General features: G+C 45.1%; 1 protein-coding gene across 1 annotated transcript; it reads left to right on the forward strand.

Annotated features, from left to right (window-relative positions):
* Nucleotides 1–11,097: 11,097 nt before the first annotated feature.
* On the forward strand, nt 11,098–60,484 carry LOC143988891 (uncharacterized). The gene is made up of 3 exons (XM_077488810.1): nt 11,098–11,304; nt 48,043–48,363; nt 59,546–60,484. Exons 1-3 carry the CDS (start codon nt 11,235–11,237, stop codon nt 59,671–59,673), a joined length of 519 nt encoding a protein of 172 aa, XP_077344936.1. The 5' UTR covers nt 11,098–11,234; the 3' UTR covers nt 59,674–60,484.
* The last annotated feature ends 464 nt before the right edge of the window (nt 60,485–60,948 follow it).

A 60,948-nucleotide genomic window follows, 5' to 3' on the forward strand; every position in this document is an offset into this window, starting at 1 on the left:
CAGTGCCCACCAGTGCAGCCTCATCAGCGCATTTCAATGAAGGAGAAAAATGACCTGTTTGCAAAATTTTATAACAAACTATGAAACATGATTTTAAATTTTTTTTTTATTTTGCATCTTTTTTTGTTTGTTTAGCAAAAAATAAAACTCTCAGCTGTAATTAAATACCACCAAAAGAAAGCTCTATTTGTGGGAAAAAAATGATAAAAATGTCATTTGGGTACGGTGTTGTATGCCCGCGCAATTGTCATTCAAATAGCATCAGCGCTGAAAGCTGAAAATTGGTCTGGGCAGGAGGGGGATTTAAGTGCCCAGTAAGCAAGTGGTTAAAATGCCAAAAATTGTTGAGCTCAACTTATTATGTATTACTTAATACATATTAATACCACATGGATTGTTGTTTTATGGTGTACCAATAATTCCCCTCAAAAAATGTATTCACCATGGTGAAAAAAAATTAGCAACGCGCAATAAAACTTTTAGCGGTACTATTTAAAAAAAAAATCATAATACGTCACCAGAAAACTCTCAGGCCGCGTACACACGGGCGGACTGTTCGCCCAACTTTGTTTGTCAAACAGTTTCAGCAAACAGTCCGCTCAAAATTAGCATGGACGGACATGGCCACACACGGCACTTTTTGAGCGGACTGTTTCAGCGAACTGTTTGACAAACAGTTCGCTCAACTTTTGAAATGAACGGACTCGCCCACGTAAGGCGGAGGCAAATCCGCCCATTTCGAGCGCGTGTACAGGTAGGCGGGGCCCGCGAAGGAGACGTCGCGGGCTCCGCCGCCTGGAATGGACTTAAAGGGGAACCCCAACGCCGGAAAAAATCGGCGTGGGGGTCCCCCCAAAGTCCACAACAGACCCTTGTCCGAGCACGCTACCCGGCCGGCCAGGAAAGGGGGGGGAGCGAGCGCGCCCCCCCCTCCTGAGCCGTACCAGGCCGCGTGCCCTCAACATGGGGGGTGCCTTGGGGAAGGGGGGGCCGCGCGGCCCCCCCACCCCAAAGCACCTTGTCCCCATGTTGATGAGGACAAGGGCCTCTTCCCGACAACCCTGGCCGTTGGTTGTCGGGGTCTGCGGGCGGGGGGCTTATCGGAATCCGGGAGCCCCCTTTAAGAAGGGGGCCCCCGGATACCGGCCCCCCACCCTATGTGAATGAGTATGGGGTACAATGTACCCCTACCCATTCACCTGTGAAATAAAGTACAAAAAAAAACACAACACAGAGAAAAAATATTTTATTGCACAGCTCCGGGGGTCTTCCGTCTTCGGGGGTCTTCTCGCCGGACTCCTCCGCTATCTTCGTGTAGCTCTTTTACTAGCGGAGGAGCCCGGCTTTCTTCCTCCCCGCCGCCGGCCTCTTCTCCCGACTTCGGGGGTCTTGTCCCCCTCTTCGGTTCTTCTGCCGGGCCACCGCGCCTTCTTATAGCTCTTTTACAGGCGGTGGCCCGGTCTTCTGTCGCCGCTGCCTTCCGTTCTTCTGTCGCCGCCTTCGGTTCTTCTGCCGGGCCACCGCGCCTTCTTGTAGCTCTTTTACAGGCGGTGGCCCGGTCTTCTGTCGCTGCTGTCGCTGTCGCCGTCGCCGCCTTCCGTTCTTCTTCTTGTTCTTCTTCTTCTTCCCCAGGAGATGTTGACACGTCGCTCTCTCCGGCCGGAATGCCAGAGCCGCGCTGTGCGGTCACTTATATAGTGACAATGGGGCGGTGTCACATGGTATATGTCACATGGGTTGGTCACATGGGTTGATGTCACATGGGGACTATGACATCGTAAGGGGGCGGGGTCACCATGTGACCAACCCATGTGACATATACCATGTGACACCGCCCCATTGTCACTATATAAGTGACCGCACAGCGCGGCTCTGGCATTCCGGCCGGAGAGAGCGACGTGTCAACATCTCCTGGGGAAGAAGAAGAAGAACAAGAAGAAGAAGAAGAACGGAAGGCGGCGACGGCGACAGCGACAGCGGCGACAGAAGACCGGGCCACCGCCTGTAAAAGAGCTACAAGAAGGCGCGGTGGCCCGGCAGAAGAACCGAAGGCGGCGACAGAAGAACGGAAGGCAGCGGCGACAGAAGACCGGGCCACCGCCTGTAAAAGAGCTATAAGAAGGCGCGGTGGCCTGGCAGAAGAACTGAAGAGGGGGACAAGACCCCCGAAGTCGGGAGAAGAGGCCGGCGGCGGGGAGGAAGAAAGCCGGGCTCCTCCGCTAGTAAAAGAGCTACACGAAGATAGCGGAGGAGTCCGGCGAGAAGACCCCCGAAGACGGAAGACCCCCGGAGCTGTGCAATAAAATATTTTTTCTCTGTGTTGTGTTTTTTTTTGTACTTTATTTCACAGGTGAATGGGTAGGGGTACATTGTACCCCATACTCATTCACATAGGGTGGGGGGCCGGTATCCGGGGGCCCCCTTCTTAAAGGGGGCTCCCGGATTCCGATAAGCCCCCCGCCCGCAGACCCCGACAACCAACGGCCAGGGTTGTCGGGAAGAGGCCCTTGTCCTCATCAACATGGGGACAAGGTGCTTTGGGGTGGGGGGGCCGCGCGGCCCTCCCTTCCCCAAGGCACCCCCCCATGTTGAGGGCACGCGGCCTGGTACGGCTCAGGAGGGGGGGCGCGCTCGCTCGCCCCCCTTTCCTGGCCGGCCGGGTAGCGTGCTCGGACAAGGGTCTGTTGTGGACTTTGGGGGAACCCCCACGCCGATTTTTTTCGGCGTGGGGGTTCCCCTTTAAGCCCATTCCAGGCGGCGGAGCCCGCGACGTCTCCGTCGCGGGCCCCGCCTACCTGTACACGCGCTCGAAATGAGCAGACTCCTCCGAGCGGGAACAGTTTGCTCATTTCGAAAGTAGCCTACACACGGGCGGACTGTTCGCTCAAACACAGTTTCAGCGGACAGTTTTTCGGAATTTCCGAAAGACTTTGTCCGTCAAACTGTCCGCTGAAACTGTCCGCTGAAAGCCCACACACGAGCGGACTGTCCGCCCAAACACTGTTCAGCGGACAAGGTTGGGCGAACAGTCCGCCCGTGTGTACGCGGCCTCACAGAACTGTTTCTGGAAAACAAACACATTTTAGTAAATGCACCTTTCAATTCACTAGTACAGATAATTATCTTGGCTCAGGTCATTTGCATGTCAATACAGTTCTCTTTGCATTCTCACAGATGTGGTCGGAAAGAAGGGGATGGGCTTGTTAGCAGCTGAGAGCTAACTTCACACGACACAACATATATTGCATACTCCACACACACACACACACATTCACACACTTAGCATGTTTTCTATCATAACCTGGACTTGTTAAACCCATAATATCAGTTTGGTAAGGTTGAAATTCTTTCAGAAATCCATCGCATTTCATTAGCTGCTTCTCCGCCTGTATGGGGGCAATTTGTTAAAAAAAAAACGCTCACCTTTCAGGGATTTATTCTTGCAGAAACAGCAGGCATGGAACATTGTTGGTTACAACTGGATTAGTAGCATTGTTGGTACATACCTTAGGTGTGGAGGATGTCCCCCTGAGTACAGACGTACCCACATCCATCCATCCATCCATCTGAAACTACCAGAATTGTGTTATGGCTCTCCCTTTGTGTCAGCCACTGAACACTCCGCTGACAAGGACTGGGCAACTGAAGTCATATGCCCGTATCATCTTTGTGTGATGAGCACGGTACAGATCTTCCCATACTTTAAGTTTAACCCTTCTTGCAATACCTCTTTCCAGTCCAGCAATCCCAATCTTGATGATACCACCCAAGGCCCATATTTACAATGGACCTTGAACTGATTCCCCAACCTTTTTACAGGTTGCCTTTACTCCAGAGGTAGCTACTCTCCGGCCAAGAATTGGGGTGACAGGTCCCGCCCCTGTCAATGTTGCTGCTTTTCACTACTTGTCAGAACAATATTCCCTGTTCGTGACGATAGTCCTTCAAGTAACCCCCGAGATTTTCCTGAACTCTTTAGTTCAATCTCCCCCGTGGACTTTTCAGAAGTATTCTAAAAAAAAATTGATTGCCCTTGATGTCAACCCTGCCACTATCATTAATACAGTGACAGTGCATTTTTTTTAGCACTGATCAGCGGCTGAGCAGTTAGTCTGTACACAAGCCTAGATGCTATGATTTTAATCATATTTTTTAAATAAAGTTGAGTTAATTTGGAGTGCGGCTATCCAGCTACATTTTTTCTACTTCAAACTTTTACTAACACGAGATAAACACGAGATCAGCAGAAGGAGCCCAAAGGGCGGTGTACTGGGTCTTGAACTTCCTTTTTCTAGCCCCGTCGTACGTGCTGTACATCACCGCATTCAAAACAAATGGACTTTGTGTGATCATATGTACGCAGGACAGTTTCAGCGGAACTCTGTTGGAAAGACCGTCAGAGTTTAGTCTGGCGGAAAACCCGGTCGTGTGTACGCAGCATAAGTGTCAGATTTGTCCGCTGCAACGTCGCAGTCCTGCTAAAAATTAATGATCGCTGCCATTACTAGTAACAAAACAAAAAATATTCCATAAATATATCCCATAGTTTGTAGACGCTATAACTTTTGCGCAAACCAATCAATATATGCTTATTAGGAATTTTTTTTTACCAAAAAAAATGTAGCAGAATACATATTGGCCTAAACTGATCAAGAATAATGATTTTTTACATTTTTTAATTGGGTGTGTTTTATAGAAGAAAGTAAAAAATATTGTTTTTTTTTTTTTCAAAATTGTTGTATTTTTTGTTTATAGCACAAAAAATAAAAACCGCAGAGGTGATAATATACAATCAAAAAAAATCTTTATTTGTGTAAAAAAAGAACATCAACTATATTTGGGTACAGTGTTGCATGACTGTGCAATTACTGTGTACTGTGTGCCATATCACAAAAAATGGTCAGGTCATGAAGGGGGGTAAACCTTCCCGGGGCTGAAGTGGTTATATAGAATGTTGGGTACGGTAATCCACACCCATTGGGTGTATTAGTAGACAGTAAGATTAGGGGTCTCTCTCCCACAGGGGGTGTCCTTCTGGAAATTCCTTATTTATTGCCTCTCTCACCTATTACTTCCTTTGGTAACAGTATTTTGTTTTTTACTAAAAGCAAATCTGCAGACAGTTACTTGGCTTCGTAAAATCCCTACTATGTGCTTGCTCTTGCACAAAGAAGTGATCATTATTAGTGAATCCCCTGGATTGGAATAAGCATATGAATTAGCTAATTTCTCCTATAACTTAACTGATCTCATGAAATGATATCTAAAATGATCTGATATTTCAAGAAAGAAGCAGCTACCCTTTATAACCAAAAGAGGGTGCTATGCACTTTCTGTATTTGTGTTTGCTTATCAGTTTGGATAAGGTAGAAGAGCATTTATTTTTACATATATTTTTTCCTTTATTTTCACCTGATGCTCCATCTAGTAACACACTTCTTGTCTTAGGGTGTCTGCATTCTAAGGAGGAGCAATGGAGTCACCCTTGGGCAGCCAGGAGCTGGCTAATATTGCCTGCATTATCAGGGGACACTCTACAGCATTCCTACAGTGAGGCTGTTCTCTTTTAGTGCTCAGCTTGGACTCTGTGTCATCAAATCCTAAAGATAGAGTGAATGAGAGCTAAGAGTGGAGCCAAGCATTTTGGAATATGTAGTCCTGGAAGGCAATATTCAGTCAGACTGTTATGCACAACAAATCCCAGCGGGCTGGGGAAGTAGAACAGAATACTGGGAGAGGTAATAAACAGTCTGTGTGGGGACAGAATCTGCCTTTTGGGACTCCGATCTGAACCTGCAAATCAGTTTTAGACTGTGTTGCGGCCGAGTCGTGCCCTGCACTACAGGGAGAGAGCGTCACCTAAGCAGGTGCAGGAGCATCCACTGCCAGCCACTCTTGGTCTTTCAGCGGCAGCCTGGAGGCCGCTCTCAACACTTCCACACCCGATCCAGCTGAGCTGTGGAACGGAGTGACATAGGGTCATGCATCCCTTGTGCCAGACTTCACAGAAACCTGTCGGTGAGCCTCCACTCCATTCTTCAATACCAAGGGTCATTGGGACTGGTGAGCGGGCACTTGCCCATTCTTCTACCTTGTGTTGCAATTACTCTTTGCTGAGCAGCGACAGTGTTCCTCCTGTTTCAGGACGCCACAAGTACACTTTACATGCACTGGTGTGAACTATGCCATTGGAAGCCATATAACCTACTATTCATGTGTTTTTGATGCAGACAAAAACACACTGGGCTGCATGTGGTGTGAACCACCCCTAAATCTAACTTCAAGTGAGATCAACAAAAAGAGGCTTGGAAAATTTAGGCAAAAGCAGATTGCTACAAGTATGGCTGATGAAGTGGTTTTACCCTCCAGGCTGTGTATATGAATGTGGAATGTTTTCTTATTTTTATTGTCTTGTAAATTCATTGTTCATACTTATTTGATATTCTCATATCCAGCCAATAGGTGGCACTTTAGGCACTATTGCATGTGTTTTTTCTATTTTCTTTTACCTGCTATTATATAAAACCTAGCATTTACAGAGTTTATAAGCTCAAGCTTAAATGTACACGACACCAGTGAATGGGTCCCTATCACACACTCCCTTTCCCTTTTTATGGCTCCATCCAAGTGTATTGTTGTGACCTTTCTTTTGAAAATTCCTACTGCAAAATTAAAACAAAAACTCACATACACATGAGAAAAAAACAATATTAACCCCTCCTCACCTGCAGTCTGTATAAAAGCAGTAACTATGAAAATGCTTCGTGCTAGGGATATTAACCCCTTCATGACGAGGGTAAAACCAATTCTAAGATTTGAACACAGTTTTGTAACTTTTTTATGTGTTAAAGTGGTTGTAAACCGCTGGGTGCTTTTCTTTTTTTTTTCAGACCTGCAATGTAAATTCATAAAATGCTATTATGCATCGCATACTAACACAGTATATATAACTTAACTGAAAAAGAATACATATTTTTCACATTTGTATAAAAAAAATTTTTTTTCCAGAACACCACACTTGTAATCATCCGAACACATGTGGAATGTGTTGTGGCAATCAGGCATGCTATGCACAGGTTTTCTTGGCTGGGGTGGGATTCCTTGCCTCAGTTCCGGAACAGACAACCATTTGGGGTTCCATCTTCCTTGATGCTAGTCAAGCACAGTGCTCTAGCCGACCTGTGAGTATAGATCTCCTTTTTTCCCCATTAGGTCTTTTCTCCCTTTAAAAGGGGTAGAACATATTTACTAATACTTTACATCTATTTATATTTACAGTTTACTTCTGTACACAACTCCTGATGAATGGCATATAGCCATGAAACACGTTGAGTTTCCATGGGGTGCTCAGTCAAGTCTGGCTCATTACTTGTTCATTGGCCCATATATATCTTTCATATATTCAAAATGTATTGAGTACTATGTAACTATTAATGTGTATGTGTACTTCTCTTATAGCAGCTCTTTTTTACTAGTGTTACAAATAAAAAAGGTTTACTAAATACTCTACCTCCACAAGTCAATTGCCTCATTTAAAGTCACACATTCCCTTCTTATGTAACTGGAAACAAAGCATTACAGCAATGCAATGTCATCGCTGGAGGCCACTTCCATCTTTGCCTGTCTCTCTTCTGGGTCCTCGCACTCTGTGTGACTGGCCGGAGCCGGGATGATGTCACTCCCACGCATGCGTTAGGGAGCTGTCATTTACGGCACATGATTGCCGGGTGGCCGCTCCTTCAGAGCGCATGCACTGATGACGTCATCGGCTGCATATATAGTAAATATAGTAAATATCTACTAAACGGTGCAAGTTTAGGAGATATTTACAGCACCTATAGGTAAGCCTTATTATAAGCATACCTACAGGTACAGATACGGCATTAAAGTTTACAACCACTTTAATAAAGCTGTACATGTCATCACAGCTACAGTAAGTACTTAGGACCTTTCCACATGGGCACTCCTGCCTGACTGACTCCTCTTGCTCAGCAGGCGAATGACAGGTCAGTCTCCGCTCATTGTGCTGAGCGGAGATGGACCAAGTCCCCCTCTCCCCTATGGGGAGATCCATTTTCATTCAATACTATCCAATTTGATCCTCCAGACAGATGGAAAATAGGACCACCCTCTGTTTGGATTCGGTGGACAGGATCGGATTGGATAGCGGCGGGTGTCAGTGGACATGTCACCGCTGACATCCACCTCTCCTTAGGATAGGGGAGAGTGCAAGGTCCAATCAGGTCCGCCTGAAAAACTGACAGGAGGACCTGATTAGACAGCCCATGTGAAAGGAGCCTTAGCCCTTGTACACACGGTCGGAGATTCCGACAACCAAATCCGTTGGATTTTGTCCGTCGGATTTGGTCTGACGGATTTTGTCCGAAACTGTTGTATACACACGGTCGGACGAAGTTGTCGGAAAATCCAACGTGATGACGTTATTTCGTTACGACGGGACTGTGTTCAGGCTAGTAGCCAATAGCTTTGATGTAGAAATTTTATCTGAGCATGCGTGGCACTTTGTCCGATCGGAATTCTCTACACATGATCGGAGTATGTCCGATCGGAGCATTTTGTCGGAAAATATTTCCGGCAAGTTGGAAAAGTTGGTCCGACGGATATTCCGTCGGAAACAGTCCGATGGAGACCACACACAGTCGGATTATCCGACAAAACGCTCCGATCGGACACATTAGAATCTCCGACCGTGCATACAAGGGCTTAGTGTATCCAGGTGAAGTATACCTTGTTTTTTTTTTCCAGGACAAATTGGGCTATCATATGTTGGTGAATGGTAATGGATATCTCCTGATTTACTTTTTATTATAAAAGGAAAACTGGCCCAAAATAGTAAAAAGAATAGCGTTTTTTTTAAAAATGTAGCTATATATTTCTTGCTTTTACAATAACCTACCACCAGTGTTAATTTCATTGACATTTTTGTCTACTATATTAATACTTTTTTAGTCTACTAAAATACGACTAAAACTCAAACAATTGAGATGACTAAAATACGACTAAAACTAAAATAGTATTTTAGTCAAAAGGGTATGACTAGAACTATATTGAAATTTGACATCAAAATTAACACTGGTCAAAAAACAAGTTCAAACCTTAATACCATCAATAATAGCATACTCAATTTTTCACTCCAGCAGTATATAATGAGTTTGGAAATTGCAGAGACATGCTTAAATAGTACATTACAATTTAACCACACCCATTAGATTTTAGATGACTAAAATAAGTTTTAGTCTACTAAAATGCACTGGAGAATTAGTCAACTAAATATGACTAAAAGTAAAAACAATCGCAGATGACTAAAATGGGACTAAAAAAAAAAACATTTTAGTCAAAAGACTAAAACTAAATCGAAATTAACCCTGCCTACCACCAAAGGACAACACAAAATGAATTCTCCTGCTCCTGCTCCTGGCGATTGCAGTGATACTAAATATGTGTATGTTATTATTGGTTGTTTGTACCTGTAGTAGGGCCCAGAAACAATAGAGTACGTTTAAAAAAAAAAAAGTTTATCTTTCCTAAAACATACTGACACTGATGCTAACTGACATAGATACTAAGTAAAAACTTTTTTAATCCTACCTAAAATACACTGACCTTTGACCCAACCTTGACCCTTACCCTGACACTGACCTAGCTCAAACCCCGATCCACCTATTTTATTCTTTATTTTTATTGTTTGGGATCTCATTTTCTATCACATCTGTCATCAGTCACTGTGCAGCCCTCCCCTGTTTTTTTTTTTTTTGCTCCTTATGAATAGAGAAAAAGGTACAATGTATCCAAATCTCCGGAGCACAATAGTAACGCATTTCAACTACTCCATAATAAGTTATAACGAAAAACAACAAATACAATTGCACTCCATTGTTTCATTTGGGTGACATGATAGTTTGGGCCTTCTGTTAATGTTTGAAGCATGAAATAACCTAACAACATAACAAATGATCTGAATTGATTCTGATCCATTAGTTAATAAGCCTTATTATAGGCTTATCTATAGGTACAACTTCTGCATTGGGGGTATGCAACCATTTTAATATATATACAGTATCTCACAAAAGTGAGTACACCCCTCACACTTTTGTAAATATTTTATTCTATCTTTTCATGTGACAACACTGAAGAAATGACTCTTTGCTACAATGTAAAGTAGTGAGTGTATAGCTTGTATAAGCCTTGTACACACAGTCGGATATTTTCCGATGGACAATGACTGATAGGACCGCGTTGTCAGATAATCCGTGAGTGGGCTCCATCGGACTGTTTCCGTCGAAATATCCAACGGACCAAGTTTTCCAGCTGGGCTATAACATTTTCCGATCGGACTTTGTCCGATTGTGTGTAGAGAATTCCGATCGGACAAAGTGGCACGCATGCTCAGATCAAATTCCTAGACCAAAGCTATTGGCTAATAGCCTGAACGTAGTCCCATCTTAATGAAATAACGTCACCACGTTCTGAACAATCGGATTTTCCGACAACTTTGTCCGACCGTGTGTACGCAACAGTTTTGGACAAAATCCGTCGGACAAAATCCAGCGGATTTGGTTGTCAGAATGTCCGACCGTGTGTACAAAGGCTAATAGTGTAAATTTGCTGTCCCCTCAAAATAACTCAACTAACTCAATATAGATTTGCTAATTTGTCACAAGTGGGTAGGCAGAGTATTGCGTCCCAAGCCCAAACTTTTTGAAGCCAATTAGCAGCCTCAGGCTCTAATCATGTACTTAAAAAATAAGTACATGATTAGATATGTACATGTACTTAAAAAAAACAAAAAAAACTTGTAGAACTCTATGTGTCTGGCGCCCCAGATATAGATTAGGGGATGACGCATTGCTGAATAAAAGTCTTCTGGCTTTAATAAAATAGCATTTATTTTGTCCCTACACAGAAAATACAGCCATTTTTCCATTTCTTGTAAATGATAGAAGACAGTAAGAAATGCTTTAAGGATGGTGTGGCAGCTTGCCGCCTGTAACCCATGACATTGTAGAAGTTACTTCTCTACAGAAGCATTTTCATATAATACACTTCCTCTTTACAATCACACAAGAAGAATGAGAAGTCAGAGATGCTGCAGATTTACTCATGAGGTTATGGTGGCTGCACATTCCGCTATGTCACAGATATTACTGAAAATAACCAACAAAATGTAGGTCATCGCCTTTGGACTGATTTATTAGTGTTATACAATTTTATTGATGAATGAGAAAATGCAGAATTTCAAGATATTTATTGTCATGTTAGTCCTGGCATTTCATCAATCAGAAGGTAAGATACACAATTACATATTTTATTTTGATAAATTGATTTTCTACAGGTGAAACTCTAATGTGTGGCTACTACTTCCTCTGCCCTAGTTTTGTGATAGATTAGAAGTAGTAATGTTAAACCACAGCCTTAGGTGGGCTTTAATATAAGGTGAACCTTTTTCTCTTTCCATAGTCTTATATAGTTACATAGTTACATAGTAAGTCAGGTTTAAAAAAGACACAAGTCCATCAAGTCAAACCTATGTGTGTGATTATATGTCAGTATTACATTGTATATCTCTGTATGGTGCGGTCGTTCAGGTGCTTATCTAATAGTTTCTTGAAACTATCAATGCCCCCCACTGAGACCACTGCCTGTGGAAGGGAATTCCGCATTCCTTGCCGCTCTTACAGTAAAGAAACCTCTAAGTAGTTTAAGGTTAAACCTCAGACAGTAAATGTATGTTAGATGCATGTTAGCTGGAGTAGGCAAGTGATTGATGTCGATGGCGTCCATTAACAAAACATCAGCAATATGTCTTTGCACACAGAATGCAGTATCCTTGCTGTGGGCACACAATATTATCTGTTGGTTGACTCCTTGAAGTATCCATTTGACTTCTGTTGCTGTTTTGCTGTCTGGGGTCACCAGAGAGGAGATTTTAGCTATTGCCAGTGGAACTGGCCAATGGATTAAGCACTTTTTGACCACCATGAATGAGGGTGGTCGCTGGCCTACCGGTAAGCCTCTATGACATGACACCTTGAGGTCATGTCTGCTTTCTTGGATTTCCTTTCTGCTCAGAATGGAATTTTGTTGGGTCTTTTTCTTTATGGACACTTTTTAATGTATTCATCTATTTGTTATACATTTGTCACTATTCATTCATATAAGTTGATTTTTCACAAAGTGATTTATGTGGTTCACTATTTGATTGATGTTTATGTATATTTGTTTCACATATGTTTATATACTTAGCGCTGCACTTTCTTTCTGTATATTATCAGAAACCATTGAGCTACATTGAGAAAACAGTAGATAGAAGAGAAAGACTGAGTGCACACCGAGCGATACAAAACAGAAACATCCTGTTCAGCTATGAACACAATACCTGGGATATCAGACAACACAGTGATGCTAGCGTTCAATTGAAATATATGGGAAAAGTCACATATTATATTACAATGCCTGCTTGCACAATCTAAAAAGTGTCATATAAAATACAGAAAACACACTGGGGAAGATTGACTAAAACTGAAGCAATCCGAACCTGAAGCAGCTGTGTATGGTAGCCAATCAGCTTCTTACTTCAACTTGTTCAATAAAGTTTTGACAATACAATCTGGAAGCTGATTGGTTTTTATGCAGAGCTGCACCAGGTTTTGCACACTTGCCTTCCATTGTCACAGATTTTTAATAAGGTTGTGAGTGGATAAACTACATTTTTTCATTCATTTTAACAGATTGTAACCTTGTGGTGTCATTAATAGTGATGGCCGAACGGTTCGCCCGGCGGTCGTTTCGCGGCGAATTTCCGACTTTCGCCGTCCGCGGGTTCGAACGCCTTTTTCCGTCGTTCGCCCCGGCGGACTTACGTGTTTAATGTATACAAGAACTTTAACCTTTCGTGACACGTTTATCATGTGTTACAGGACAACCAATTGAGACATGACAGCTCATGGACACTTGGACATTCCCCCTAACCTATAAATACACCCGATCCGGTGGCCATTTTACATTCTTTCTTCTGTCACTGTAGGGAAAGGATCCTGTGTGGAGTAGGGACAGAGAAAACGCTAGCTATTTGGTACACAAAAGTTCTTTTCAGGACTGGTATAGGTGTTAGGTCAGCAGCCTGAGTTTCTTTTGTCAGTTTAGATAAAGGGACAGAGCGCTGTATGCTGCTATTTTAGGGACAGCTCAGCCAGATTAGTCTTTCTTCATCATCATCATCATCATCATCATTAGCTGTTACTATCAGGTCCACAAAAGAGCTGTTCCAGCTAATCGTTCCAGCCTACTCTTTTTTGCCAATTTGTATAGGGACAGGCAGGAAGCAGTGTGTCAGGCAGTGAGGATAATTTTAAAGACTTGCTGTTACTATTAGTTCCACAAAGGTTCTTTTCAGGACTGGTATCAGTGGTACGGTAATAGGCTTGTACACGTATAATATTCTTTCTTCCAAATATAGAAAGAATATTATACTTGACTGCTGCCCTTCTGCTGCAGTCTGCTAATCATTCACAACTCACTTGTTCCACAAAGCTCTTTATCAGGACTGGTAACTTGGTCTGTCTAGGGTGCTACGGTACATAGGCTTGGGTGCGGTACAGTCTGCTGTTCTGTAAGGACCGCTATCGGTCCACAATACATAGGGTTGCCGTGCACTACTGCTGACCGCTGCCCTATACTGCAGCAGTCCTTCATTGGTATAGGGACTGACGTACAGTCTGCTAATCACTAACACACAACCTGCTTGGTCCACAAAAGTTCTTATAAGGACTGGTAACTTGGTATAGGGTGCTACGGTACATAGGCTTGAGTGCGGTACAGTCTGCTGTTCTGTAAGGACCGCTATCGGTCCACAATACATAGGGTTGCCGTGCACTACTGCTGACCGCTGCCCTATACTGCAGCAGTCCTTCATTGGTATAGGGACTGACGTACAGTCTGCTAATCACTAACACACAACCTGCTTGGTCCACAAAAGTTCTTATAAGGACTGGTAACTTGGTATAGGGTGCTACGGTACATAGGCTTGAGTGCGGTACAGTCTGCTGTTCTGTAAGGACCGCTATCGGTCCACAATACATAGGGTTGCCGTGCACTACTGCTGACCGCTGCCCTATACTGCAGCAGTCCTTCATTGGTATAGGGACTGACGTACAGTCTGCTAATCACTAACACACAACCTGCTTGTTCCACAAAAGTTCTTATAAGGACTGGTAACTTGGTATAGGGTGCTACGGTACATAGGCTTGAGTGCGGTACAGTCTGCTGTTCTGTAAGGACCGCTATCGGTCCACAATAGATAGGGTTGACGTGCACCACTGCTGACCGCTGCCCTATACTGCAGCAGTCCTTCAGCGGTATAGGGACTGACGTACAGTCTGCTAAACACTAATACACAACCTGCTTGGTCCACAAAAGTTCTTATAAGGACTGGTAACTTGGTATAGGGTGCTACGGTACATAGGCTTGAGTGCGGTACAGTCTGCTGTTCTGTAAGGACCGCTATCGGTCCACAATAGATAGGGTTGACGTGCACCACTGCTGACCGCTGCCCTATACTGCAGCAGTCCTTCAGCGGTATAGGGACTGACGTACAGTCTGCTAAACACTAATACACAACCTGCTTGGTCCACAAAAGTTCTTATAAGGACTGGTAACTTGGTATAGGGTGCTACGGTACATAGGCTTGAGTGCGGTACAGTCTGCTGTTCTGTAAGGACCGCTATCGGTCCACAATAGATAGGGTTGACGTGCACCACTGCTGACCGCTGCCCTATACTGCAGCAGTCCTTCAGCGGTATAGGGACTGACGCACAGTCTGCTAAACACTAACACACAACCTGCTTGGTCCACAAAAGTTTTTATAAGGACTGGTAACTTGGTATAGGGTGCTACGGTACATAGGCCTGAGTGCGTTACAGTCTGCTGTTCTGTAAGGACCGCTATCGGTCCACAATACATAGGGTTGCCGTGCACTACTGCTGACCGCTGCCCTATACTGCAGCAGTCCTTCATTGGTATAGGGACTGACGTACAGTCTGCTAATCACTAACACACAACCTGCTTGGTCCACAAAAGTTCTTATAAGGACTGGTAACTTGGTATAGGGTGCTACGGTACATAGGCCTGAGTGCGTTACAGTCTGCTGTTCTGTAAGGACCGCTATCGGTCCACAATACATAGGGTTGACGTGCACCACTGCTGACCGCTGCCCTATACTGCAGCAGTCCTTCAGCGGTATAGGGACTGACGTACAGTCTGCTAAACACTAATACACAACCTGCTTGGTCCACAAAAGTTCTTATAAGGACTGGTAACTTGGTATAGGGTGCTACGGTACATAGGCTTGAGTGCGGTACAGTCTGCTGTTCTGTAAGGACCGCTATCGGTCCACAATACATAGGGTTGCCGTGCACTACTGCTGACCGCTGCCCTATACTGCAGCAGTCCTTCATTGGTATAGGGACTGACGTACAGTCTGCTAATCACTAACACACAACCTGCTTGTTCCACAAAAGTTCTTATAAGGACTGGTAACTTGGTATAGGGTGCTACGGTACATAGGCTTGAGTGCGGTACAGTCTGCTGTTCTGTAAGGACCGCTATCGGTCCACAATAGATAGGGTTGACGTGCACCACTGCTGACCGCTGCCCTATACTGCAGCAGTCCTTCAGCGGTATAGGGACTGACGTACAGTCTGCTAAACACTAATACACAACCTGCTTGGTCCACAAAAGTTCTTATAAGGACTGGTAACTTGGTATAGGGTGCTACGGTACATAGGCTTGAGTGCGGTACAGTCTGCTGTTCTGTAAGGACCGCTATCGGTCCACAATAGATAGGGTTGACGTGCACCACTGCTGACCGCTGCCCTATACTGCAGCAGTCCTTCAGCGGTATAGGGACTGACGTACAGTCTGCTAAACACTAATACACAACCTGCTTGGTCCACAAAAGTTCTTATAAGGACTGGTAACTTGGTATAGGGTGCTACGGTACATAGGCTTGAGTGCGGTACAGTCTGCTGTTCTGTAAGGACCGCTATAGGTCCACAATAGATAGGGTTGACGTGCACCACTGCTGACCGCTCACCTATACTGCAGCAGTCCTTCAGCGGTATAGGGACTAAGAGTTTTGTCACAGGGTCATTTAAAAAATGACATGCAGAGGAAGAGGCAGGCCCTTCCGCAGGGGTGGTAGGGGTAGGGCAGGAGCAACAGGCTTGAGCCAAAGTGGGAAGTTGCAGAAGGTGCGTTCAATTACTTTAAAGGATGCACCAGACTTGGTTGAGTGGCTCGCTCAGCCTTACTCTTCTGCACCCTCCTCATCCTCTCGATCTGCACCCTCTTCTTCACTCTCTGCTATGTGCACCCCCAAAGACACTACCACCAACAACACGACCACCACCACCACCACCACATACCTTCCGCTTGAGTCACTGGAATTATTTTCCGATCCATATCAAGAGGACATTTCTGATGCGCAGCCACTCTTGGTATTGGATCAGGAAGAGGAGGTAGCAACAAGCGCTACTCAGCAGTCTGACGCCAGTACCCAGATCAGCCCAAGGAGGAGGTTGGTCCCCGGTGTTGCTGCCTACTCTACTTATAGCGGTGGGGAAGGTGACGTTGATGATGACGTGTCTAGTGATGTCACGTGGGTGCCCACAAGAGAGGAAGAGGAGGGGAGTTCAGAGGGAGATATGGACCAGCAGATAGGGAGGAGAAGCAGCAATGACTTACATTGCACAGCAGGGACAAAGCAGACTGCAAATGTATCAGGAGCGAGTCATCGACCATGTACGGTCACATCTGGCGCTCCCAGGACACCGGCACATGGCTCCGCAGTGTGGGCTTTTTTTAACGTGTCCGCTGCTGACAATAGCGTTGCCATCTGCAATCTTTGCAGTCAACGCGTTAGTCGCGGTAAGCCCAATACTCACCTAGGGACGACCGCCTTAAGAAGGCACATGAGCAGCCATCACCGAGCCCAGTGGGAGCAACGGAACACACAAAGCCACACTGCAGGCTCTCACCGTCCAGCCTCGTCTTCTACTTCTCCTTCTCCTCTCTCCTCACAATTGTCCTCCACTCCACCTTCCATCACGCCAAGCTCACATTTTTCTGCAAAAAGGCAGGCTTCCGTGGGCCTAATGTTTGAGCGTAAAAAAATGATGACGCCGGATAACCCTCTTGCCCAACGGTTGGCGGCTGGCTTGTCAGAACTCATAGCCCGCCAACTACTGCCATATAAACTGGTGGACTCGGAGGCCTTTCGCAAATTTGTGGCCATTGGAACACCACAATGGAAGGTCCCAGGAAGGAAGTATTTCTCAGAGAAGGGCATCCCAGAGCTATATGGCCATGTTCAGCGGCAAGTGAATGTATCTCTGGCACACAGTGTCGGTGCCAAGATACATCTGACCACAGACACGTGGTCTAGCAAACACGGGCAGGGAAGGTATATCAGTTTTACTGCCCACTGGGTGAACCTTCTGACGGCCGTCAAGCATGTAACCCGTGGCACCCGTGTAGATTTGGTTTTACCGCCACGGATTGCATGCAGGCCTGACTCTTCTTCTCCTCCTCCTACTCCATCCTCCTCCCTCTCCTCCTCAGCTGCCTCCTCCTTTTCCGCTGCTAGCGTCTCTTCCACTGCACCGCCCAAGCTCCCCAGAACCTATTCCACATGCCAGGTGAGACGTTGCCATGCCGTGCTGCGTCTGTTGTGCCTGGAAGCAAAGAGCCACACTGGCCCGGCACTCCTTTCAGCTTTGCGTTCACAGGCAGATGAGTGGCTAACACCGCTCAATTTGACAGTTGGTAAAGTGGTGTGTGACAACGGTGCCAATCTGCTTAGCGCATTGAAACAGGGCAAAATCACGCACGTGCCGTGCATGGCACACGTCTTAAACTTGGTCGTGCAGCGATTCCTTGTCAAATACCCTGGGGTCCAGGACATCTTGCGGCAGGCAAGGAAAATCTCGGCCCATTTCAGAAGATCTTACACGGCCATGGCTCGCCTTGCTGACATTCAGCGGCGACACCATCTGCCGGTCAGACGTCTTATTTGCGATTGCCCGACGCGATGGAACTCAACCTTCTATATGCTTGATAGGCTGCTCCAGCAGAAACGTGCAGTTAACGTCTACCTGTATGAACTCTGCGAAAGAAACGGTTCTGGGGAGCTGGGTTTTTTTTCACCGCGCCAGTGGCTGCTCATGCGCGACACATGCAGACTTCTGCGGCCATTTGAGGAGATCACCAAACTGGTCAGTCGCAGCCATGGCGCCATCAGTGACATGGTACCTTATGCCTTCTTTCTGGAGCGTGCATTGCGTCGTGTCATTGATCAGGCTGTGGAGGAGCAGGAGCGGGAAGATGAGGAAGTCGCAATGCTGGATGAATTCCCAGGGGGGGCTACTCTATCTGAGACAAGTCAACAACAGGAGTCTGATGAGGAGTCAGAGGAGGATGGTGCCGGGGCGGATGAGCAGGAGCAAGAAGAGCATGCTTTAAACCTTTCTGGGATCCCTGTTGTGCGAGGATGGGGAGAGGAGAATGAAGAGGACGACATTATCCTGGATGATGAGCAGGAGCCAGGCCACCACACCGCTTCCACTTTAGTGCAAATGGGGGCCTTCATGCTCCAGTGTTTTAATAGGGACCCCCGTATAAAAAGCATGAGGGTCAAGGACCAGTACTGGGTGGCAACGTACTTAGACCCCCGGTACAAACACAAAATGGCGGAAATGTTACCGCCGTCGCAGAGGGCTGTCAGAATGCAGCACTTCCAGGCCTTGCTTCGAGAAATGCTGCATTCTGCTTTTGCGTGCGCTGGCAGAGGAGCAATTCCCACTCCCAGAGAAGGATTTGCGGGTACCAATCCAACAGCGCCTGCAAGAAGAGGCCGGTTTGAAGATGTGTTGGTGACTTCGGATATGAGGTCATTCTTTCAGCCGACCCATCGACAGGTGTCATCCGGATCCAGCATCAGGGAACGCCTAGACCGTCAGGTGTCCGACTACATTGGGTTAACGGCCGATGTGGACGCTCTGAGGAGTGATGAACCCCTAGACTACTGGGTGGGCAGGCTTGACCTCTGGCCAGAGCTTGCCCAATTTGCAATCGAACTGTTGGCTTGCCCCTCATCCAGTGTCCTGTCCGAAAGGACGTTCAGCGCAGCAGGGGGGATTGTGACCGATAAGCGTACTCGCCTAGCTCACCACAGTGTTAACTACCTCACATTTCTAAAAATGAATGAGGCATGGATCTCGGAGGAATTCAACACATGTGATCAGTAGACCATGTATATGTCTATAAACAATTTTTGGAATCAAGCACACAGACCTTCTTAATTCATTTGGCTCACTTCCCTGACCCAAAAAAGCACACCGTACTATATGCCCCTACCCTCCTCTTTGAAGAGGTTGAGCGGTGTCATATTTCTACTGGGGCTGCTTATTATGAGGGGTTCCCACCATCCCTGTGCTGTGCTGACTTCCTCCTGGGTGTTCTTATTATGAGGGGCTCCCACCATCCCTGTGCTGTGCTGACTTCCTCCTGGGGGTTCTTATTATGAGGGGATCACACCATCCCTGTGCTGTGCTGACTTCCTCCTGGGGCTGCTTACGGTGCTGCTGTCAGCGCTGTATGTCACGGAGCTGCTGTCAGCGCTGTATGTCACGGAGCTGCTGTCAGCGCTGTATGTCACGGAGCTGCTGTCAGCGCTGTATGTCACGGAGCTGCTGTCAGCGCTGTATGTCACGGAGCTGCTGTCAGCGCTGTATGTCACGGAGCTGCTGTCAGCGCTGTATGTCACGGAGCTGCTGTCAGCGCTGTATGTCACGGAGCTGCTGTCAGCGCTGTATGTCACGGAGCTGCTGTCAGCGCTGTATGTCACGGAGCTGCTGTCAGCGCTGTATGTCACGGAGCTGCTGTCAGCGCTGTATGTCACGGAGCTGCTGTCAGCGCTGTATGTCACGGAGCTGCTGTCAGCGCTGTATGTCACGGTGCTGCTGTCAGCGCTGTATGTCACGGAGCTGCTGTCAGCGCTGTATGTCACGGAGCTGCTGTCAGCGCTGTATGTCACGGTGCTGCTGTCAGCGCTGTATGTCACGGAGCTGCTGTCAGCGCTGTATGTCACGGAGCTGCTGTCAGCGCTGTATGTCACGGAGCTGCTGTCAGCGCTGTATGTCACGGAGCTGCTGTCAGCGCTGTATGTCACGGAGCTGCTGTCAGCGCTGTATGTCACGGAGCTGCTGTCAGCGCTGTATGTCACGGAGCTGCTGTCAGCGCTGTATGTCACGGTGCTGCTGTCAGCGCTGTATGTCACGGAGCTGCTGTCAGCGCTGTATGTCACGGAGCTGCTGTCAGTGCTGTATGTCACGGAGCTGCTGTCAGCGCTGTATGTCACGGAGCTGCTGTCAGCGCTGTATGTCACGGTGCTGCTGTCAGCGCTGTATGTCACGGAGCTGCTGTCAGCGCTGTATGTCACGGTGCTGCTGTCAGCGCTGTATGTCACGGAGCTGCTGTCAGCGCTGTATGTCACGGAGCTGCTGTCAGCGCTGTATGTCACGGAGCTGCTGTCAGCGCTGTATGTCACGGAGCTGCTGTCAGCGCTGTATGTCACGGAGCTGCTGTCAGCGCTGTATGTCACGGAGCTGCTGTCAGCGCTGTATGTCACGGAGCTGCTGTCAGCGCTGTATGTCACGGTGCTGCTGTCAGCGCTGTATGTCACGGAGCTGCTGTCAGCGCTGTATGTCACGGAGCTGCTGTCAGTGCTGTATGTCACGGAGCTGCTGTCAGCGCTGTATGTCACGGAGCTGCTGTCAGCGCTGTATGTCACGGTGCTGCTGTCAGCGCTGTATGTCACGGAGCTGCTGTCAGCGCTGTATGTCACGGAGCTGCTGTCAGTGCTGTATGTCACGGAGCTGCTGTCAGCGCTGTATGTCACGGAGCTGCTGTCAGCGCTGTATGTCACGGAGCTGCTGTCAGCGCTGTATGTCACGGTGCTGCTGTCAGCGCTGTATGTCACGGAGCTGCTGTCAGCGCTGTATGTCACGGAGCTGCTGTCAGCGCTGTATGTCACGGAGATGCTGTCAGCGCTGTATGTCACGGAGCTGCTGTCAGCGCTGTATGTCACGGAGCTGCTGTCAGCGCTGTATGTCACGGTGCTGATGTCAGTGCTCTGTATTACGGTGCTGCTGTCAGTGCTCTGTATCTCCTGCACCCTCTTGTTTGCCTACCCTGGTCCCTGACCTTCCCTCTCCTCCATTGCCTTCATTAGCTCCATAGTCCTGAATTGTCAGAACAATTTCCCAAATAAAAAAAAAATGCTTGTAGTTATCGATCCCAAATTCACCTCATACATGTATTATGCTATTGTCCAGGTGGTGGGACTACGTGCTACCCCCTAATAATTACCCCGTGGCCGCAAATTCGACCTAAAGGTTTGCGAAATTCGCCTCCCATTGAAGTCAATGGAGCCCGCGGCGAACGGTCGTTTTCGCGAACGTTTGTGTCCGTTCGCGTTTCGCGTTCGCGAAACGTCCCGTCGGAAGTTCGTCCATCACTAGTCATTAACAGATTTTGCATTTAACCGTTTATTTTACATATTGAAACCTTGTGGTGTCCTGAATTGGTCCTGTTCTAACAAAAGCCTAAAATATGTGTTGTATTTTGTTATGTCAAGTGACATTTGCTCATTTATAGTTCATCTTTTTTTATCATTTCATTTCTAGCCCATTTACACACCACAATGCGCCCCTTACAGCACAGCTGCAGTGCAGTACACTACGCTAGCAAAAATGCATCAGGTCCGTTGCGGTGCATTCAAACTAATGGGCTGCTTAATACAATGCACATTATTGGACATGCATTAAATGCACTGGACCACCCACGTGTAAATGAGCCCTTAAGCCTCATACACACGATCGGATTGTTGGCTAACAAAACCGTTTACTTTTATCCGAAGGGCGTTGGCCCAAACTTGTCTTGCATACACCCGGCACACAATTGTTGGCCAATAAATAAGAACATAGTGACGTACTATGTTGTTTTTCAGCTCTTTAGCGCCACCCTTTGGGCTCCTTCTGGTAATTTCGTGTTAGTAGAACATTTCAGAAATTTGAAAAGGGTAAGTGGGATTTTTAAGGTGCCAAATTAGAACAAAATGATTTTATTAAAATAGAAATGTATTCAAACAGTAAAAACAGACATACAAAGAGTAAATGTTAATGTTACAGTACTAATACATGTGCTGAGATGAGATGAAATCAGTCAGTATGAGATTAAATTAGTCAGCACATGTATTAGTACAGCCCCCAACTTGAGAGACATTTTAGCCCCGGGAGCCCTAGAACCCCCCCTAATAAACATAATAATGCAGTAGGGACTTTAACTCCCTTTCTCACTGGCTTTTATGCCCGTAGGAAGTGTTTGGCCTGTAGAACATCCAAAGGAAGTAATGTAAAAAATAAATTTGAATTTGTGGCCACGGCTACTGGAAGGTTACACAAGATAAAAGATTTCATTACCTGTTCTACTGAAAGGGTTGTATATATGTTGGAGTGTACATGCAAACTGCAGTATGGGGGTCAAACATCCATCCAGACCACTGCTGGTAAGGGTGCTTGAGCACATCAGCATGATTGATAAAGGAAAAAAAAAAGAATACTGTGTTTCTAAACATTTTATGGATGTTCATGATAGAAATCCCAGCCAGTTAAAATTTTGGGCCATAGAAAAGTTAAAACATCATTGCAGATGGGGGAATTTCATAAGACAATTAAGCCAATGTGAATCAGCTTGGATATATGGGACCAAGGTTTTAACGCCTAGGGGGCTCAATATAGATTTTGATCTAAACTGTTTTATTTTTAATGGGTGATTTTAGAAAAACCTTCATAAATGCTCAGTAGGTAATATAATAATTTAAAATGTGTTTTAACTTTTTTATCTTCATACTAGTGTGTGTATTTATCATGGGAGTGGTGATCCTATATGTACATAAACATAGGAAGTACGTTGATAAAATAATTCAAATTTGCATATGATAATCGTAATTTTTATTTAGTGGTATATAATTTTACATTAATAAAGTCCTTAGTATAAATATCTCTAATTAAATATTCTTAAGATTTTTTGTATAAATGTATGTAATTAATATGTATGATTATAATTTGGTTATTTTAGTTTGTTAATAATGGTGTTTTTTTTGTGCTTAGTAATGCTAAATATGTGATATATTGTATACCGGAGATTGCTAAGTTAAGTCTGTGGGTGCATAGGGATTTATAACATCCTAACTGCAAGTTGGAGGACCGCAGCAGGAGAGACACATTTCCCTGTCTTAGAAATGTGTGACTTGGAGACAGTGGGAGGTCCTTTCCGTGCTGCAGACTGAGCCGCGGCAACGCCTGGTGGGTTGCTATAGCGACAATACACTATAATATAGCTTAGAAGGATCAGCCCACCCATCTACCGAGGAAGGTCACTGATTGGCCGATACGCGTCTAGAAGGGAGGAGCCGATAGTGACGTTCAGCCAGGCACTGTGAGTGTGTACATGGCGGCGTTACTCTGGAGTTTTATATGTGAATTTTAAAAGGTTTTATCTTGCAAGTGTAACTGATCTATATGGGGGCTTGGAATAAATTGGTATACAGAGTACACTATGGTCTCTATATTTGTTATTTTCATATCCTGAACTCATGGAATCTTGAGCAAAGCTGGAAGGTGATTTGTTTCCTTTGGAGACAAGTGTGCTGGGTTACCATTAGAAAAGAGCAATTTGAAGTATCCACCATTGATTGGGAAGAGGAAAAGAGAGCAAAGGACTCGTGGGGAGACCCGCTTATGTGTTTTGAATTCATCTGGGAGGTGAGCGCGCGTTTTTACTGGTGGTGGTGTGCACTCCTTTTGAGGACGAAAAATCACAGTGGTGGAATTGTGTGGAGACATCGAGCATAAGAAGAGTTTTTCATTCACTTTCATTTTTATTTTATTGAATGGACTATTTATTATTTAGAACTCATTGAGATTAGGGATTTGCACTGTAAATTTATAGTTTATACTCATAGCGCTACATTTATTCAGTACTATAACATTAACATTTACTCTTTGTATGTCTATTTTTACGGTTTGAATACATTTCTTTTTTTATAAAATCATTTTGTTCTAATTTGGCACCTTAAAGAGGAGCTGCACCTAAAAAAAAAATATTAAAAGCCAGCAGCTACTAATATTGCAGCTGCTGACTTTTAATAATATCACACTTACCTGTCCCAGGTTCCAGCGATGTCGGCGGCAGGTGACGAGCGATCGCTCGTCTCGGTGCAGCCACCGCCGCCATCCTCTGTCAGGGAATCGGGAAGTGAAGCATGAGGGCTTCACTGCCCGGTTCCCTACTGCGCATGCGCGAGTTGCGCTGCGCTTCTCTTATGGTCCCCCGCTGTGTCTCTGGGAACTGTGTGTTTCCCAGAACACAACGGGGGGGGGGGGGGGCGAGCCATGTGGGGGTGGGCCGAGCCATGCGGCGGTCTGGCCGGAAGTGGGTGCAGATACCTGGATTATCCAGGTAACTGCACCCCCCTCCCCCCCGAAAGGTGCCGATTGTGGCACCGGAGGGGGGGAGGGATAATACTAGCGGAACTTCCCCTTTAGGGTGAAGAACCGCTTTAAAAATCCCACTTACCCTTTTTAAATTTCTTAAATATTCTCTAAGGCCTGCTGTGGAGATGCCCCAAACTACACCTATTCTGGACAGGGGTACTGGACACTATTAACAGAGTGTTTCAGATTACCATACCTTCAGACCCGAAACCATGTCTCCTTGGGATCCTGGATGACGTTTCCATGGGTAACAATAATGGACAGGCCGTGGCCAGGGCCCTGTTCCAAGCACGGAAGATAATTCTTCGGGATTGGAAGGCACCCGAGCCCCCAACACTGGGGGAATGGATCGCCCAAATGGGGGATACTATTAAGATGGAAAAGTAAATTTTTCAACATAGAGGGCGACCGGAAAAATTTGAGAAACTCTGGGCGTTTTGGTTAGATGCTCCTGGTCTTTCACCGGTTGATTTAGTTCTGGACAGAATGCTGAGATAAGGGCTGGGGGAGTGAAACTAGAATAGGAGGGGCGGTGACTGTTAGAAACCCACTGAAAATACATAACTCTGTATGGGTGAATCAGGGGACAGGTGGAAGATAATACGTCAATCTCTGTGGAGGCTGGGGTGCCGAGGCATGTCAAGTGGTGAAATAACTGTATAGTTTATTTTTTTTTGTAAAGATGAACAAGTTTGTACACTGTGCCAAAGATTTGAACTTGAGATGTAAGCTGCAAGTTGTACTTAAATGTTTTGTTGTTTTTCAATAAACTTTCTCTGATATAAAAAAAAAATATTCTCTAAGGGATGTGGTGCTATATTTTTCTAGTTGATAAGCAAAATACCTTTTCTCCTTCGTGTTAGTAGAAGTTTGGTAAGTGTCGATTTGCGCTTTTCTTCCCACTTTTCATTACGCACTTTTTATTTTGCGCTTTTCATTTTGCGCTTTTCAGTTAGCTACTGAATGGCCGTTTGTCAACCAGCCATATTGCGGAGGAGATAGAGTCTTATTTATTATTGGCCTTGGAGTTATTGCTTTGACATAATTTTTTTGATTAAATTATGTTTTATTTTGGTATATTTTCTATATTTTTGGATGCATAGAATGCACTTTTTGGTTAAGTTCTATTGGCAGATAGCATGTTTTTTTTGTAATTTTATTTGTTTTCTTTTTTTTAATGCACAATACAAAAAATGTGGAGAATAATACTTGGTTATGTGTTTTACTTCAAATTAAATTTTGGGAGTGGGCAGTTAAATAAAAAAAAAAAAAATGTAAAATTAGCAAGGGACACCAACATACCCTGTTTCCCCAAAAATAAGACCTAGCGTGATTGTCGGTGATGGCTGCAATATAAGCCCTACCCCCAAATAAGCCCTACCCTGTTTCCCCCGAAAATAAGCCCTACCCTGAAAATAAAGGCCCGTACACACGATCAGACTTTTTGACAACAAACATGCAAATTAGCTGTTTTGGAGCAACATCCGACCGTGTGTACACTCTATCGGACAAACTTTTTCGTTTTTCATTGGACTTTTGTTGGCTGTGCGAACGGACAAACTTTCTGGCAACAAAAGTCCGATGGAGCAAAGTCTGATCGTGTGTACAGAAAACCATAGGACTTTTGTACAAAGTACAAACACGCATGCTCAGAACCAATGCAAAAGATCAGACAACAATACAGAAGTTGACCAAAGGTGGTGGTAAAGAGCAGAAAAACCACGTGATTTGGTCAAAGTTGGCTGAAAAAGTTCTGCCGTGTGTATGCAATACAAGATCTCGGCCGACGCCCTTTGTACAAAAATCCACAGGAAAGTTTGTACAAAGTCCAATCGTGTGTATGAGGCTTAAGACCTACAATGACTTTAACTAGGGCTTATTTGGGGGTAGGGCTTATATTGCAGCCATCACCGACAATCACGCTAGGTCTTATTTTCGGGGAAACAGGGTAGTTGTATCTTTGATCTTAAAAACTATGGGATAGTGGCATTGTGGTAACTTGCCTAAAAAAAAAAGAAAAAAAAAGCATAATAATATTATTCTTGATATCACTAGGAAAAAAAAAAGCCTTTGAAAATTTGTTTGCAATAACTCCATCAGTATCACCAGCAAAGCAGCTTCATTATTATTCCATTAAAGAAGAAGAGAGTGTGCGCTGTATTTCAAGATTTCATAATTTGCCACATCACGAATGTTAATTCTCCATTACGAACGCTAATTTACAAGACCGACCGCTTCTGGCTCATCCTTGCTTCTGAGCATGCATGTTTGTACTTTGGACGTTTGTCCGACTGACTTGTGTACACACGCTCGGAAAATCCAACAACAGGCATTTGTCCGCAGAAAATTTGAAAACCTGCTAGCCAACATTTATTCGCGGAAAACCCATCAACACACATTTCCCATCGGAAAGTCAGATCGTGTGCACGAGGCTTTAGAGCTTTCTCAAGTAATTTGCTTAATTCACCTTATTTTTTATGAATAAATGATCAATCATCTATGTTTAGGTCAATTTAAAAGTTTGCGGTACATGTTTTTGCGCTTACAAATACAGTGTTAACAGCAAGTTTCTTTGCAATGTCTATTGAAGAGAGGAAATTGAGCCACTTGAGCTTGTGCTTATTAAATTACAACTTTAAAATATTGGGAGGTTCATTTCATGTAGAAAATTAAGAAATACTATGCCACTGGATGAAAAGAGTTATAATTTAATAAAATGTAGCATATGTAAAATAACTTCTAAGCATAGAAGCATACAAAAAGCAGAAATTTGTATAATCTTGTATTTGTTTTTAAGTTCGTTTTAACTTCTTGCAACATTGCAAAAAAGATGTTATGCTGGAATCTTCATTCGCAAAACACATCTAACCTACATGGCAAAAAAAAATTCAGGATCAAGTGTAGTGGGGCTCCAAATGGGGATAATTACTGATGAAACCAATAATTTACCCAAACAGCCAATGGGGTTGATTTACTAAAACTGGAGCATGCAAAATCTGGTACAGCCTCTGCATCAGCTTCCAGGTTTTTTGTGAAAGCCTAACTGAAAAAGATGAAAATAGAAGCTGATTGGCTGCCATGTAGCAAATCTTGCACTCTCCAGTTTTAGTTTTTTATTACGGTAACCCCAATGTCTTAAATGGATTGTTTTGTTTGATTGGCTGGTGAATATAATGCTGGGTGTATTGTGACAAAAGTGAATGTTAACAAGATGCAGATGTCCTGATGAAATGTAGAAGCTTTAGATTTGGCACAGCAACAGCAAGTGTGACTCAAATGCTGGTAGCTGGTATGTTTTATGTGCCAAATCTTTTTTTTTTTAAGGCCGATTTAAAAGAAAAAGTAGAACGCAGGTTGGGCTTCCTGTGCTAAATCAGTTGTTAATTTACAAATTTAAAACTAGTTATAGAAATAATGCTCAGTGAAGTTAATTTAATTCAATATTTTTTATTTGATCAAATACAAAACTTATAATCATGTCAGAAGAAGGATTGAAAACTTGGCTTCTCAGATATCATTTACAGTGCCTTGCGAAAGTATTTGGCCCCCTTGAACTTTTCAACCTTTTGCCACATTTCAGGCTTCAAACATAAAGATATCAAATTTTTATTTTTTGTGAAGAATCACCAACAAGTGGGACACAATTGTGAAGTGGAACGAAATCTATTGGATTTTTGAAACTTTTTTAACTAATAAAAAAATGAAAAGTGGGAGCGTGCAAAATTATTCGGCCCCCTTGCGTTAATACTTTGTAGAGCCACCTTTTGCTGTGATTACAGCTGCAAGTCGCTTGGGGTATGTCTCTATCAGTTTTGCACATCGAGAGACTGAAATTCTTGCCCATTCTTCCTTGCAAAACAGCTCGAGCTCAGTGAGGTTGCGTTTGTGAACAGCAGTTTTCAGCTCTTTCCACAGATTCTCGATTGGATTCAGGTCTGGACTTTGACTTGGCCATTCTAACACCTGGATACATTTATTTGTGAACCATTCCTTTGTAGATTTTGCTGTATGTTTGGGATCATTGTCTTGTTGGAAGATAAATCTCCGTCCCAGTTTCAGGTCTTTTGCAGACTCCAACAGGTTTTCATCCAGAATGGTCCTATATTTGGCTGTATCCATCTTCCCCTCAATTTTAACCATCTTCCCTATCCCCGCTGAAGAAAAGCAGGCCCAAACCATGATGCTGCCACCACCATGTTTGACAGTGGGGATGGTGTGTTGAGGGTGATGAGCTGTGTTGCTTTTACGCCAAACATATCGTTTTGCATTGTGGGCAAGAAGTTAGATTTCGGTTTCATCTGACCAGAGCACCTTCTTCCATATGTTTGGTGTGTCTCCCAGGTGGCTTGTGGCAAACTTTAGACAAGACTTTTTATGGATATCTTTGAGAAATGGCTTTCTTCTTGCCACTCTTCGATAAAGGCCAGATTTGTGCAGTGTACGACTGATTGTTGTCCTATGAACAGAATCTCCCACCTCAGCTGTAGTTCTCTGCAGTTCATCCAGAGTGATCATGGGCCTCTTGGCTGCATCTCTGATCAGTCTTCTCCTTGTCTGAGCTGAAAGTTTAGAGGGAAGGCCAGGTCTTGGTAGATTGGCAGTGATCTGATACTCCTTCCATTTCAAAATTATCACTTGCACAGTGCTCCTTGGGATGTTTAAAGCTTGGGAAATCTTTTTGTATCCAAATCCGGCTTTAAACTTCTCCACAACAGTATTACGGACCTGCCTGGTGTGTTCCTTGGTCTTCATGATGCTCTCTGTGCTTTCAACAGAACCCTTAGACTATCACAGAGCAGGTGCATTTATACAGAGACTTGATTACACACAGGTGGATTCTATTTATCACCATCAGTCATTTAGGACAACATTGGATCATTCAGAGATCCTCGCTGAACTTCTGGAGTGAGTTTGCTGCACTGAAAGTAAAGGGGCCGAATAATTTTGCACGCACCACTTTTCAGTTTTTTATTTGCTAAAAAAGTTTAAATTATCCAATAGATTTCGTTCCACTTCACAATTTTGTCCCACTTGTTGGTGATTCTTCACAAAAAGTTAAAATTTTATATCTTTATGTTTGAAGCCTGAAATGTGGCAAAAGGTTGAAAAGTTCAAGGGGGCCGAATACTTTCGCAAGGCACTGTATATTGGTCTCTATATCCACTCTAATATTAACTCCAATATTAGTTAAATGGACATATTTACTTTTAAGCTGAACTCAAGGCAAACATTCCCATATTATCTGCATATATCATATGCAGCCACTTGTGCCTGTCAAATGCAGCCACTTGTGCCCATCATATGCAGCCACTTGTGCCTATCATATGCAGCCACTTGTGCCCATCAAACACAGCCACTTGTGCCCATCAAACACAGCCACTTGTGCCCGTCAAACGCAGCCACTGTGCCCACTGACCCCCCCCCCCCAACTTGCGGGGCTCACAGCTCTGACAGCACCCTCAACCTCCCCCTGCGCGGCTCTGACACTTACCGCGACCACAGCTCCAGAGACATTGTCTCTGAGGCCTCTTTCTAAGCACCAGACATCCAATAATGTGGCCTGGCACTTTGGCCAATCAGGAAACAGGTCTGACGCCCTGCCTCATGATTGTCTGGGAGGAAGGTTAGCGTGAAAATAGTGAAAATTAATTCGCTATCGTCACACAATTGGGTGGGCTCAGGGCGCACCCTCTGCTCCCTGAGCCCACTCTATTTTGAAGCCACTCCTCCCGCACCTGCCATAGGAATCCATGTGTCTGGCATCCTGAAAGGGGCCGAGCGCATGGATGGGGGGCGGTGCCCGTGCGCCCATAGTGCACGGGCCACCACTGGTCAGAAATGCAACAGTCACCAGCTACGCACAGTGCAGATTGTAGATGTATGAAAGAGAATTGGATTTCAGCTCTGTGCTCTGTAGGGTTTCCCAACTTCTCCAAGGGATCCTGGGTTCCACCAGCCCCCTGCCCAAAGTGACTCCCGTCACAGCGGTGAAGTGACGTTAGTTTTAGCTGCACTTTATCGCTGTTATGTAGGCACTTTTGACTGCTAGAAGGGCACTTTTAACCCCCGCTAGCTGCCAAAGAAAGGGTTAATAACACCCATGTTGCGGCACTGCAGGGCTCCGGCAGTGCTGCCCATTCAATTGCCCCAAAGATGCTGCTTGCAGGACTTTTTTTTACCCATCCTGCAAGCGCACCACCCCAGTATGAAAGCACTCAGGCTTTCAAACTGGGGTGGCTTGAGAGGCGATTTTCAGGTGCTTTACAGTCGCTATTTTTAGAGCTAAAATGCCTGAAAAGCACCCCAGTGTGAAAGAGGTCTAAGGTCCTTCACTAATACAAGCCAGTTCACCCTGAGGGAGCATGTGGCTGGGGATTCCGATTTTACTGCCCCTCCCCCATCCTGGCACCCAAGGGTGGCTGATGCCAGCCCTGCCAGCCAGCATGCCCCTAGGGAAGATGGGGGCTTAGTGCCCAAGTAAAAAGGGGTTCCTGTCCTCAGGGGTGATAGGGTCCCTGTCCTGAGAGCAGCTGAAGTCCCTGTCCCCAGGTGAGAAGGGGTCCCTGTCCCCAAGTGAGAAGGGGTCTCTGTCCCCAGGGGTGATGGAGTCCCTAATAGGGTCCCCCCTATTGCAGTGTCCTCTGTCCCCCTTCACATCACTCCCATAGTGCCCGCTGCCCCCTCCATGGCAAGTTTCCTGTGCCCCCCAAAGCAGTGTCCTCTGTCCCTTCCCCCCCTGCCCACGGTGGTGTCCTCTGGCCCCGTAGTGTCCTCTGCCCCCAGAGTGTCCTCTGTCCTCTGCCCCCAGAGTGTCCTCTGTCCTCTGCCCCCATAGTGTCCTCTGTCCTCCGCCCCCATAGTGCCCTCTGCACCTATAGTGTCCTCTGTAATCTACCCCCATAGTGTCATTGGTCCTCTGTCCCCATAGTTTCCTTTGTCCTCTACCCCCATAGTGTCCTCTGTCCTCTGCCCCCATTGTGTCCTCTGCCCTGTGCCCCCATAGTGTCCTCTGTCCTCTGCTCCCATAGTATTCTCTGCCCCCCCAGTGTCCTTTGTCCTCTGCCCCCATAGTATCCTCTGTCCTCATAGTGTCCTCTGCCCCTATAGTGTCCTCTGCCCTCTGCCTCCATAGTGTTCTCTGTCCTCTGCCCCCATAGTGTCCTCTGCCCCCATGGTGTCCTCTGCCTCCCTTGTACCCCACCCCAAAAATACACACTGTGTAGGAACTCTCCTACCTTACACAGTTGTAGAGCACAGAGGTGAGTAGCTGGTATCACAGGGCTGGATGAGGGCGGGAAATGCTGAAGTTAACTTTTTACATCAACAGGCTGGTGATTGGTTGTACCCAGCAAACAATCACCCGCTGTTTAATGTAAAAAGTTAACTTTAGCGGTTCCCACCCCCATCCAGCCCTGTGATATCAGTTGCTCGCCGCTGTCCAACTATTATTATTATTAATATTATAATACACAATTTATATAGCGCCAACAGTTTACTCAGCGCTTTACAATGTATAAGGGGGGCAACACAATTACAGTACAATACAAAAGGTACAGGAGGGCCCTGCTCATAGAGCTTACATTCTAAAGGGAGGGGGTGGTGGTACAAAAGGTAATAGCTACAGAGAATGATTTGATGGGGGTGGCTCGGGGACAGTTGTTAGGTGGGTGTGGGATAGGCTTCCCTGAATAAATGAGTTTTCAGGAATCTCCTAAAGGTGGACAGGGTAGGGGCTAATCGGACAGACTGGGGCAGGGAGTTCCAGAGAATGGGAGAGGCTCTGGAGAAGTCTTGAAGTCGAGCATGAGAGGAGGTAACAAGGGAGCTAGAAGGCAGGAGGCCCTGGGAGGCGCGGAGGGGGCGATTTGGGTGATATCTGCAGATGAGGTTGGTTATGTAGATGGGGGCGATGTTGTGGATGGCTTTGCATTTTATGGTTAGCATTTCGAATTTTACACGGTGGGGTAGGGGAAGCCAGTGAAGGGATTGGCAGAGAGGGGCGGCAGTCACGGATTGATTAGTGAGGTGTATTAGTCTAGCAGCAGCATTCATAATAGACTGAAGGGGGGAATAGCCTGCTTAAGGGTAGGCCATTAAGGAGAGAGTTGCAGTAGTCAAGGCGGGAAATAATCAAGGAGTGAATGAGTTGCTTTGTGGTATCATTAGTCAGGAAGTGTTGAATTCTGGAGATATTGTGGAGGTGAAGACGGCAGGATTTAGCCAGTGATTGGATATGGGGGCTGAAGGAGAGGTTAGAGTCAAGGATTACACTCAGGACCCTGGCATGTGTGGAGGGACAAATGGTTGTGTTGTTGATATTAATGGTGAAGGAGGAAATATAACAAGCTCAGTTTTAGAAAGATTGAGTTTGTCATCCGTACTGATATGTCATTCAGTAAGTTGGAGATCTGTGAGGAGATCGAGGGGGTGAGTTGAGGAGTGGAGAGATAGATCTGGGCGTCGTCTGCATAGAGGTGGTATTGGAAACCATGGGAGGTTATCAACTGGCCCAGGGAAGAGGTATAGAGCAATGAAGAGTACAGGGGGAACATGTCTGTGGGCCAGTTGCCCGCAAATTAATCACGGGCACTGACAGGCCGGGCAATTAGCAGTGGCAGGTAGTATGCGGCCCGCGGGTTGCAGACCCCTGTTTCAGAGTATTGTTTCCAAGTAGGGATGAGCCGAACACCCCCCAGTTTGGTTCGCACCAGAACCTTCAAACGGAAATAAAATTTGTACGAAATTTAGAACCCTATTAAAGTCTATGGGACTCGAACGTTTGAAATTAAAATTGCTAATTTTAAAGGCTAACATGCAAATTTATACACAAATTTGGTGCAAACGGTCCACAAAGTTCTGAATTCGCCGAACAGACGAACGGCCGATGTTCGAGTTGAACATGCGCTCGAGTCGAACATCGAGCTCATCCCTATTTCCAAGTGGTAAAGACTGGGATTTCAGTTTTCTCTAAGTTTGGCAGTTCTGAATCAGGGTCTGGAGCTTGGAGACTGTAAAGAAATTTGGGTGGGGAAAAAGTCTACAATCCTCTGTCTAAGTCTTACTAGAGACCTGCAGGTTGTGTGAGTGTGAAGGTGTGTATAAAGGAGGAATTGGCCGAAGCTCAGGGCCCCCATCAGCAGAAAGCTGTGTGCTCTCGTTTGGAAAGGAACAGAGGTGTTCTACTCAGGAGACTGTACTCCATGTTGGAGCGATTGCTTTTCCATTGGACTGAGAGAGTCGAGGCAGATACGCGCAAGTCTGGGAGATTGAGAGAGGGTCTGGGAGACTGAGAAAGTCAGGACAACTAGGCGAGTCCAGGAGACTGAGGAAATCCATAAGTCTCAGAGGAGTGAGAGAGCCTGGAGTGTCAGGACAACCACTAAAGAGAGGCCAGAGTGGACTTGTGTGGCAGGGAGCAATTGTAAGGCTGACACCTGGACTTACAGTGGTTGCAGGGAGCAGCAAGCAAACTATATTCTGGTGTACAGCTGGGAATTGTGACTAAAGATTTAGGGAACCAAGAAAGCCCAGAGAGCCCGGAGAAGCTGGATGAGACGGTCTATGAGATCAGTGACAAGAGCAGCGGTGCTGCTGACAATAGAGTCAGGTGGCTTAGCATTTTCTATTGACTGTTTTGCTCTATGAAGCTAACAACACTGTGTAGGACACCTCTGTGTTGAACTTTTCTTTTCCTTTTTCGATAAAAGTGGGCTGGCAAATCCTTAACCACGGTTCAGACTGACATCACTCACTTGAAGGGTGGGTGCAATACTACTGAGCTAAACATCTCCATAGCACAGTATATATAAACATCGCTGGTTCTAACAGGTAGAGGAAGATGCTAGTAAATCAGACATAAACTTGTGTGAAATAAATGCAGTTTTGCTGGTCTGAAGATCACACCCTTAATGTGGTCAATTAGAATAAGCATCATTTCTCTATTTTACAGAGGTTAAACACTGGCTTTTCAAATTGCCTGACCACTGGCAGGAAACAACTAGCACAATCGTGCAGCTCTTGATGTTCATTTTTTGCATCTGTTTTTTGTTTTGTTTTTGTTTATATGAGCTATCTATTAACTAGAGTTCATAGGAGTGGGAAAAGGGATTTGTTAGGCAAAGAGCAATAAAAATATGTAAAAAATTGAATTTCTTCATCCATTTAGGCCAATATGTATTCTGCGACATAAAATTGGTAAAACAAAAATAGCGTATATTGGTTTGCGCAAAAGTTATTGCATCTAAAAACTATGGGATATTTTTATTTTTACTAGTAATGGCAGCGATTTTAGCGGAACTGCGACATTGCTGCTGTGACATTACAAATGGGAACACCTAACTGATACATTTTTGGGGACCAGAGACACCAATACAGTGATCAGTCCTAAAAAAATACAGTGTCACTGTATACATGACACTGGCAGGGAAGGGGTTACCATCAGGGGCCATCAAAGGGTTAAGTGTGCTCCCAGGGAGTGCTTTCTAACTGTGTGGGGAATGAACTGATTTGGAGGAACACAAGATTAGCAGAAACACAAGATCTCTCTCTTCCTCTTTGACAGAACAGTGGTCTGCCTTGTTTACATAGGCAGACCGCCGTTCTGCCTCTCCAGGGAACGATCGGCGGGTCCTGGCGGCCATTGCGCCCACTGGACTCGCTGATTGGCTCCCACTGTGTCCAATCATATACAGGTATGTTGTTTTGCGCAGCTGAGCAGCCCTGCCAAGTAAATGTGCGGTGGGCAGTCCGGAAGTGGTTAAAGGACCCTGTTCTTTCTCAACCTTTCTCAGCCTTTCTCAACCTTTTTACCTCTGAGGAACCCTTGAAATAATGATAAGGTTCTTGGTGAATCCTGGCCAAAATGATTATACCTATAGCTCATGGTACATTACTGTAATCGATAAGTTGAAGAACAGTTAAATAAAAGAATAAGGTGACTTATCCAGGGTATTTTTACACTCAAAGCATATCATTTTATATCAACCCTCTACAAAATGATTTCAGTATCACCCTACAAAATTATTTAAACCAACTTAAAGAGGAAGTAAACCCTGATGAGTTTACTTCCTCTTTGATTCCCTGAAAAGGTAAAGCATAATGGACTACTATGCATTGCATAGTAGTCCATTATGTGTCACTTACCTGACACAGGAGCCAGCGAAGTCACCGCTGTCCCCTGTAGTCCGCCGCATCCATCTTCTCGGTGGGTCTCGCTGCTCCGCCTTTGTCATTCAGCGAAGCTGCGATGACGTCACTCCCGCGCATGCGCACTGGAGCCGCCACTCGTGGCATATCGCCGTTGACAGCGGCGCGCTCAGTGAGCCTGCACGCCGCTGTCTACGGCGCATGCGCCATAGACAGCGGTGCCTGTCTTTCGGCAAATATCTTCTAAACCATGTAGGTTTAGGAGATATTTCTTGGACCTACAGGTAAGTCTTAATATAGGCTTACCTGTAGGTCAAAGTTGGTTGTAAGTGTTTACAACCACTTTAAACCATGTTGTCTGACCAAAACTAATCAGTAAAAGATGATCTATCAGGATGGAGCTACCCAATACCATGTTTTATTATAAGGAACATTTTCTTGATGGTGGAGGGTGGCTATAACCTACCCATACTCTATCTGGAAAAAAAGTTTTGCCTTTTGTTATACTTCAAAATGTTTCTTAACTGGAGATCCTTCTAGTAACAGCACTTCCTGTTGCAAGTTGACAGTGCTAAGCCCCTGCCTCACAATTAGTGGGAACGTTGTCAACTTCTTTCAGTTGGTCATTGGACCGCTTGTCAAGCCTATTACTTGAAAGTGTATTCATACCCCTTGAAATTTTCCACATTTTGTCATGTTACGACCATTACAACATTTTATTGAGGTTTTATGTGATAGACCAACACAAAGTGACACATAATTGTGAAGTGGAAGGAAAATGATAAATGGTTTTCAAATCTTTTTACAAATATCTGAACAGTGTGGCCTGCATTTGTATTCAGCCCCCTTTACTCTGATACCGCTAGCTAAACTCTAGTGGAACCAATTGCCTTCAGAAGTCACCTAATTGGTAAATAGAGTCCACCTGTGTGTAATTTAATCTCAGTATAAATACAGCTATTCTGTGAAGCCCTCAAAGGTTTGTTAGAGAACCTTAGTGAACAAACAGCATCATGAAGGCCATGGAAAACATCAGACAGGTCAGGGATAAAGTTGTGTAGAGGTTAATCGCAGGGTTAGGCTATAAAAAAAATACCAAGCTTTGAACATCTCACGGAGCACTGTTCAATCCATCATCCAAAAATGGAAAGAGTACGGCACAACTGCAAACCAACCAAGACAGGCCGTCGACCTAAACTGACAGGCCGGGTAAGGAGAGTAATTATCAGAAAGGCAGCCCATGATAACTCTGGAGGAACTGCATAGATCCACAGCTCAGGTGGGAGAATCTGTCCACAGGACAATTATTAGTCATGCACTCCACAAATCTGACCTTTATGGAAGAGTGGCAAGAAGAAAGTCATTGTTGAAAGAAAGCCATAAGAAGTCCTGTTTGCAGTTAGCGAGAAGCCATGTGGGGGACACAACAAACATGTGGGAAAAGGTGCTCTGGTCAGATGAGATTAAAATTAAACTTTTTGGCCTAAAAGCAAAACACTATGTGTGGCGGAAAACTAACACTGCACATCACCCTAAACACACCATCTCCACCGTGAAACATGGGAATGGCAGCATTACGTTGTGGGGATGCTTTTCTTCAGTAGGGATAGGGAAGATGGTTAGAGTTGATGGGAAGATGGATGGAGCCAAATACAGGACAATCTTAGAAGAAAACTGTCAGGTACTCACCAAAGCCGAAGTGCTGAGAGCGGCTTCCCTTGCAGCTGGGTGCACAGTACCCCTGAGGGTGGAACAGTGGGTACAGGGCACGGAGAGGCATGGGTTGCCAGCAGGTGACTTGTATGCAGCAGGTCTTCTGAAGGAAGAGATGCCCGTGCAGAAGATCTTGGAACTGGTAGAAGTAAACGCCTGCCAGGGGTTCCAACACCTGGAGTGAAGGCCGAGGGTCAAACACAGGTACAGTCCGCGAGATAAAGAATATTCCAGAGGCAGGCCGAGGGTCAAGCACAGGTATCCGTCCGTAAGCCAGCAAGGCTAAGTGCAGAAAGTCCGTTTAAACAAGCCAGGGGTCAGATCAGGAGAGAATCAGAGTAGTCTTCAAACAAGCCGGGGTCACAACAGGAAGTAGTCAACAGAAAACAGGAAACAGGAAACAGGAACCAGGAACACAGGTGAGCTGAGGAGACAAACCAGCAAATACACAGAGCACATTGATGCCTTTTATAGGACTGTCAGGCCAATCAGGTAAGGCCCATAGCCGTGTGCATAGGTTTGCACATGCGTGTACGACATTGTATCGTACGACGCATATGCATGCGTCGTTGTGCAGCTCTTCCCCGCAGGCACACGGGGAAATGCCGACGTTGAAGTCTGGTGATTCTCTGACAGTGCCCCCCCCCAAGGGGCAGCCTCCGGATGCCCAATCTGGCTGGTAGCTTGGGGTGTCTCCGGTAGAAATCCCGTATCAGGCAAGGAGCGTGGATGTTACTGGAGGGTTCCCAAGAACTGTCTTCAGGGGGATACCCTTTCCATTTTACCAGATATTGGGTCTGTCTTCCCCTTCTTCGACAGTCCATTATGGCTTCCACCTCAAATTCTTCCTCACCTTCGACTTTGACGGGTGGAGGTGGTGCCACTTGTCTTCCGGTGAAGGAGCTTGGAATCACTGGTTTTAATAGGGATGCATGGAACACCGGGTGAATTTTGTATGAACTAGGTAACGCCAGTTCAAAAGCTACTGGGTTTACCACCCTTTTGATTTCAAAGGGGCCAATGAACTTGGGACCGAGCTTCCGAGACGGGTATGGCAATCTCAGGTTGGCAGAAGATAACCAAACCTTATCCCCGATCTTGAAACTTGGGCAACTCCTTCTTCCTCTATTATAGTACACCTCATAGTCTCTTTGAGCCTTCTTCATGGCCTCCTGAATCTGTAGGAAATTGTCCTGAATTGACTTTACCCGTTCTTGGACTGCAGGAGCGGAGACTTCAGGGACGGAATCTGGCAAGAAAGAAGGGTGGTAGCCATAGTTCGCCCAAAATGGAGTTTGGTTGGTAGCGGAATGTACAGAGTTATTATAAGCAAATTCCGCGCAGGGCAGGAGAGAAGACCAATCGTCTTGGGAGCGGGAGCAAAAGCAGCGGAGGTATTGCTCTAACGTTTGATTCGTCCTTTCTGTTTGCCCATTGCTTTGCGGATGGTATGCGGAAGATAGGGAGGTCTTGATCTCCAGTGCCTTGCAGAGATTCTTCCAAAATTTGGAGGTGAATTGAATTCCTCTATCAGACACGATATTGGAGGGGACACCATGTAGCCTCACAACTTCCTTGATGAAAATATTTGCTGTAGCCGCAGCAGAGGGAGTGCCACACATGGGTAGGAAGTGTGCCATCTTCGAGAGGCGATCTACTACTACTAGGATCGTGGTAAACTTGTCTGAAGATGGCAGATCCACAATAAAATCCATAGAGATCTCTCTCCAGGGACGTTCGGGAACAGGTAAGGATCTCAACAGGTAAGGATCTCCCCATGCTTTGGTGTTAGCCCCCTTATTTCGTTGGCAGGTAATACAAGACTGGACATAGTTCCTGCAATCCTTCCTCTAACCTGGCCACCAGAAAGAACGATAGATCAGATCAGCAGTCTTCTGGACCCCAAAATGTCCTGCCATCTTATGATCGTGAAAGGTCTGCAAAATCCGGAGCCTTACAGAGGGAGGAATGAATATCTTGTTGTGTGCCCATAGTAAACCCTCTTTCTTTTCTAGGGAGGATGCTGTCGTTTCGGAAATTTGACCGGTGGCTTGTTTAATGGCTGATTCTAGGTCTGGCTGAATGATTTGGAGGAAGTTGTGTGGAGACAGAATAGTTGCAGGTTCAGATGGCTCTTCTGCTTCTGGAAACATTCGGGAGAGTGCGTCCGCTTTTCCATTTTTGGAACCGGGGCGGTAGGTGATGTGGAAATTAAACCTGGAGAAAAAGAGGGCCTAGCGTGCTTGTCGGGGTCTGAGGCGTTTGGCAGCTCTAAGGTACTCCAGGTTCCTGTGGTCTGTGAAGATCATGATGGGTTGAGACGCACCCTCCAATAGATACCTCCACTCTTCCAGGGCGAATTTTATAGCGAGAAGTTCTCGGTCCCCGACATCGTAATTCCTCTCTGGAGGACTGAGTTTTCGGAAGGCGAAGGCAACTGGGTGAAGGAGGGCCTTCAGGCCACTCCTTTGGGAAAGAATCGCCCCTGCTGCGGATTCGGAGGCGTCTACCTCCAATACATAAGAAAGACTTGGGTCGGGATGCCAGAGGATAGGTGCTGATGTGAAAAGTCTCTTTAGTTCATCAAAAGCTTCCTGAGCTTGCTGAGACCACTGGAATTTAACTTGCTGACGGGTTAGTTGAGTAATAGGGGAAATGATCGTGGAGAATCCCTGAATAAACCTGCGATAAAAGTTGGCGAAGCCAACAAATCGCTGAACAGATCTCTTGTCTGTGGGTGGCCATTCTTGGATAGCTTTGACCTTTTGTGGGTCCATTGATATTCCCCCTGTGGTGATGATGAACTCGAGGAATTGGATAGTGTCTCTTTCAAACTCACATTTCTCTCCTTTTAGGTAGAGCCCGTGCTCTCTGAGGATGAGGAGGATCTTCCTGACGTGTGTTCGGTGTGTTTCTAGTGAGTTGGAGAAAATCAAAATATCGTCAAGATACACAATTACAAAGTTGTCTAGATACTCACGGAAAATATCGTTGACGAGGTGTTGGAATGTGGCCGGGGCATTGCAGAGCCCGAAGGGCATCACTAGGTATTCAAAGTGTCCGAATCTAGACCTGAAAGCCGTTTTCCACTCATCTCCATCGCGGATTCGGACTAAATGATATGCTCCCCGCAGGTCTAGTTTAGTGAATACCTTAGCAGTTCTTAGGCGTTGGAAGAGTTCAGAGATGAGGGGAAGTGGATACCGATTCTTAATAGTAATTTTATTAAGTTCTCTGTAGTCCACACAGGGCCTGAGTGAACCATCCTTTTTCTCAACGAAAAAGATGCCTGCGCCAGCTGGAGAAGAGGATGGTCGGATAAATCCTTTTTCTAGGTTTTCATCAATGTAAGAACGCAGAGCTTCCAATTCGGTTTCCGATAATGGGAAGATCCGCCCGAATGGTAATTCGGAACCGGGCAGCAGATCAATCGGGCAGTCATAGGGCCGATGGGGCGGCAGAGTATCAGCTTTCTTTTTGTCAAAAATGTCCAAAAAGTCACGATAAGCTGAGGGGACATGCGGGAGATTATCAAGACTAGTCTGTATTGTCAAGCAAGAGGTGGACTTGTGGGAGGTTGGCCGGAGACAGTGCTGTGAACAGTAGGGAGAAGAAAAGCGTACTTCCTTCTTATTCCATTTAATCAGTGGGTCGTGGGCTTGTAACCAAGGAAACCCGAGGATGATCGGAAACATCGGAGAATGGATAATGTCGAAGCGAAGAAATTCGCGATGGCCAGAATCAGTGGATGTCAAGATTGGTACCGTTTCTTGGGTCACGGGACCAGAGCAGGGTAGGGAGCCGTCAGCCAGGTGGATTTGAAGATGTTGTTTCTTAGTGCAGAGAGGGATGTGCAGTTTCCGAGCTAAAGTTAAGTCCATGAAACAACTGCAGGCTCCTGAGTCAATGATGGCCCCCAGCCGAACCTCCTCTTCCGCCACCTGTAATGAAATCGGGAGGACAAGATGAGATTGGGTGAAACCTGAAATTTGAGAATTCACCGCAGCATGAGGTCGGCACTTACTGGGCCTTACAGGACAGCTGCGCAGAAAATGGCCCGATTCACCACAGTACAGACAAAGATTGGCTTGACGCCGACGGAGTCTCTCATCAGGGGTGAGTGGAGCCCGGACTAGGCCCAGCTGCATGGGTTCACTGTCAGCAGAGGAGGAAGGGACTGGAGCCGGTATAGGCAAGGGGGTACCCGGGGTAGCATCCACGTGGGTTTAGATGATTGAAAGCGCTCAGAGCGACGCTCCCGTAAACGTCGGTCAAGCTTGGTAGCCAACTGGACCAGGTCTTCTAAAGATGCAGGGGTATCTACCCGGGCCAGTTCGTCCTTTAGGGTCTCAGAGAGGCCTAGGCGGAATTGATATTTAAGGGCAGCCTCGTTCCAGTCAGTGTCCCCAGAGCATTTGCGAAACTCTACGATATAGTCCTCTACTGGTCTTTTTCCCTGGGTTAGGGAGTGCAGGATGGCTTCGGCCGTAGCGGTGCGTTGAGGGTCATCATACAATTGTGACATGGCTACAAAAAAGGACTCTACGGAATCGAGAAGGGAGCTCTTCTGCTCCAGGAGGTTATGGGCCCAGGACTGTGGTTCATCGGAAAGCAGGGAGATGATGAACCCCACCTTCACTGATTCAGAGTGGAAAGTCCGGGGCTGCAGGGCCAGGTACAGGAGGCATGCGTTTTTGAACGCCCTAAACTTCTTTCGGTTGCCTGAAAAACGCTCAGGAGTAGGGACCCTGGGTTCCGGAAAGTTCATGACTACTGCAGGTGTAGCACTGCCTTGAATCTGCGAAGCGGAAGAGCTGCTGGCTGTAGAAGGCGAAGGATCCGATGGATTGGGAGAGATCGCCAGGTGCTGTAGCCGGCCTTCAATCTGAAAGTAGCCATCCTGGAGTCGCTGCACTGCCTGAGTGAGGGCTGCAACCTGCTGGCAGAGAGCCTCAAGAGGTGAGCCAGCTCTGTCGGCTTCTGACATTTGGCTGGTTTGTACTGTCAGGTACTCACCAAAGCCGAAGTGCTGAGAGCGGCTTCCCTTGCAGCTGGGTGCACAGTACCCCTGAGGGTGGAACAGTGGGTACAGGGCACGGAGAGGCACGGGTTGCCAGCAGGTGACTTGTATGCAGCAGGTCTTCTGAAGGAAGAGATGCCCGTGCAGAAGATCTTGGAACTGGTAGAAGTAAACGCCTGCCAGGGGTTCCAACACCTGGAGTGAAGGCCGAGGGTCAAACACAGGTACAGTCCGTGAGATAAAGAATATTCCAGAGGCAGGCCGAGGGTCAAGCACAGGTATCCGTCCGTAAGCCAGCAAGGCTAAGTGCAGACAGTCCGTTTAAACAAGCCAGGGGTCAGATCAGGAGAGAATCAGAGTAGTCTTCAAACAAGCCGGGTCACAACAGGAAGTAGTCAACAGGAAACAGGAAACAGGAACCAGGAACCAGGAACCAGGAACCAGGAACACAGGTGAGCTGAGGAGACAAACCAGCAAATACACAGAGCACATTGATGCCTTTTATAGGACTGTCAGGCCAATCAGGTAAGGCCCATAGCCGTGTGCATAGGTTTGCACATGCGTGTACGACATTGTATCGTACGACGCATATGCATGCGTCGTTGTGCAGCTCTTCCCCGCAGGCGCACGGGGAAATGCCGACGTTGAAGTCTGGTGATTCTCTGACAAAAACCTGTTAGCCCTTGTACACGCGGTCAGACATTTAGACGGAAAATGTCTGATCGGACCATGTTGTCGGATAATCCAACTGTGTGTGGGCACCATCGGACTGTTTCCATCGGAATATCCGATGGACAAAGTTTTAGAGCTGGGCTCTAAAACTTTCCGACAACATGATCCGATCGGACTTTGTCCAATTGTGTGTAGCGAATTCCGATCGGACAAAGTGCCACGCATGCTCAGATCAAATTCCTAGACCAAAGCTATTGGCTACTAGCCTGAACGTAGTCCCGTCGTAACGAAATAATGTCATCACGTAATGTACGATCGGATTTTCCGACAACTTTGTCCGACCGTGTGTATGCAATGGATTTTGTTGTCGGAATGTCCGACCGTGTGTACAAGGGCTAAGAGTCTGCAAATGACTTGAGACTGGGCCGGAGGGTTAACTTCCAGCAGAACAACAACCCTAAACATGCAGCCAGAGCTACAATGGAATGGTTTAGATCGGATCTTGCTCTTATCTGGCTCTCTTCCCACTGATACAAGACACTATTCCTCCCACTGACACCAACAACTGGGCAATATTTCTGCTACTGACATTAACAATGGGGCACTACTCCACCCACTGAGACTAATGATAGGGCACGATTCCTCCCACTGAGACCAATGATGGGGCACTATATCTCCCACTGACACCAGCGATAGGGCACTATTCCTCCCCCTAATACCAAAGATGCATTGTACCAAATGCCAGAATAATTTCTACTCCTAATGGCCACAGTCCAGCCCCCCGAAAAGTCTGGAGGACAGTAAACTGGCCCTTTGTTTAGAAAGTTTGGAGACCCCTGGTTTAGATCAAAGCATATTCATGTGTTAGATGCCCCAGTCAAAGTCAAGACCTAAATCCAATTGGGAATTTGTGGCAAGACTTGAAAATTGCTGTTCACAGATGCTCTCCATTCAGTCTGACAGAGCTTGAGCTGTTTTGCACAGAAGAATGGGCAAAAAATGTCACTCTCTAGGTGTGCAAAGCTGGTAGAGACATCCCCAAAAAGACTTGCAGCTGTAATTGCAGCGAAAGGTGGTTCTACAAAGTATTGACTCAGGGGGGCTGACTAAAAATAATCTTTAGACATATGCAATTTGTTTAGTTCTAAAATTGTTCATTTGGAAATATCCGAATTTCTGAATTTTTCCAAATATTTGGAAATTCTAAAACTCTGAAATTCTGAAATCCGAAAACTAGAACTTTCGGAAATTCAGAAATTCAAAATTTGGAAATTCAGAAATCCAAAAATAAGAATGAAAATCCGTAAATTCAAAAGAACGAAAATCTGAAAATAAGAACGAAAATCCAAAAATTTGAAAATCTTAAAAAATAACTAACTAATAATAACTTAACTATTACTAACTGTTAAATTATAGGTCTTGTAGTTTCCTTTGAAATTTGTCTGTTAGTGAACGACGTAACAAATACGAATTTATCTGAAGTTACGAATTATCTGTAATAACGAATACCGTATCTAAACGAATGGAACATAACATTATAAATAACAATAAAAATGTATTATTATTATTATTTACTATTATTTTGTTCTGTTCCATTATTTTAGATGTGGCATTCTTTATTTCGGATACTTCAGATAAATTTGTAATTTTTACGTTCACGAATAGCCAGATTTGAAAGGAAAATCCAGTACCTATAATTTAATAGTTCAGGATTCAAATCTCCTTCAGGATTTTCTGGTAGAGTGCAGAATTCATGGTTTCATCAATGATCGCAGGTCATCCAGGTCCTGAAGCTGCAATACAGCCCCAGACCATCACACTATCACCATGTTTGACTGTTGGCATGATGATCTTTTTATGAAATGCTGTGTTGGTTTTACCTGGGACGCACACCTTCCAAAAAGTTAAACTTTTGTCTCATCAGTCCACAGAATATTTGCCCAAAAGTCTTGGGGATAATCAAGATGTTTTCTGGCAAATGTAAGAAAAGCCTTTGTGTTCTTTTTGGTCAGCAGTGGTTTTGGCCTTGGAACTCTCCCATGGATGCCATTTTTGCCCAGTCTCTTTCTTATTGTTGAATGATGAACACTGATCTTACCTGAGGCAAGTGAGGCCTGCAGTTCTTTAGATGTTGTTCTCGGTTATTTTATGAACTCCTGGATGAGTCGCCATTGTGCTCTTGGAGTAATTTAGTTGGTCGGCCACTCCTGGGAAGGTTCACCGCTGTTCCAAGTTTTTCTCCTTTTGTGGATAATGGCCCTCACTGTGGATCGCTGGAGTCCCACAGCCTTAGAAATGACTTTGTAACCCTTTCCAAAATGATACATGTACATTACTTTGTTTCTCATCTGTTCTTGAATTTCTTTAGATCGTGGCATGATGTGTTGCTTTTTGAGATCTTTTAGCATGCTTCACTTTGTCAGACAGCTTCTATTTAAGTGATTTCTTGATTAAACAGGTCTGGTAGTAATCAGGCCTGGTTGTGGCAAGTGAAGAAATTTAACTCAGCTTTCCAGGCAGGTTTAGACAGCTTTTTTCCTTTAATAAATTAAATAATCACTTAAAAACTGCATTTTGTATTTACTTGGGTTATCTTTGAGTAGTAATCAAAGGTGTTTGATGATTGGAATCTTTTAAGTATGACAAATTTGCAAAAAAACTTAAAAATCCAGGAAGGGGCAAATACCTTTTTCACAGCACTGTATTTGTATGATGCTTTAACCTCCCTGGCGGTACGATTATTTCGGATTTTAGGTGCTAAAAGCGGTACCATTATTTTGCATGAAAATTTGGCGTTTTATATTGTAGTCCTGTAATTCTTAGGCCGCGTACACACGGGCGGACTGTTCGCCCAACTTTGTCCGCTGAACAGTGTTTCAGCGGACAGTCCGCTCGTGTGTGGGCTTCAGCGGACAGTTTCAGCGGACAGTCTGACGAACAAAGTTTTTCGGAATTTCGGTAAAACTGTCCGCTGAAACTTGGTTTGAGCGGACAGTCCGCTCGTGTGTAGGCTTGTTCGTCAAACTAAGTTCTGCGCAAACAAACTAAGTTCAGAAAGGATTTACACGCCGAAGGTTGCATTGCAGTGTATAGGACGTCGTTTTCTAGTCCCGTCGTACGTGCCGTTCACGTCATCGCGCACGGTTTCAGCGGACTGTTCGTTCATCGTGTGTGGTCAAGTCCGTTCATGCTAATTTTGAGCGGACTGTTTGTCAAACTGTTTGACGAACAAAGTTGGGCGAACAGTCCGCCCATGTGTACGCGGCCTCAGGAATAACTCTCTTAAATCTGTCCAAACCAGAGTCTAGCAGACATCCCGGGTATGATAAAATTTGAAAAATGAAATCATAAATTATAATATAATAAATAACTATAAATAATTGTACCAAATAATAATATAACAATAATAAAAATTATTCAATAATGTAATCAAATCAAAAACACTGAAATTTGCTCAGTTGCAGAATTGTCACTGTCATTACTTTTCAGTATTTGATGACGGATCTCCCCACAAATCGCTATCGCTCAATTCTGCGAGTGATTCCAATTTATTATCGCTGTTTTCTAGCTGGTCTAAAACCATTTTTGATGTAAAGTGACAGTTTGGTTGCTATGGACAATCTTCAGTTTCCAGGCAGAAAGAACAGTTTTTATTATATAAAACTGCATGCAGGACACTGGGCAGACCACTAGGGACAAAGGGGATGTGAAATATTTACATACAGCAATGTAAGATTACATTATACTGTATGTATACTGTGTGTTTCACTTTTTGAATTTGGCGCCGATCTTCATCCCCGTGCGTCACAACGCTCGCAGGGAACGGAGATCAGCTCCGTTAGGGATCGAGCGAGACACGGCTCGCTCGTACAGCGGGGGGACAACGCTGGATCCGGGGGAGAAGGTAAGTAAATCTCCTCCTGGATCCAGCGAGGCAGTCCCAAGTCTGGTTCGGGGATACCGCTTTTGGTATAAAAATTCCACCCCGAGCCAGCCTCGGGAATACCGTCAGGGGGTTAAACAGTTTATGGATATTAATTATTTTTTAACTCTGTATTCCAACGGCTGCTTTTTTTATTTTTATTTTGAACATGTGACCAGCAGCAGATGACTAGAAGCTCCTCCTATTTACGTTTCCCTGCAGACTGGCTGGGAGAGAGCTGGGTTATGTGACAGCTGTATATCGATTAGGAAAGAAGATTCAGAAACAAAAAGGATGATTTAAATTAAACAGTGTGTGTTTCGTATCACTTTAAGGAAGGTGGGTCTAGACCAGCCTTTCTCAACCTTTTCAACACAGAGGAACCCTTGAATTAGTTCTCCGGTCTAGGGGAACCCCTGCTAAAAAATTGAAAACTACTACTCAACACAGAGGAACCCTTGAATTAGTTCTCCGGTCTAGGGGAACCACTGCTAAAAAATTGAAAACTACTACTTGTGATACATTAGTGTGATGGCCAGTGGGAAGAATGGTCCTTACACTTATGGTCATTGGGAAGAATTACCTCCTTACAGATAACTAAAATGATCAATGGTGTCAGTGGGAACTTATCTGAGAGGCAGAGATTGCTCAATGCTGAAGGAACCTTTGGAGGAACCCTGGTTGAGAATCGCTGGTCTAGACTGTGGAACAATCTATACTGTTGGTGGTAGGTCACCATGATCCATTTTTTGCAATTGAAGATAGTTAAAATTGTCTGAAAATTGTTAAAATTGTCTGAACATTGTTGTATATCTGACAGCATATATCAATAATTGCTTGCTATAGAATAATTATTTATTTTATCATGTTTCTTTGTTGTGCCATGACACAGACCACAGATTGTCCTTACATTGTGAATTTCATTATTTTAAATCCAGGTGATAACATTCGTACTGTCGTGGATCAGCCGCCTTTCGTCTCTGCTCAAACAGGAGGCTCCGTGACCATCGAATGCAAAGTATCCTTTCAATCTTCTTCCTTCTCCGTGTTTTGGACACTGGGCTGTGAGGAAAAAAGGCTAATTGCTAAAGAAGACCGGGTTACCTATGAGTCTTTAAACCGAGTGATTACCATATCAAACCTGACCGAGGCTGACTCTGGAATATACTGCTGCCTGGTAGAGACAGCAGAGGGAAAATCGGCCAGAGGGAACGGAACACGATTGAACGTGACCAAGACATCTTGTTCTGCACCAGCAGGTATTTATTAAGCCACACGAGGCCCTCAGGGCCGTCTTTAAGGCAGGGAAAAAGGGGCAGCTGCCCAGGACCCTATCATTGTTGTGGGGCCCAAAGCAGCTGCTTCATACTTGCCAACTATCCCAGTTTACATTCCCTTGAAGTTTTAGTCCTGTGCAGCTACTAATGCTGCCCAGCTCTGCTCTATTGTTGTGTACAGATGACTCACCTGCAGACCTGTGTTTACATGTAAATACTGGCATTCATATGTAAATAGAAGTCAGATGCATATTTAAATAGCTGAGGCCAACGGCATTGATATGTAAATAAAGGCAGCATTCATAGGTGTATCATGCCCCCCTGCAGTGAGCAGTATTACTGTACAGTAATCTCTAGCAGCCAATCAACAAGCAGAAATGTGCTGTAACCTCTAGCAACTAATCAGTGAGCCTTAAGGAGTGCTGTAACCTCTAGCAACCAGTCAGTAAGCAGTAATGATATGCTGCAACCTCTGGCAACCAATCGCAATCGCTGCCTGATCTGATACAGTAAACTGATTTTAAGTCTAGCTGCTATTTATTGTATGTCTCAGAGAAGGTGTAGAGCGAAATTGCATCGGGGGGGGGCTTAAGAAAATTTTTGCCCAGGGTCCAATCAATATTAAAGACGGCCCTGGAGGCCCTGTCCTAGAGCTGTAACTGGAGAAGACAGTGGGTTTGATTTACTAAAGGCAAACAAGCAGTTCACTGTGCCGCGTACACACAATCAAATTGTCCGGCGTACTTAGTCCGCCGAAACACATTTCAGCGGACAATTCTATCGCGTGTGGGCTTCAGCAGACTTTCCAGCGTAGTATTTTTGCAGTCCAATCTTTGGACTTGGGTTTCAGCGGACAATACATTCGTCAGTATGCTAGTCCGGCGGACTAAGAATGACGCATGCTCAGAAGCAAGTACGAAAAAGGAAGCTATTGGCTACTGGCTATTGAACTTCCTTTTTCTAGTCCCGTCATACGTGCTGTACATCATCGCGCTAGCAAATGCCGGACTTTCTGTGTGTCCGTGTGTGGCCAAGTCCGTTCGGTAGAAAGTCCGCCAGACTATCTGCCGGATTGTTTGCCGGACTAAGTACGCCGGACAATTTGTTTGTATATTGTTTGTATATTATTTTATGTGAGACACCTTATGAGATATTGTCCCGTAGGCACTTTTCAGTTACACCTTTATATATTCTTAAACCAAGTATAAATTAATAGCAGGTGAGCCTACATTTTGTACAACTAATAGTAGGTGAGCGCCGTGACTACCACTTTGGGCACATATTCACGCTGGACAATTTTCTCGCGTGTACGCGGCATAAGAGAATGTTTCCCAGAGCTTAGTGAATGAGGTCAAGCTCTGTTGACTCCCATCATCCAATGTGAATAACCTATTTGCCTTTAGTAAATGAACCCAGTATTTCAAGACATAACCTCATAAAAATTGTGAAGTATGGCAGATCTTGACTGGCCACTAGGAGCCCACATGTATCACATTCTCAAATACATTCTTTCTTACTAGTGCCGGACAGATTTAACACCCATGTGCACCCAAAAATTTATATCCGATTTTACATTTTCACCAAAGACTTAATTAAAAAAAAATGTAATCAGCAATGAATAAACCATATACATTCAATGGAACAATATTCCCTTCCCTCATGATGTTGATATACTTTCTAAGAGCCTTGTTAATGTGTTTGTAGCTCCACTTTAGTACATTTTACATTTTACACTGCCCTGTTGGTAGAGTTAACTGTTTTCTAAAATATCTCATGATACATTTGGCGGCTGTGTCCGCAATATGTGAACATTTTTATTTCCTGAAAAACCTAATAAAAAGCATTAAACGAAACAATTTTTTAAAAAAAAATCCCTTTTCTCAAAGAACCACTAGAGCTCGGTATGTGGTCAGTTATTCTATGCATTACATCTTTTCACATAATACCCTCGTTGCCCTCACCCACCAACCTAATATTTATATCTCACTTTAATTTGACACTTTGATCATGAAAAAGAAGGCCAAACTGACGCGTTTCTCAGGTTAGAGAACCCACTTCCTCAGGAATGTTGGAAACTGAATCTTATTAAAAGACAAATGATTAAGAAAGTAAATAGCACATATATTGTTCACATAACATCTAAAGTGGATACCCCTCTATAGTGTGTACTTGTCTCAATCCAGAGCACTAAGCGTCTTTTTTATCTGCTGCTTCCTTCCTCTGCTATCACCATGAATCCCTTCTGACAAGTTTTCTTGACACAAGAGAAAAAAGGTGACATGGAAGAAGCTCCAGCACACAGCCTGTGATTGATAGCCTTCACTCTGTTCCTGTGTGCTGTGTAAAGGAGGGGGGGTCTCTTTGCTATAATCAGCTCTCAGAGCTCTCCTCACTGATCTCTCCAGTGTGTAATTTCTGCTCTCTGCCCTATTTCTGAACTTTTAGGCAAGCTTTATATATTAAGCACGTTAACCTCTTCATGACCGCCACATGCAGATATACTGCGACAGGGCAGCCGCCCTGAGCCAGATCACATACTAAGTACGTGATCTGGCACTTCTGGGTCTGGGGCACCCACATGCGATTGGACACAGAGGGAGCAAATTGGCAGGTCTGGTGGACACAATGTCTGCCGGGAACGTCTGATCGTTTGGGAGATAGGCAGAATGGCATGTAAACAAGGCAGACCATCGTTCTGTCCGTAGGGATGGCAGTGAGCTTGTGTTTCTGCTAAACAGATCTCTGCCTTACCACAGTACAGCCACACAGTTAGAAATCACTCCCAGGGAACACAGTTCACCCTTTGATCGCTCCTGATGTTAGCCCCTTCCTTACCAGTGTCATTAGTACAGTTGCAGTGCATTTTTTTTAGCACTGATCCCTGTATTAGTGTCACTGGTCCCCCAAATGTCAGTTAGTATCCGATTTGCCCGATGCAATATCTCAGTCCCGCTATAAGTCACTGATGGCCACCATTGCTAGTAAAAAATAAATAAATAGAAATATCCCCTAAATTTTGCGCAATCCAATCAATATACGCTTATGGGGATTTTTTTTTTTTTTTTTTACCAAAAATATGTAACAGAATACATATTGACCTAAATTGATAAAGAAATTTGATTTTTTTTTTTTTTTTTTTACTATTATGTATGTTTTATAGCAGAAAGTAAACAATATTGTTTTTTTTTTTTCAAAAATTGTTGGTCTTTTTTTTTATAGCGCAAAAAATAAAAACTGCAGAGGCGATCAAATGTCAAAAGCTCTATTTGTGGAAAAAAAAGGACAAACATTTTATTTGAGTACAGCGTTGCATGTCCGTGTAATTGTCAGTTAAAATAACGCAGTGTCATATCGCAAAAAATGGCCTAGTTATGAAGGGGGGTAAACCTTCTGGAGCTGAAGGGGTTAGACAGCCATAGAGGTGAGAGGGGCTGCAGAAAAACAGTTACAACATATGTAGTTGTATTTGTTTCATCTCTACCCGAGGCCAATCAGTTCACTGGGTATTTGTAAGGATTTACAACCACTTTAACTTTTAATGTTTTTAGTATTCTAAACCTATATAATACTTACTAATGAGCTGAACCAACAGTCAAATATTAGGTGTCTTCACCTCACCATACTTCCCCCATAGGAAAGGAAGTAATAAGAATAATAGTAAACTGTGATGCATGGTGATTAAAATGTTATGGTTTGGGGTTGCTTTGCTGCTTTAGAGCCTGGGAAGATCACAGTCATTGGGGTTGATTTACTAGGGACTCAGTTACACTTGCTTCGACTTTAACACACAATAAAACACCTACTGCTTTAACATGCTTTTTGTGATGTATTGTGATTTTTTTGATGCTTTCAGGGCTGTCTTTAAGGCAGGGCAAAAGGGGCAGCTGCCCTGGGCCCTGTCATTGTTGTGGGGCCCAAAGCAGCTGCCTCATACTATTCCAGTTTAAATTCCCTTGTCCCTTCAATTTTTGGTCCTGTGCTGTGTCCCGATATCTCAGTGTGAAGTGCTGCTACTAATGCTGTCCAGCTCTGCCCTATTGTTTTGTACAGATGACTCACCCGCAGACCCTGTGTTTACATGTAAATAACCGTAATGTATATGTAAATAGCGGCAACATTCATATGTAAATAGCTGAGGCCGGCAGCATTGATATGTAAATAAAGGTGGCATTCATATGTATATCATGCCCCCCTGCAGTGAGGAGAAGATGTGATGTAACCTATAGCAACCAGTGAGCAGTATTACTGTACAGTAACCTCTAGCAACAAATCAACAAGCAGAAATCATGTGCTATAACCTCTAGCAACTAATTAGTGAGCCTTTAATGTGTGCTGTAACCTCTAGCAACCAGTCAGTAAGCGGTAATGATATGCTGTAACCTCCAGAAACCAATTGCAATTGTTGCCTGATCTGATACAGTAAACTGATTTTAAGGCTAGCTGCTATTTATTGCATGTCTCAGAGAAGGTGGAGAGCGAAATTGCATGGGGGGAGAAATTTTTTGCCCCGGGTCCAATCAATATTAAAGACGGCCCTGGATGCTTTGGTGATGTTTCTGTGACACTTTTTTGAAGCTTTATTGAAGCTTTGCTCCCCAGCTTATTAGTACCCTTGTGCAGCTGATTTACTGCTTAGTATTGGCCCTAGTTCTGCTGATCCCTCACTCAGTAATAACCCCCAGCTCTGCTGATCTTCTGTTTTGATGATCCTCCTCTCTCTTTGGTCCTCACTCACCTCCCACTATATTGCTCCCACTCTGCACACTATGTGTGGCATTTGCTCGTTTCTCCTACTCTGGTCCCCACAGCTCTGCTGATCCTCCACACCTCAGTCCTCTCTCTCTGGTCCCTGCTCACCTTCCGCTATAGTGTTCACCACATATGCCGTCTGCTACTGCTCCAACCTGAACTTCACTCACCCTCCTGCTGCTCCATGCAGGGCCGTCTTAATGAACGGGCACCCCTGGGCACTGCCCAGGGGCCCCCAGCTGCATGGGGGTCCCTTGCACTTTCCCTGTTCCCTTGCAGCTTTGAAAACTTTTTAAGCATGTACTGCTTTCAAGTCAATCGGGTCAGCAGGTGCATCAGCGGTGCGGGGGAGGCTGCCTATAACACTCCCCTCTCACTGTCCCTCGGGGGGTCTTCAATATATCCCGAGGTAGCCCAAGTTGGTGGGCAGAGCCGGGGGTGTGGCTGCCTCCTCCACTTCTCACAAACACTTGTTCACACAGGCTGAGGAGGAGACACCAGTAGCCCTGGGAGTGTCCATATGAAGGAATGTAATAAGTGACTGAGCAACTGAGCACATGTCACTGCATACAGCACTAAGCTGCCACTATTTCACCCTATACTATCTAATCCTGCCACTATACCTCCCTATACTATCCAATCCTGTCACTATACCTCCTTATACTATCCGGTCCTGTCACTATACCTCCCTACAAGGCCAGGACAAGGGGTGGGCAGGAGGGGAGGCTGCCCTGGGCACTGTGGTATCATGTGAGGTGAAGGGGGCACCACAAGGAGATGGGGAGAGGGGATTTGTGTTGGAAGGGGGAATGTGGAGGGTGGCAGAGGGTAAGTATTCTAGGAAGGGACATTTGTGGGGGTATGCTAAGAGTGGTAATTTAGGGGACTTTGTGTTGTGAGGGGGAATGAGAGAAGCATATTTGTGCTTAGAGGGAGAATTTGGGGGAGATTTGTGCTGGGAGGGGGGATTTCCAGTGGGGGGTGGGGTGGGAGGAGGAGGAAATGTGTACTGGAAGGGGAAATTGGCAAATTTTAGGGGTAGAGAATTTGTGCTAGGTGGAATTTTTTTTTGGGGGGGGGGATTGAGCTGGGGGGATTAGGGGGATGGGGGGCACAGATTTGTGCTGGGAGGGGGGATTTCAGCAGGGGGAATGGTTTGTACTCGGAGGAGGGAAAATTATGTTTAGGGGGAGTGAAAAGGATTAGTACTGAGTTTTTTGTTGAGGAGGATTTTTGTTGCCACATAATGCTTATACATTTTAAAGGGGGTGAGGGGCACAGTTTGGCATGTTTGCCCTGGGCTCTAGAAGACCTAGTCCCAGCACTGCCTCCCTATATCCAATCCTGTCACTATACCTCCCTATACTATCTAATCCTGTCACTATAACTCCTTATACTATCCAATCCTGTCATTCTAGCTCCCTATACAATCCAATCCTGTCACTCTACCTCCCTTTACTATCCAATCCTGTCACTATATATTCCTATACTGTCCAATCCTGTCACTATACCTCCCTATACTATCCAATCCTGTCTCTATACCTCCCTATACTATCCAGTTGTGTCACTTTATACCCTATACTATCCAATCCGGTCAATATAGCTCCCTATATTATCCAATCCTCTCACTATACCTCCCTATACTATCCAATCCTGTCACTATAGCTCCCTATACTATCCAATATTGTTACTATAGCTTCCGGTACTACCCAATGCTGTCACTATAGCTCCCTATGCCATATAATATTGTTCCTATACACCCCTATACTACCCAGTGCTCTCACTATACCTCCCTATGCCATCAAATCCTGTCACTATACCTCCCTATACTATCCAGTCCTGGTAGTATACCTCCCTATACTACCCAAACTTGACACTATACATAACTACACCTGATACTATACAGTCCTGACCTCCCCTCTACTGTGTCCTCCACGCCCCCTGTACTGTGCCATCCTGCCCCAACTCCCCTTACTGTGTACAGTTATACATAAATACAGCCGCTGGGAGAGGCATTTATGACAGGGGGGCAGTGTGTACAGGTAGGGTAATAGTTTCAAAAAGGAGTGGGAGCAGTGTGTACAGGGAAAAAGAGTCAGTGTATATGGGGGGGGGCAGTGTGTAGAGAGGGCTGGACAGTGTGTATAGGGGGTACATTTAATTTGATGTAATTCCCTAGTTGTCTGTATTTGTTGTTTCTAATCAGACTAAAAAGCCACGCCCAATATGTAGCATTATTTACACCCACTCCATGCAACAGCGCACATAGTGTGCCGTAAGTCACCATCTCTCTGGTAGGGGCCCTAGTGCATTACTTTGCCCAGGGGCCCATGATGTTATTAAGATGACCCTTGCTCCATGCAGAAAAGGTGTATCTCTGAGCTGTGGCGGGGCGGCAGCTGACACAGATAAGTAATATACCAAACTTATAAAGAATCTAATGCCGCGTACACACGGGCAGATTGTATGGCCTACTTAGTCCGCCGAAACACATTTCAGCGGACAGTACGCTCGTGTGTGGGCTTCAGCGGACTTTTTCAGCATGCAGTCTGGCTGACTAAGTATTTCGGAATTTCCGTAATACTGTCCGTCATACTTTGGTTTCAGCGGACAATCCGCTCGTCAGTAGGCTAGTTCGACGGACTAAGTATGGCGCATGCTCAGAAAGGATTTACACGGCGAAAGGTTGCATTGCTGTGTATTGGACTTCCTATTTCTAGTCCCGTCGTACGTGCTGTACACGTCATCGCGCAAGCTTTCGACGGACTGTTTGTTCATCCGTGTGTGGTCAAGTCCGTTCATTCGAAAGTATGACGGACTGTCCGTCGGATTGTATGACGGACTAAGTAGGCCATACAATCCGCACGTGTGTACGCGGCTTAAAGAAAAAGTGTGTAGCACCAGGAGTAAATGAACAGCAATGAAATGTGAATACTATGTTATAAATGGATAGCACGTTGAAATAAAGTCCAAAAAAGTGCTAAAGTGAAAAAATGCTAAAGTGAAAAAATCAACAATAAAAAAACAATATAATAAAAAATAAAGATTTTACTGCACAGTCCCATGATAGGATCGGCAATATAAACTTATTGGTGAAAACACAAAATGAGCGCAAAATTGGTGGTGACTTCATCCACCGCACCCCTGTGAAATGGACACTCACCGGAAAAGCTGGCTGCCGTTACAGCAGCAAACACGCACTCTGTATAGATCCGCCTGTTGTGGGGAAGGCTGTTCAGCAACTTGCAACATCCAAATGTAGCTGTGGTAAATAAAGCTCACCGGGTGCTAGATTAAAGTGGTTGTAAACCCTTACAACACACTTTGACCTACAGGTAAGCCTAGATTAAGGCTTACCTGTAGGTCCAATAAATATCTCCTAAACCTATACGGTTTAGGAGATATTTGCCAAAAGACAGGCACCGCTGTCTACAGGGCATGCGCCGTAGACAGCGGCGCGCAGGCGCACAGAACGTGGCACCCGTCAACGGTGATATGCTACGCGTGGCGGCTCCCGTGCGCATGCGCGGGAGTGATGTCATCGCGGCTTCGCCGAATGACAGTGGCGGAGCAGCGAGACCCACAGAGAAGATGGATGCGCCGGACTACAGGGGACAGCGGTGACTTCGCTGGCTCCTGTGTCAGGTAAGTGACACATAATGGACTACTATGCGATGCATAGTAGTCCATTGTGCTTTACCTTTGCAGGGAATGAAAGAGGAAGTAAACGCATCAGGGTTTACTTCCTCTTTAAATCTCCATAGTGTAGTATTTATTGGATTTGTATGTTAAGAGCCAAATAAAATCATAAAAACATATGACAATGGGTGCCACTGCCAACCCGGTATCGGACAGTGGCCTGACGTCAGCACTAGTGTCTCCTCCTCTACATGGTTCATCCAATAAGACATTATCAAGGGGTCCTCTAGTGTCAGACATCAAACTAGTTTATATAGCCTCTCAAAACTGCTCAAATCATGGTGTCTCCTTAGAGAAATTGCAAACTGTATAGTGATCCGTCGGCCACACTAGATGTGACATCTGCACCAGCCACCTGGAATATATACATATGAACCGAAAGTGACTGCTGATGACATCTTTCCATAGTTACATAGTAAGGTTGAATAAAGACACCAGTCCATCCTCAGTGAGTGTCTACAATTGTCCTTATCCCTGTACATTTCTCACTCACATCTGTCCCAACCTTTAAGGAGCCCACAATCCAAGGTCTCCATTCATATATTAGGGCCATGTGTGAACAGGACTGTAGAAAACTATTTTATTTTGTGACAGGTGCTTTGCCTGGCATTCATAGTGCTTTAAAAAAACATATCATATGCCACATTTTAAAGCAAGTGTAAACAAACCCTAAAGGCAAATAGTCTGTTCAATTTGCAAGGGAATTTGCACTTCACAATGGAATTTCCCCTTAGGTTACCCCATGTGATAAATATTCACTGTGCAAAGAATACCCAATCATGTGCAAGTAAAGTTTTAAAAAAGCTGTGCTTTTTCTTGCACATAATTGGATGATGACAGTCATCAGAGCTTCACCTCCCTTAACTAAGCTATAGGGAACATTTTCTAGCAAAGTGCAAATTCCCCTGTAAAGTGAACAGCCCATTTGATTTTGGTAAATCAATCCCATGGTCTTTCTCCTTGAAATGAGAAACAAAGCAGGAGAAACGAAAAACAATTCATATTTTTTTCTCTTGCCGCCCTTTGTAACACATACACTATATTACCAAAGGTATTGGGACACCTGCATTTACATGCACATGAACATTAATGGCATCCCAGTCTTAGTCCGTAGGGTACAATATTAAGTTGGCCCACCCTTTGCAGCTATAACAGCTTCAACTCTTCTGGGAAGGCTGTCCACAAGGTTTAGAAGTGTGTCTATGGGAAGTGTTTCAGAATCGCATTTGTGAGGTCAGGCACTGATGTGAATGAGAAGGCCTGGCTCTCAGTCTCCGCTCTAATTCATCCTAAAGTTGTTTTATTGGTTAGGTTGAGGTCAGGACTCTCTGCAGGCCAGTCAAGTTCCCCCACCCAAACTAGCTCATCCATGTTTTTATGGACCTTGCTTTGTGCACTGGTCCAACTCATTTGGTGGAGGTGGGATTATGGTGTGGGGTTGTTTTTCAGGGGTTGGGCTTGGCCCCTTAGTTACAGTGAAGGGAACTCTTAAGGCATCAGCATACCAAGACATTTTGGACAATTTCCATCTTGCCAACTTTGTGGGAACAGTTTGGGGACTGCCCCTTCCTGTTCCAACATGACTGAGCACCAGTGCAAAAAGTAAGGTCCATAAAGACATGGATGAATGAGTTTGGGGTAGAGGAACTTGACTGGCCTGCAGAGAGTCCTGACCTCAACTCGATAGAACACCTTTGGGATGAATTAGAGCAGAGACTGCGAGCCAGGCCTTCTCGCCCACATCAGTTCCTGACCTCACAAATGCGCTTCTGGAAGAATGGTCAAACATTCCCATAGACACACTTCTATGTCCTGTACACCCGACAAGATCCATGGGATTTTTTTCCAACGGATGTTGGCTCAAATTTGTCTTGCATACACATGTTCACACAAAGTTGGTTGGAAATTCCGAACGTCAAGAACGCGGTGACGTACAACATGTACGACAAGCCGAGAAAAATGAAGTTCAATAGCCAGTGCTGCTCTTCTGCTTAATTCTGAGCATGCGTAGCACTTTGTGCGTCGGAATTGTGTACACATGATCGGAATTTCCAACAATAGATTTTGTTGTTGGAAAATTTAAGAACCAGATCTCGAATTTTGTGTGATGGAAATTCCTATGGAAAATGTGTGATGGAGCCTACACACGGTCCTAACAAACATTTTCCATCGGAAAATCCTATCGTGTGTACAGGGCATTAAACCTTGTAGACAACCTTCCCAGAAGAGTTGAAGCTGTTCTAGCTGTAAAGGGTGGGCCAACTCAATATTGAACCCTACGGACTAAGACTGGGATGCCATTAAAGTTCATGTGTGTGTAAAGGCAGGTGTCCCAATACTTTTGCTAATATAGTGTATGTGCAATGGCAAGGAGGGTGGACGTTAAAGTCCACATGCCGCACATATGTGTCCAAGGACAGCTGAAGTTTGTGTCCTGAGAGGGCACTTGCTGCACACTCATAGCTCAGTGACCAAGCTGTTATAGACGGGACTGGGTCGGAAAAGGGCTCCTGATCATGTGACCACTGTGACAGCCAATCACAGTGATCACATGATGAGGCAGTCCTTCCCACCCTGGGTGTAAAGACCCTGTTAAGGGAAGCTAGAGTTTGGTGGGAAGAGTTTCTACAACTATTTAATATATGCAGCTTACCAGTCCTTAGATGTGGTAGTTGAATGTTGTATAGTTACATATTTAATTGTGTTTTCTTCACAGATACCTGCCACTGTGAAAAGGGGGCGCTGTTGCTGACTGTGGAAATTTTACGTGTGATGGCTCTCATCATCTTGATCATCCTTCTTAGCATAGTTATCAGGAAATCCTGTTATAACATGTCAAAGTAATTAAACCACAACGTATCTATTTTTTGTTGGAATATTGGTGATGTGTATCACTCAAAACTCCTGATGAACATGATTGGGGAAGGTAATTTTTGCCACACTTTTGATCACCCACCAACTCGTCACTTCTTCAGAGACATCACCCTGCTTAATTAAGCCTTGCCTTCAAATCTGAAAGCTCCGAGATTACTGGGTACTCAATATAACTGGTAAACAAGGAACAATACATGGAGAATGAGAATACTCTGGACAGCCGCAATCCGGATTGAAAAAAGAAAATTGTGCCTTTATTTTCTCAAATGAAAAACCTCACATCACACAAATCACAGCAGCAAGGAGAAAAAATATAGAACAAAATTACTGACGCGTTTCACGCTAAAACTAGTGCTTACTCATAGCAAGGAACAATGCTTGGCTTAGAGAAACATGACTGCTATAGGGGGCAACAAATGGACTACAAAAAATCAGGGTCTGGATCAGGGCTAACTACACCTTATGTGACAGGGGCCAATTAAGCCATATATGTCATCGGTCCCTAGTTTCCAGGTGTCCCAATTGTTAAAGGCCTGACCCTTGAAATGTACCCAATGTAGAAAACTGATAAATTATTTTAAGAAATTGCAAAATTGTTAAATTGAATTTTTATTATCCAGTATTATGCTCTTCGATCTATATTTGAAGTTAATTTATTTATTTTGGTACTGTACAGAACACATACATATTCTCTGCCACGCTCTCTTCTTCTAGTCTCTCTTTTTCTCTCCTCTGCCCCATTGTTTCTCTTCTCTCTTTCTGTTCCTCTCTCTTTTCCCTCTCTCTCTCTCTCTCTCGGTGGATGAGTCGCAGAGCATGTAGGATTTGATGCCAAACTGCACTCTTTTAGATGCAATAAACTGTATCCATCTTAGGTGTCCCTTGTAGGCCATCAAACTTTCATCCACGCTGACGTCCCTTTCTGGCATGTACAGTAGGTCCCCTGGAAATTGGTCACGATAATTTGGCATACCTCCCAGATTTTTTTTAGTTTGGGTGCAGGATGCGTGGCCTCATCAAACTCTTCATTGTTCGTGAAGTGGAAATACTTCATCATGAGGAAAAAACGGTATTCTGACATCACGGTGCCAAAAAGCGGAGTGGCCAGTAATTTATTGGTGGTCCAGTACCATTTCTGGAGCGGTTTCCCCACCACCCCCTGAAGAATGATGAGTCCCAGAAACTGCCAGATGTCCTCTTTGGTCACCGGTTCCCACTTTCTGCTTCCGGAAAACCTGGCATGCA

This window comes from Lithobates pipiens, unplaced genomic scaffold (assembly GCF_037356315.1).
Source record: "Lithobates pipiens isolate NorthernLeopardFrog02 unplaced genomic scaffold, aLitPip1_a1.2 Scaffold_1, whole genome shotgun sequence".
Lineage (NCBI taxonomy): Eukaryota > Metazoa > Chordata > Amphibia > Anura > Ranidae > Lithobates > Lithobates pipiens.

What these genes read in the sequence shown, in the direction of transcription:
- LOC143988891 (XM_077488810.1), top strand. Translation starts at nt 11,235, where the DNA reads ATGAATGAGAAAATGCAGAATTTCAAGATATTTATTGTCATGTTAGTC. An exon ending in GGCATTTCATCAATCAGAAG is followed by an intron (nt 11,305 to 48,042) that starts GTAAGATACACA and finishes TTTTAAATCCAG; the next exon opens with GTGATAACATTCGTACTGTC. An exon ending in ATCTTGTTCTGCACCAGCAG is followed by an intron (nt 48,364 to 59,545) that starts GTATTTATTAAG and finishes TTTTCTTCACAG; the next exon opens with ATACCTGCCACTGTGAAAAG.